This window comes from Bos indicus x Bos taurus, chromosome 8, assembly GCF_003369695.1.
Source record: "Bos indicus x Bos taurus breed Angus x Brahman F1 hybrid chromosome 8, Bos_hybrid_MaternalHap_v2.0, whole genome shotgun sequence".
Classification (NCBI taxonomy): domain Eukaryota; kingdom Metazoa; phylum Chordata; class Mammalia; order Artiodactyla; family Bovidae; genus Bos; species Bos indicus x Bos taurus.
The window spans coordinates 75,458,073-75,520,689 of NC_040083.1; the positions used below are offsets into that span (position 1 = coordinate 75,458,073).

Consider the following 62,617-nt stretch of genomic DNA (forward strand, 5'->3'; position numbering starts at 1 on the left):
CTCCGTCACCTTTTTCTGAGCATGTCTCATGCACGAGTCCCATGGTAACCCCAAACCTCAGGTTGTGAAGAAACATGTGTTTGCTTTCATGTGCATTTCCCCCGAGTAATCTGAACATGGGACATTTTGCAAACAACCATTACTGTTCCAAGGATTGGGGATTCTGAAAAATCTCATTCTGGGAAAGGCTAATGTCAGTCCCTTTCCAAATGCTTTAACTCTTCTCCTCTGGGAAGCCCTTTCAACTGCTTCAACTCCTTCACTTCCCCTTTCCTGCTTTGCAGCCTTTGATCATGTATCAATAGGTGGTTGCTTGTACCAATCATCTTCTGAAGCAGTCTCTAACAGCAGCTGTATCCAGCTTGTCTGACTCTGTGGCCCAGTCCTGATGGGTCCTCCAGAGATGACTGTGAGGAGAGTAGTAGGGTTCAGCAGTCCACCTTTCTCTCAGCGACAGCCCGCTGGGAAGAACATCACTCACTAAAGACACTGGTTTCTCCTCTTACAGTGAGCATCTATGGTTCCAGCTTCAACAAAATGAAAGCCTGTTTCCTGGGGCACTTTCAGTCATTCTCAGGGCCCCTCCACTGAAGCAGACGGGGCCCATCACCACCCCTGGTTTATGTAAGAGGAGCTGGTCACTTTGCTCATCCAGCCACTCAGAGCAAGGACTAGCATGCTCCCTCCCTGTCAGTCTGTGCTTTTCTCCAAGCACCACACCACTTCCTCTAGGCATACCTACTCTCAACTGGACTCCAGAGCAAATGCTCCTGGGCCGGGGTTGGGGACCAGGAGCAAGCAGGTATCAGTGTTTCTGTGTTTGCCCTTGACCCACCTTTACCCTTGAGGGAACTCCTGTGTTCTACTTCAGGCAATCTGAGAACCCCAAACTGACCTTCCAACCAGTCACTTGGGACCTTTTTCCTGCTGCCTCTTGGTTACACATACTCAAACCACTTTGCACTGGAATATTTATTTATTTTTACTTGGCAAAAAGTCAAGTGCTACATTTTGAAAAACAAAACCTCAAACAACCAAATGCATTACCCATCACAGAAGAGGGTCTGCCAACAGTACAAAACATTCTAAAATTATTTTTTTATACAAGTAGGTTTAAAATGAGTTCTGTGAGAACTAAGAAATCTACAGCTTGTAGTTTAATAATAGAAAAAAATTAAGACAATTAAAAGATCTGTAGCATCCAGCATTTTGCTTAATTCCCTGTTTATAGCACCTATGTCTCTAGGTTAGAAGATGAGAATTCTAGAACCTATGGTGTATGCCTTGCAACACTATCCAGGGTGGACTTGCTGTCTCCCCTCCCTATCAGCGCCCATCACCAAAAAGAAGACACTCTTTTTTTTTTTCAATCTCCTTAGTTACACCCAGAGCAGGGGGGACAACTGGGAAAGTGACTTGGACACTACAGTGCAGGAATATGACTTCTTTCCCCCAGAATGGGCTGCTACCAGAAACAGAGTATGTGCTTAGAGTGGTGGAGGAATACGGGGGTGGGAACAGCTCTTATCTGCAATATGATGCATAAAAAAACAAGGAGTAACTGGTCAGTCAGTTGCCTGCAAGTTCAAAAACCTCAGACTAAACAGTTCAAGGGCGGAACAAATCACTGATCACATTGCTGCTTTTACATGCACAACGCTGCTGGCTGTAGGCCACCCCATCGCCATCCCAGGGCTGAGCCAACAGAGCGGCTCCACTGTCTTCAGAAAACACACATTCCACACATGAGGCACTCACTACACACAGATAAATCCCCTGCTCATCCCCACCCTCCTGAACTGAACCCATTTTAGAAAACACAAGCAAAACCTACTGGGGAGATTAGAAGAAAGGCAAAGACATTTCTCCTCAAAGCCAAAGGGACCAAAGCATGTGAATTTTAGCAGACCTGAGGCCTCCCATTCCAGGTCCCTGAGAAACCATATCAGGTCTTGTCTGAGAGGAGGGGGAGGGAGGTTGGGATGGAAATTCTTTTTACCAAGTCCCACCAGACCTTCTGCAACTGCCAGAGCTGCATTTTGAACTGAGACTCTGATGTTTTGGGGGTAGTGGCCATGGATTTGACCAGATGGGAAACTGAAGTGGAAGTGACACATACACAGAAATGTCCTCCCCCAGGGGACACACAGAAGGGGAGAGGCAGGTGGGAGATGGATTACTTTGGAGTCCTGGCATCAGAGTCCCAGAAAGCTTTCAATCAAACTCAGAGGGTTTCCTACTGGTGATTTGTTTTCCTTTCTATTTTTACTTCCTATAATCAGTGTTGTTAGACTTTACAAAACAAGATAAAGACCAGTCCCAAAGCTGGACTCTGTGAATAAAGTTGTTTCTTTTATAAATATTTTAATTACAGTAATCCTCACTCCAGGTAATTTCAATGACACACGGTACGTGCAGGCACACAAGTTCTCTCTCACACACACACACCACACATACAACACACACACAGCCCCCAAACTTTCACAGAAAGTCTAGGACAGCAACTATATAATTATAAAGGAGCCCTACCTCTCAAGAGTGAAGTAAGGGTGAGAATGAATTATGTCAATCTAAGGAACCCAGAGTGGGGAGAGTGTGTGTCACTTAAAGAAAAAATACAAACAGGAATTAACAATGTCTGGTTGAGAAGCCAGAAAGAAAAAAGACAGTAAAGTTAAATTCTGTTTACCAAACAAAAAACGAAACAAAAAAACAAAAAGTCCTTTAGATTTCTGAACAGAGGTTCTTCCTATCAAGTGCTTAAAGCATAGGCAAACTCCGGTGTTCCCACTAAAATATGAGGGCCTCACACAACTGGAAAAAAATCAAAAGAAGAAATGGAAACTGAGGATGGAAGTTAGTGTAAATCTCTGCATTTTGGGAGAGAGTTGGTTGTCATTAACTCCAGAGCCCAGCATAGTTTCCATGGAGCCCTGAAGGGAGGGGACCTCCTGCCACGAAGAGTTTCGTTCCGGACGAGTCGTAGCAGTGGGTGTAAACAGCATTGGGGAAGAAATCAATGTCCGAAAAGTAATTCCTCCAGGTTTCATCATGATTCTATGGGGGAAAAAAAAGAGACTCTGTTAGCACTTGCCAGGGGCGCAGAAAAGGCGAAAGAAGGGACAAGGATGCTTTCTGGGCCCCTTGAAAGGAGAAGGTCCTGTTATCTATCACTGGATCCCAGGAGACTGGTGCTCATTGACTTGGGGCCCTATTTTTCCAAATGACATTAGGGAGGAGCCAAGTAGGATGAAGAAATGCTACACAAGCCTAAGGTCTTCTCAGGACTGCTGGAACCAATGCTTTAATAATTCACTGGCAGTCTCAGGGGGGAGGCTCCTTCTCCTTCTGGCTGTTATCACCTGTGGGTTATCCTGGGTCAACTGGTGTGTCTTCTGGGCCTCAGTTTTCCCATGGATGTGCAGACACAAAAACAAAAATCACGGGACAGTGTCTTTACCTGCCTCTTACTAGTGAAAAACTATGATGTGTTAGTAGGGGTGGGAATGTAAAGACAACTTTTCTGTCACTGGCCAGTAACCATGTGAGGCCGGGCTTACTCACCAGCCAGCCTTTGCCAGTTGTTAGTTTCAGGTTCTCTCCTGCGAGTTTGGGCTTGGACCCGTAACAAGCTGAGAGCTTCTCTTCCAGGAACCTTTGAGCTCGGATGTCATAGAACAGCAGGGAGCCCTGCCCTGTGCCCACAGTGATGATGTGCTCATAGAAGCTCACTGACCGGATCCCTGAGACAGAGAAAAGTAAAAGGGTGATCGGATCTGCGAGCCTGAATTTCTCTGGCACTGAGTTCACGTGCCACCCCGACATACCACATCACCTTTCCTGTGGCAGACCCAGCTCATGCACAAGCCAGGGCACCGTGATGCCACACTGGCCATCCGCACATTAACAGGAACCTTCCCATAAGCCTCAGAGAAGTGCCTGATGATGCCTGAGATGCTTGTGGCCTAGGACCGCAAATCTGCCCTGAACCTTCTTGCCTCTCCTTGGCTCACTCAAGGCATCCTTCATCACTCTGAGCTCTTTTCCATTATATGTTTCTAACCCGCACTGAAACTGAGGGTAATGTGGGTATTTATAAATCATTACATTAACAAGGACTTTCTTGTATTTGACCTAAAACCACTACCATGGCACGGCAAGAGGTCTTTATCTGGTATTAAGTGTGTTAGGAGAGTGGTAAATAGCCTAGAACTCAAGACCCAATGGTGCACAGTCTCTCACTTGTGAATTTAAGACAAGTCACCTAATCCCTTTGGGTCACAGGGAAAACACATCTGCTGCATCTGTGGATTAAATAAGAGCATGCGATGCGAAGAGGTTTCACTAGTATTTGTGAAATCAATATCTTATTAGGTTTGAGTGCCACCCCTGTAACAGTAACCAAAATCTCTTCACTGCAGACATCATTCCTGCTAAGGCAATTTACTCTTTCCCTTACTTACACACAGTTACTCTCTCAGTTCTGAAATCTAAGTATTTCAAAGATAACTGAAAACAAACAAGTCCAAAACAAAGGCGTATCTGCAACATTTGCATGAAAATAAATACTTGAAAGAAGCTAAAGTGTAATCCACACAGTGCCTTTTAACTGCAGTGAAGGGGAACAAAGGAGAGATAAGAAGAAAACACACTTTGTTAGATTGGATCCTCTGGATTCTGGTCCCTGGGCTGTTCCCCCACCAACCAGTGTGATGCTGGGCAAGTTATTTAACCAGTCTGGGTCCTAGTCTCCTCCTCTATAAAATGGGGTATAAACTGCCTCTCACAGGGTTCTTGGTAAGATGAAATGAGATGGCTGACAAAAGTATTCTGAAATCTTTAAGTACAGTACAAACATGCCTTTTTATTCCTCAATAAAGGATGAGGGTGCCCTCTGACAGAATATGCTATTAAAGATTGGTGGTGGTGGTGATGGTGCGGTTTTGAAGTCTAGTTCATCCAGTGGTCAGAACTAAATATCTTCTTTATCTTTACTGATTTACAATCTATATACAATGCACTGCAAATATTCAAAGTACACAATGTGAAGTTTTAACATATGTATATATCCACAACACCATCACCACAATGAAAATAATCATTATTACCCCCAAAAGTTTCCTCATAGCCCTCTGTAAAATCCCCCTCAGTCTACTGCATCATCCCTTAGCATAAAATGAATTTTCTAGTTCAGGCAGAGTTCCAACAAAAAAACTAACACAGGAAAGAGAGTAGGGTGATGTGAGGGAGTACGGAAACCACCAATATCCTGATGGTTGGTTTCCATCAAAGCCTTCTGTGACCACACATTTGTCTAAAGTGTTTGAAGCTTGGCTGCCACGCAGGCATTCCAGCTCCCCTCTGTGTCACCAAACACCTTCATAAAAATCTCTGTACTTGTCTGGAAACCAATATAGAAACAGAAGGTCAAAAACCAATGGCAATGCAGCTGTAAGCCTGAGGGGCACACAGGGCTCTTACCACTGCCTCGCTCCCTGGAGCAGACAGACTTGACGTTGTATGATGGCTGCCGCGGATCCAAGAAAGAGACGTGAGCTTGGGAGCCCACTGCATAGACTGACCATTCATTACCATAGGCCAGGCACACATTTTCACGGCAATATGGCAGTTTGGTGGAGAGGAGCTGAAAACAGAGAGAGGAGAAAGGTAACCACGATAATACTAGAGAGTATACAGAAGGGCGCTGTTCTTTGCTGCCCACCTCTGTGGGCTTTCCTCATACACAAGATACGCAAAGTCAGAGATCAAAAGACACGTATTGCTCCATCCCGAGGCATGTTAGAGAAACAAAGAGTGGTGATAATAAACGAGATCTAGGTACTGAAGAGGACTGGTTAGAGGAAAAGGTCAAGCTGGAATTAAATAATGAGAAGCAGAGAGAAAGGCCAAAAACCACAGGCTGTTTCCAGGGATAACTCCAGGGCACTAAAGCCACGGGCCCATCTGTTTTCTCTGCCAGGAAGAGCTCAACCTTCTCACTGATCTTCAGGTAGGAGACCTTGTTTTTGGCTACCTGCAGCCTAAATACCCCACTGTGTGGTAGCTTACACTACAGAAAGCACACTCGTGGCTCTGCTCAACCCAGGCAGCCCAATCAGCGCTGACCCTGGATCCTTATCATTTAGCCAATCTTCAGAGCCCACTGAAGTTGAGGCACCCAGCAAGGGTGGTGGAGCATAAAGCCTCCTGCGACATGAAGGAATCAGTAATTCCTAGAGCTCTGCTTCCTCTTGAAAGAGATTCCATCAAAGAAGGAATAAGTCTCAAAGGCCTCTGGGACAAGAATAGAGCAAAGGATTCACAGGTACGTTTAGCTTTAGGCAAAAGCTGCTTGCAAATATTGTAAATTCATACCTTGCATTAGAGAAAGAAATGGTAACCTACTCCAGTGTTCTTGTCTGGAGAATTCCATGGACAGAGAAGCCTGGCAGGCTACAGCCCATGGGGTTGCAAAGAGTTGGGAAACGACTAAGCAACCAATACACATACCTTACATGATTATTTTGGAGATGACTTCTCTTAATTGACTTTTGTCAACAACTCCTAACATTTAGGTTTGCCTGCCCTGACAATGCTGCAAATAGTCCATAATCCATAAGCAAATACTGAAAGGCATTGTGGAATGGAGGACTGCGAGCTAAAGGAGTCTCAGCAGGCCCTTGCAGTGTGAACAGTGTGAAAGCATCACCCCACTGACTCCTCTAAAAGATTTTCGAGAGAGGCAGGCTAGACTCAGAAGTTCATGTACCATGTGGTCACATGTCCAGACACTTCAAGAATTCATGTTTTAGATAAGAATGAAAAATTCAGAGATGACAGTATTTTAACTTGAAGGTGAAACTACTAAGTCCTGTTCAGCACACCTTAGATAGGGTATTTTCAGTCTTCCAGAGATGAAAGTAGCCATCCAGCGATACTGCTCCCAATTCCTGCAAAAGCAATGAAAACAGGTCATATACACAGCAACTAACATACAACAGTAAGCAGGAGAATACCTGCAGGATGCGGTCCTCCATTCCCTCACTTGGATCCCATGATGGTGCCAGGGATTATCAGCCCCTCATCTCACCCTATGAAATGCAGCTGGACAACATAGTAAAACAAGGCTGCTTCTTGAGAGAACCCAAGAAGCTAGTCCAGGCTTGCACGGAGACACTCAAGGTTCAAAAAGCCAGTAGCATACAATCATACACATGACATCCTGTTTGTTAGAACAGAGCACACACGTGAAAGCCAGTTTTGTAAGTCTCAGTGTGAGAGCTTCTGTAAGTACAGGGTCTAAGGTAGGAGATAAGTCTACCCCTAACTTCTAAATATGGATGAGAGATGGGAGGCTAAGGGAACTAGCCCTCAAATTGTGGTCTGACTCAAATTTTGGGAAAAGCCTTTCTTCTCTTATGGGTCTGGGTCTTCAAACCAGCAGTCTACTTAATAGTTCAGTTTCAGGAGATCTGACTCAGATGATTAGACTTGATGGAAGCATTGAGAAGAGGCTGTGAAGAATGAAAAGAAACTGAATACAAGAGAGAAGAAAGTGACTGCATGTAGGAAAATCATACCCAAAACAGAGCACCTGCAAGGTCATGTGCAGATGAGAGACAGATCAGAATGCCCCTGGCGAAACTCTGAGAGGTTAACAGACGTGAACCATGCAGAGAATATTCACTGCAAGGGGAAGGTTTCGTAATTTTAGTTATAATCTTTCTCAGACAGAGATTGTTACTGAGCATCCCTCAGTCTTCAAGAGATGCCGCTTGGGCTCAGAACCAAGTTATGCAGTTCTGACTTGGGAAGAGAGAAGGGAAGCGCATCTTCCAAGACATAAGCCAAGAAACTGAAGCAAGGGGAATAGGCTTCAGGGACCTCTGGCAAGTTCATACCTTGTTCTTGTTGTTGAAGGCCAGAGCCCGGACCTTGCAGTTGTCAGGGTTTGTGTCCTCCTTGGGGATGTCCTTTAAGGCCTTGTGAGTGATGTGAGAATACACAGGGACTCGCGACACATTGTGCCTTGCATCACTTTTGGTCAACACATCATCTGTCACCTCCCAGAGTCCCATAGAACCATCACGCGAGCCTGCCGGGCAAGGAAACCATGGGTATCAGACATACCAACTCACCACGAGACAGTCCCACAGAAGCCAAAAGGACTTTTTTTTTTTAAAAGGACTTTCTTAGCCTAGTTCTCTGTGCACCATGTTCACACGTGTGGAAGTGTGGCCAGCGGCCCAAACCAAAACGGACAGCAGTATGCATTTTAACAGCTACACTGAGAGGATGACTCAACTGAAGTGCAGGAGTTGATATATAATTATATATATGTATATTTTTTTGACCATGCCTGTCCCACAACCTGTGGGATCTTAGTTCCCCAACCAGGGATCGAATCTGCACCCCCTGCATTGGAAGCGCAGAGTCTTAACCACTGCGCTGCCAGGGAAGTGGTTATATCAAAATGTAACCTTTAAGTGTAATGTGGTTGGTGAGACTTTTCAAAAGAGAACATAATACATTAGACAAAGCTCAGTAATGTTCCAAGCCAAATGCTCAGGTTACTAGGGCATGAATGCACAGGTGATTTCTACTAGGCAACAAGATCTGGCAACTTCCACTCTAGATCAGTGGTGCTTAACATTTTCTGAGTCCCAGTACCCCTTGTTCAGACTTAGGAATGTTAAAGACTTCTTTCTCTGGAAAAATACACCAAAGATCTACATTGCACACTCAACTTCGGGGAGGTTCCTAGGCCCCTTAAAGGGACCACAACCCCTGAATTAAGAATGACTGTTCTACGTAAGATGAATGCTTAATAACATAAATTGTTTTCCTTAGGAAATAATAATGAAGCACTTAAAACAGGTCTATTGGATAGATATAAAACAGTATATCAAGAACCATTAAAAAAATTTTCAAATTCCTTTCAGTATCAGTATTTGCCAACATTCCTTTCAGACCAGAAGGTGCCCCTCCCACACTTTAAATCTCCTGAATACTTCACAGTAAAAACTATCTAACATGGGAGAAATATCACTCAATTTGTTTGCACCGTAAGGTCTGTGGACAGGTTCAAAACAGAGGGTTCAATGTGTGTGAAATCCAGAAAAGGACACCAAGAGAAGGGCATATCTAGAGAACTACGTAAGAGTTATAATGCAAGTTAAAAAAATAAAACACCACAAGCTTTATTATGAAAAATGTCAAGCACGCTGAAATGCTGAAAGAATTTTACAATGAATTATATACTTACATCTAGAGTCTACCATCAACGTTTTCTTATGCTTGGTATATCATACATCTGTCTATCCCTCTAAATGATCCTATTTTAACCTAGTAATGATCCCATTTTAACAACTGGAGTATGTACTGAAAAAAGACTAGCAAGATGTATTTAAAAATGTTAACAGTGGCTATCTCTAGGCAGAGATTGTGTGGGTAATGCTTTCCTTTTTTATTTGAATTTTTAAAATTCTTATAACAAACATATGTTACTTTTGCAGTAAGGAAAAATTTATTTAAAGAACTAATCTGGCAGCAACATGAAGATGAGATTAGAGGAGATAAGACTAGAATCAGAGAGAAAATACAGAAGGACATTGGGATAATTCAAAAGATAGATGACGAGCACCCAGGGAAGACAGAAAATAAATTGATGGGTGTAAAAGATATTTTAGAAAATCATATCAACAGGGCTTGGTAATCTATGGAGAATGAACAGAATTAGTTCCCTGGCTGTGTGCCTAGGTAGAAGGCAGGAACATTTACCAATATGTCAATGGTAGGGAGAAGTGTGGTCCTGGGAGGGAGATGATGAGTTTGAATACCCTGAATCTGAGGGGAATGTTCATCATCAAGGGGTTGATGTTCATCAAATGTGAACATTAACACTGGTTAACAAGTATGGAGCATTTTCACTATGGCAGCCACTAAACACTATAATATTTGATCTTCCCAATGACCCTTTAAAGTATGTACAATCATCATCCATGTTTAAACCCAAGTCTTAAAAAGGCTTAAGTAACTTGTCCTCTATGCTAATAAGCGGTAGGACCAGGATTCAAATTCACGTCTTTATTATCAGAGCCAATATTCTTTTTTTTAATGCAGCAAAACCTATTTTAATGCTAATGGTACATCAAACATTTTTTTTGGTAAATAATAGAACCTTGTTTATACCCAATTAAATAAGACATCTACACTATCCTAAAACTATCTGAACTTTCTTGCTGATGTGACCTCTCAGAGTATGAAATTCCTGATTTGGATGTAAAGGAAGCATAACTGAAAATTCAACAGCTTTTTTTTTTTTTTTACTGCACTGTGCAGATTATGGGATCTTAGGATGCCAACCAAGGATCAAACCCAAGCCCTCTGCAGCCGAAACATGGAGTCTCAACCACTGAACCGCCAGGGAAGTTCCTCCCCAAAAATCTAGCCCCTGCTCTCCTGCACAGCTGAATGTTGGAGCTATTAATATTTGCAACTGAGCTGCTTACTGCAAAAATTTGAGGCAGTTTCTCAATCTTTATATATATCACTCCTCCAAATTAGGCTTATTGTCTCTGCACGTATTATAGTTTTAAAATGTATACTGTGATTTTACTCTTTAGCTTCCACAACTGTATGTGGTGTTGTGTATCCTGCACACAGCTGTCACAGGGCATCTCCATCATTAGGGTAGGGAGGTGTACCAACTTAGTTGGATGATCAGGAAACTGAAACACAAGCTTCTTTCAATATGCAACAATTTGGAGAACACAGCATTTGAAGATTATTATTTGTACAAAGCTGTATTTCCTCAATTTAGATGGCAAAATTATGTATTAGGAACATTGATGGGTTTCTGTTGTGTATGTAGAGTTTTTATTTATTCTACAGTTTATAAGGAAGGTATGGTCTATATTATCATAATTAAAGTCTCAATAGAAGATGTGAATAGTGCATTTAGATTTTAATCTTTCTTTTTTTTCTGGCCGCTCCATGAAGCATATGGGCTCTTCCCCAGTTAAGGATTAAACCAGTGCCCCCTACATTGGAAGTCTTAACCACCAGACCACCAGGGAAGTCCCTAGATTTTAATTTTTTACTATTAGTATTAGTTGACTTACAATATTCTATGTTTCAGGTGTACAGCACAGTGATTCAATATTTTTATAGATTATACTCCATTTAAGGTCATTATAAAATAATAGCCATATTTCCTCGGCTGTAAATATATCCCTGTTGCTTATTTTATACATAGTAGTTCGTACTTAATTCCATACTTCTATCTTGCCCCCCTACCCCCACTGGTAGCCACTAGTTTATTCTCTTTTTCTGTGAAACTGTTTGTTTTGTTTTTATACATTCATTTTATTTTTGGAGTCCACATTCCAGTGATGAGTTTTTGTCCTTCACTGACTTATTTCACTAAGCATAATACCCTTCAGGTCCATCCATGTTGTTGAAAATGGTAGAATTTCATTCTTTTTTAATAGCTGACTAATAGTCCATTGTGTATATATACCACATCTTCTGCTTTTTTTATTTTTACTTTACATTGGAATATAGTTGATTAACAGTATTGTGTTACTTTCAAGTGTACAGCAAAGTGATTCAGTTATATATATACATATCTATTCTTTTTCAAATTCTTTTCCCATTTAGGTTATTACAATATATTGAGCAGAGTTCCCTGTGCTATATAATAGGTCCTTGTTGCTACCTGTTTTAGCTTTTTAGATGTAGCCTGTGGGATTTTAGTTCCCTGCCCAGGAACTGAACTTGCACTCTTGGCAGTGAAAGTGCAGAGTCTTAACCACTGGACTGCCAGGGAATTCCACAGCTACCTATTTTATTAATTTTATTTTGGCTGCTTTGGGTCTTGGTTGTGGCACATGGGATTTTCACTGCCTCGTGTGGCCCTGTTCATCGTGGTGCAGGCATTTCCAGTTGTGGGGCTCTGGAGCACGTGGGCTTAGTTGCTCCTCAGCCTGTGGGATCTTAGTTCCCCGACCGGGGATTGAACCTGTATTCCCTGCATTGGCAGGTGGATTCTTACCCACTGCACCACCAGGGACATCCCCTGACCAATTTTTAACTGGGGTGTTTATTTTTTCATAGAGTTGTACGAGCTGTTTATATGTTTTAGATATTAATCTTTATTGGTGATATCATTTGCAAACATTTTCTCCCATTCCATAGGCTGTCTTTTTTTGCTGTTTCCTTTGCCTCAGGAGATCAAATAAGACATTGCTATGATTTATATTAAAGATTGTTCTGCCTATGTTTTCTAGGAGTTTCATGGTTTCCAGTCTTACATTTAGGTCTTTAATCCATTTTGAGTTTAGTTTATTATATTGGTGTGAAAAATGTTCTATCAATAATTTCATTCTTTTACATATAGCTGTCCATTTTTCCCAGCACTTCTCATTAAAAAGACTGATTTGTCTCCATTGTATATGCTTTGCCACAGATTTACTGACCAGTTTACTTCTTCGTTCTGTCCCATTGATCTGAGTGTCTTTTTGTGCCAGTACCATACTGTTTCAGTGACCACAGCTTTGTAGTTTAGTCTGAAGTCAGGGGGCATGCTATCTCTAGCTTTGTTCTTTTTCATCTCAAGATTGCTCTGGCAGGACTGCCCTGGTGGTACAGTGGATGAGAATCCACCTGCATTGATCCCTGGTCCAGGAAGATTTCACATGTTGTGGAGCAACTACACCCATGTGCTACAACTACTGAGCCTGTCCCCTGGAGCCCAAGAGCCACAACTACTGAGCCCAAGTGCCTAGAGCCCATGCTCCACAAAAGAAAAGCCACCACAGCGGGAAGCCTGCACACTGCAACCAGAAAAGCCTGTGTATAGCAACGAAGACCCAAAGCAGCCAAAAGCAAGCGAGCAAACAAACAGAATTAAAAAAAAAATTGCTCTAGCAATTTGGGGTCTTTTGTGGTTCCAAAATTTTTTTAATTTTAGGACTGCTCTAGTTTGATGAAAAATGTCATGGGTATTTGGTAAGGATTGCATTAAATCTGCAGATTGCTTAGGGAAATACAGGTATTTTAACAGCATTAATTCCTCTAATCCAAGACCATAGGATATCTTTCTCTCAGAGTCAATATTCTTTCTTCTTTTTAAATTGAAATATAACTGATTTAGGTACATAACAAAATGACTCAGTATTTTTTGCAGATTATATTCCATTATAGGTTATTATAAGATACTGAGCATAATACCCTGTGCTATACAGTATATCCTTTATACTTTTTAATTTTATATACAGTAGTTTGTATCAGTTAATCTCATACCCTTAATCTGTCCCAACTCTCTCCCTCTCTGTTTTGGTAACCATAAGTTTGTATTCTACATTTGTGAGTTTGTTCCTGTTTCAGAGCCAATATTCCTAAAACTTGCTTACTGTTCACAAAATGTAGCCTTGGAAGCTATCAGCCTGAAAACATAGAATGCTCCCAGGATATATTAAAAAGAGAAGGAAAGCTCTCCAAAAAAGCCATGTCCTGGCTCCCAACAACCCCATTTAATTCAGGTTACTGTCATACATATAGTCCCTATCGAGGGGACAGGATTCAGTCTTTGCCCTCCAGAAGCTCTCATTTCTTGGGAAGACAAATGACAGGGAATCCAAAAGCTTCTGAACCACTAGTGAAAAATTCTCAACTGTGACTATGCTTGTCCATTAGACTTCTCTTCCTTCCTTGCTGTTTTCTATTGCCTTGCAAAAAATCCAAAGAAAGAAACATTTATGTTCCCTTAGCTTTGTTTGTAGCAGTTCTAAACATGGGCTTTGAACTGAGAGCTGGCTTCAGATCCTGACTCCATCTCTCACTGTCTCTGTAGCCTCTGGCAAATTATAACTTCTCAGAATCTAAATCTTCTCAATTGTGAAATGAGGCTAACAATGCAAACCTTCTAGGATTGTTATGATAATTCTATGAAATAACATATGAAGTACTTAATTTAGCAACTCTTGTGATTTTTAAAAATTTGGGAATTTGGAATGGGCGATTATATTTTTACATATATATGCAGGCATGCTCCATCGCTCAGTCATGTCTGACTCTCTGCAACCCCGTGGACCGTAGCTCCTGAGACTCCTCTGTCTATGGAATTATCCAGGCAAGGATACTGGAGTGGTTGCAATTTCCTCCTCCAGGGGATCTTCCTGACCCTCATCTCCTGTGTCTCCTGCATTGGTAGGTGGCTTCTTTATTGCTGTGCCACCTGGGAAGCCAGGTACCCAGAAAAGCTGGCTGGCACTCTGAGCCTGTGTTCTAGGCTGCTGTGGGTATTCAGAAAGCATTTTGAGTATCTCTTCACTCATTTCCATGTATTTTTCCTGACTGTTCTACCATTGGGAGGGGAATTCCCCCAATCCTGTACAGCTTTATTAACACTATAAAGTTGTACAGAAAATGATCATTGCTCCTAATATTTTCCAGAGTACAACTTTTCCAAAAGCACTTTCCCAACTATTGTCTCAGTGAATCCCAACAAAATGTTGAAGCTAAGGGGCCATCACACAGGATCTATTAAAAAAGGCAGAGTATGAGTAATAAGTGTACCAGTACTTCCAGTACTTTCCAGACTAGGAATATACAAGGGACATGACTTATCCAAGGTCACATGCTAAGTCAGATAAAGAGACAATACAAGGTTTTCTGGCCCCTGGCTGATGGTCGGTTATTGGGCTATTTCTAGTCCCGCTACTATCCCATTTGTAACTTTGAGCCTCCCTCCCTCCCTGCCACACCAGAATTCCTTGCAAAAGGGCACTTTACCAGACACGGCCATAGTGTCACTGATCCATGCGATGGAAAAGATCCAGTCCTTGTGTCCATCCTTCAAGAGGAGGGCGAGATGGGTGCGGGAGGAGGGGGGAAAGAAACGAGTGAAATGAGGATCGCAACGCACGCCCCTGAAAAGCTTAAAAGGCTGGATGAAAGTATCTTTGTAAAAATTACAATTCTGATCTCTGGTGATGGCAACCCAATTGGCATGAGCCTAAAATCTTTAACTTTCTGTCTTGAGAAGCTCAAAGCTGGAATGAAATTGGCTTGCCTACGGGCTATAAACACGGCCGGTGGACACACTGCTCCAGCACTTTATCTCTTGATGTCTTACCTGTGGCTCCTTCCACACCATTACCCACCTCTCATCCCTCCAACTTCATCCTGGCACTCTCCCCTTTGCTTTCTGGGACAACAGCTAGAACCGACCTCTATGTTCTTCCATCTTTTGAACTCTCTTCCTCAGACATCAGGATGGCGTGTATCCACATTTCCTTTAAGCCTCCCTGTTCAAGTGTTATTCTTATCAAAGAGGCCTTCCCTGACGACAGCATCCTCCACCACACTCTCTCTCTTTAGCCTGCCTTTACTCTTCTCCATGGCACTCACCGCTCTGACTTACTGCTGGTACATTTTTGTTGGTTTATATGCCTCCCTTGACTTGAGCACAGGCTTCAAGAGGATATGGGGGCTTTGTCTCTTTTATTCACTGCTACATCCCCAGAGTCTAAGACAATGGCTGGCACAGAAGGGTCAAAAAATAGTTGCTGAATGAATAATTTAACAAACTTTTCTGACCATGGGCAGTAGGAGATGTGTGAACACCAACCCACTGCTGCTGGCATCTGAGGTGTGCTGCACGCACCTCTATCAAACATACCTTCTGTCAACATCTGAAGCTCTCTGTGGGGAGCACAGTACCCACTCTGAAATCTCTACACCCACATCTCATGGTTACAACTCCTCACCCCAACCCAGCCCCCGAGTCAGCAGTAAGCAAACCATTCCTTCCTGAAGGGCTTAAGGGAGGAAGGTCCATGTTACCTGCTGGACTCTGTTTAAAAACTTACATCTCCCACACACACAGGATCTAGTGTAGGCAGCCTATAGATGGCAAGACTATTAGGGTTGTCTCCTCCAGTGGCTAACAGTGTTCTAGAGGGATTCAGCTCGATAGCATGGATACCGCAGCCCTGCTGAGTCACACATCCAGGCTCCCGGTCCTTCAGAATGGGAATCTTGGTGATCTGGCTTGTCTGGACATCCACTACAAATAGCTACAAGAGAAAAGAGAGAAAGAAGGTGAAGTTTCTCTTCAGTGTGGCTGACCTTGGGTATAAATATCCATTCATTCACTCAGTTATCCATCAAACATTTAATTAATGTCTACTAACTACAAAGTCAGGGCTATACTAGTCAAATGAAACATGTAAATAAGAAAACAAAACAGAGATAGGTATAATATGTTATATAAACACGGAAGAGGAAGAAGTAAATTCTGTCTGATAGTCAAAGATGGCTTCAAAGAAGACTTGTATTAGACTTTGGACCTAATGAACCTGATGAAAGGTTTTCTACCAGTGCAACCGTATTATGTATCACTAATTCTTACCAACACATGTGTAGAAAATTATAAACAAAACACATCACAACCACTATTAGACATAAGTATAAACCATACCAGGTTTGCTAGAGTGACCTGAGATAGGAGAGAAAGAGATATTCACATCTCAATTACTTATCTGTCCTGTGCCTCCATGTCTCTGCTTATGCTACTCCTCCCGCCTGAAATGCCCTTATCCACTTCTGTAACAAACCAACCCTCTTTCGTTCTCCAAAATTCAACTCAGAGAAATGCTTGATAGAAAAGATCAGTCTTAGAGAAAGGGCATTCCCAATAGAGTCTATTAAACTCTTTATGTGATTCAATGATTCATTCCTTTATTTGCTCACTGAGTCAGCACCAATTCAATGCCAAGAACTGTTCTAGGTGTGAGAAACCTAACTACTAGGAATGATTTCTGTCCTCATATACCTTATAGTCTAGGAAGTTCATTTAAAATTCTACCAGCAAATCTCAGAGTGAAGCCAAAACATGTCAAATCTTTAAACAATCTACTGCTTGCATAGAAAGATGAAAGGAGGAAGTAGGTAAGTCTTAAATTTAAAATAGAAAAAGAAAAGGAAGAGTAGCTGGAATAAGAGTGTCAAGCAGAGACTGGTGGGGGGAGGGTGCGGGTTTTAAAAAGAAAGGAAGAGTGAGGGGAACCACTCCCAAACCTGTAAACCCTGATAACTATTTAAGGCCGAGACCCCACCTAACTGGCACCATCACCGATGTGTCTTGACAGGCATTTTCAAATTTTCAAACTCAATGTATCTAAAACAAATTATCTTCTTCCCCAAACTGTTCATTTCATCTGATGCCACCAAAATCTCCCTGCTCACTCAAGCCTGGGATTCACCCTATACTCCTAACTTCCTCCTAAATATTCCTACAGTTGGCTCCTTCTTCTTCATCCTCTCTCCTCTACACGACTTGCCTTCAGGCAAGGCCATCAACAAAACTATACTCCACACTATAATCATTCATCTTCTTAAAGAATGGAAATCCTCCCATGTCCATTAAAAAATATCTAATAGTTCCCCTACCCCTAAATTCGACTTCCCTGGTGGCTTAGACGGTAAAGCATCTGCCTACAATGTGGGAGACCTGGGTTCGATCCCTGGGTCGGGAAGATCCCCTGGAGAAGGAAATGGTAACCCACTCTTGCTTGGAAAATCCCATGGATGGAAGAGCCTGGTAGGCTTCAGTCCATGGGGTTGCAAAGAGTTGGAGACAACTGAGTGACTTCACTTTCACTTTCCCCTAAATTCAAGCCCTTCAGCATGGCATCAAGATTCTCCTCAACGTGGCCCCTATCTATCTCTCCAGCTTCACATCCTTCCATGGACGTTATACTATAGAAAGAGCTGCTTATAAATTATTACTCACACAAAATCTTCAATGATATATAATGATTTTATCTCATGGTTAGGCTGTTCCAATGCCAGAAATGCTTTCGCCTACTCTTCTCTTTACCTGGCCATTATGTCCTTACGTTTCATGATTCAGTTCAGACATGTCCTCTCCTAATATTTCTTAATGTCCAGGCTGATTAAGTTCCTCTCTTGTAGGCTTCCAAGATAGCCCTCTACTCACAATACTTAGATCTTATCACAGTTTTAAAATATTCACTTGTCTCTCTTCTCCATTAAGCTAATAATGCCCTCTCAATTCCAAGAGCAGGGGCTTTATCTTATCTGGTTCTGTTCTCCTGCCCCAACAACACAGAGCTACACAGTAAGCACTTAAGAGTAACCACCTTACTGAGGCCTGCCCAAAGATGTTAGGGGGACCCCTATGTCCCTGCACTCAGAGTGGGGCCCTGGAGCTGAGTTCATCTGATATAAGCCCAGATGTCCAGATCACAGCACTGTCCTGGGGTGGCCTCCTGGCTCAGGGAGAACCAGTCCAGAGGCTAGATTAGACTAGGTCATTCAAATTCTCTCAGCAGTATGGAACTGGCTGGTGGCGCTAAACCAAACTGGGTGGCCATTTTCTACCAAAGCCATTCCCAGAGAAAAGGAAACAGTAAATTTAGGAAGCATGGACACCCCCGGTTCCTAGTGGCTTTCCAATTCCTAGCTGTTTCCTTCTGAGATCCAAGAATACTTTCTGCTCTTGGGGTTTGTGAGCTAGCCCTTCCAAGAAATATGACTGGGTTTCTTACTCTTTTATAGCCTGTCAGATTTCTCTGTCCATGAATTCTCCAAGCAAGGATACTCAAGTGGGTAGCTATTCCCTTCTCCAGGGGATCTTCCTGACCCAGGGGTTGAATCTGGGTCTCCTGTGTTGCAGGCAGATTCTTTACCATCTGAGCCATCAGGGAAGCCCTAACCTAACCAACACAGCCCCGCAAATGTTTAATACAGCAAAATTTATTGCCACTCACACCTTTGTGTTGTACGGGACAACGTACCAGTAATATGTCAGCTTCTAGACCAGTGATTCTTAAACTGTTTATCACAATAACCTAGGGAAGTTTCTTTTTTAAAAAAACTACAAAACAAAAACAATTCCCATAGCCTACCATAAAACTCCTTCAAACTAGAAAGTTCTGAGTTTTGGGCCAGTAAACCTGAATTTTTGTCAAGAATCTCCAGGTGAATCTTCTGACTGCTCAGGTTTAAAAACCACTGATCTAGAGCCGTGCTAGTCAAAGGAACATCTGGAAGCTTGCTGGAAACCAAGAATCTCAGGCCTCACCCTAGACCTACTAAACCAGAATCTGGAGTTTCTCAACATCTCCAAGCACACGGAAGTGTCTGAGACAATCTGCTCTGTACACTAAGGACAATGTATTTGATAAGAAACAACCCTTTGCCTTAAACAAGTCTCCATTTCTGCCTCCCAGAAAAGGAAAAGAGAAAAGGCTTTATTTATTTGCGTCCAAGAAAGTCTTAAGTCCAACCTCTCCAGTTTTGGACTTGGGAGAGGTCTAGGTTTAAGAATGTTGACTTAGCAGCTTTGTGAACTTCATCAGTCATTTAACCTTTCTGAATCTTGCTTATCTAGAAAACTTAAATAATATTATTTATCTAATAGGGCTGCTAAGAGATTTAATAAAATGTGAAGTTTCTAGTACAGGGCTCAGGACAGAACAGGTGCCTTACAAGTACTAGTTCAGAGATAGTCTATTCTAATGTTCTGTTTGATTTCACAGGTTATAAGACAGAATAGATGAACAAAATTTCATACAAGGGAGATGCAAACGGCTGGCTCTGTAGAGGAAACCAAGAGTTGACCCACAACCTCACCCTCACCAAGGAATGACAAAGCAGCATGTGAAGGAGGGAGCCCCCTTGCTTTTTCAAAGGAAGTTTAAGAGATGTGGATGGGGTGCCACATACTGTCTCCCCAAGCTGTGTGACAAGGAGCCAAGGCTTCATACAGCTCCTCTAACACTTCCCAGAATGGGACTGCTCCCCACTCACCAACTGGGATACCTGCCAGCAACCAGCAGCATGGCAGGGTAAGCTTGAGGCCTAATGGCTCCCTGCAGCTTATAAGTCAGGGCAGAGGGAAAAAAAGAAAGCAAAGGCCTTACAATCAGGAAGATTCTAAGACTAGCGAGGACACTTCTGCCTGCATGTATCTGCAAATAGACATGTGTAACTGTGCCTGTACAGAAAGCCAGGATGGCTTAATAAAATGGGGGGAGGGGAGATTCACAAAGTCTCTAAAACTCAGAGTGTGTTAAGAGTGTGTTAGGCAGAAGCTAGTGGAGAAAGGAAAGTAAATCCAAACAGGAGGCACAGATACCAGGATGAACTATACAGAGTCAGATAATTAAAGGCCAGAGGGCAGCTTAAGTCTGGGAAAGGCAAGAGGACTGAAACCTAGCAGAGGAATACATTCTCTATCCCCAACAGAGACGTGGAGGGGCACAGGAGAGAGCCAAGACCAAGAAACACTGCAAAAAATGGTTAGCCAATACGCATCAAAGATGAAAAATGTGTAAATCCTGAAATTACGCTAAGGAAATAATGACAATAGCTTTAATTACAAAGAATTCTATTTACTTATTTATTAAAAATATTTTTTTTTTTTTTACTGCACTGTGGCATGCAGGATCTTAATTCACCAATCAGGGCTCAAACTCATGCCTCCTGCAATGGAAGCATGGCGTCTTAACCACTGGACCATCAAGGAAGTCCCAAGTTACAGTGACTTTTAAACTAGTGAAACACCACAGGCGATTAGGAACAACCACTCAGTGGATTATGATACAGCCTTTAAGAATGATGGAGTAGAGGACACTTACTAACATGGAAAGTTTCTCATGCTGTTATTAAATGAATACCCTTTTAAAGACCTAAGTCCTAGAATGTTAATTTTTTCCCTTAATAAACACATATGATACGCATTATTTTAAAAGAAAAGGAGGACTTCTTTTCTGGTGGTTAACAATCCACCAGCCAATACAAGGGACACGGGTCTGATCCCTGGGTCCAGGAAGATCCCAGAGGCCCCGGAGCAGTTAAGCCCGGGCACCACAAAGGTAAAGCCTATGCTCTAGACCCTGGGAGCCAGCCCACGTGCTGCAACTACTGAAGCGACTGCACCACAACAAAGAGCAGCCCCGCCTCTCCACAACTAGAGAGGGCCTGCAGGCAGCAAGGAAGATCCAGCATAGCCGAAAAATACATAAATAATTTTAATTAATTTTTGGAAAAAAAAAAAAAACTTTAAAAAGAAGATAGGATAAGCAAAAGAACTGACCAACTAGCCTCATTTTACACAAATCTTCATTTCTTGCCATGAATAATGAAAAATAAATTCCATAGTATTAAAGGATACTAATACTTAGTGTATAGATTATTCAGAGGGAAACAAGATACTCTCAGCTTTTTGTTCCCTAGAGCATCTTAAGGCATAAGCTATTTTACTCAGAATTAACAGGAAGCCTTATCTCTAAACTGCAAACTACTAAAGAGCAGATTGTCATTATACACTAATTATCTGGTATATTGAGAGATCATAAGCTTTTGATAATAACAGTATTAAAACAATAATATAATCCTTTTCCCTCATTCTTATTTACTGAGCATTATAGCACAGATCAGATCAGATCAGATCAGTCGCTCAGTTGTGTCCGACTCTTTGTGACCCCATGAATCACAGCACGCCAGGCCTCCCTCTCCATCACCAACTCCCGGAGTTCACTCAGACTCACGTCCATCGAGTCAGTGATGCCATCCAGCCATCTCATCCTCTGTCGTCCCCTTCTCCTCCTGCCCCCAATCCCTCCCAGCATCAGAGTCTTTTCCAATGAGTCAACTCTTTGCATGAGGTGGCCAAAGTACTGGAGTTTCAGCTTTAGCATCATTCCTTACAAAGAAATCCCAGGGCTGATCTCCTTCAGAATGGACTGGTTGGATCTCCTTGCAGTCCAAGGGACTCTCAAGAGTCTTCTCCAACACTACAGTTCAAAAGCATCAATTCTTTGGTGCTTAGCCTTCTTCACAGTCCAACTCTCACATCCATATATGACCACAGGAAAAACCATAGCCTTGACTAGACGGACCTTTGTTGGCAAAGTAATGTCTCTGCTTTTGAATATGCTATCTAGGTTGGTCATAACTTTCCTTCCAAGGAGTAAGCGTTTTTTAATTTCATGGCTGCAGTCACCATCTGCAGTGATTTTGGAGCCCAGAAAAATAAAGTCTGACACTGTTTCCACTGTTTCCCCATCTATTTCCCATGAAGTGATGGGACTGGATGCCATGATCTTCATTTTCTGAATGTTGAGCTTTAAGCCAACTTTTTCACTCTCCACTTTCACTTTCATCAAGAGGCTTTTAGTTCCTCTTCACTTTCTGCCATAAGGGTGGTGTCATCTGCATATCTGAGGTTATTGATATTTCTCCCAGCAATCTTGATTCCAGCTTGTGTTTCTTCCAGTCCAGTGTTTCTCATGATGTACTCTGCATATAAGTTAAATAAACAGGGTGACAATATACAGCCTTGACGTACTCCTTTTCCTATTTGGAACCAGTCTGTTGTTCCATGTTCAGTTCTAACTGTTGCTTCCTGACCTGCATACAAATTTCTCAAGAGGCAGGTCAGGTGGTCTGGTTTTCCCATGTCTTTCAGAATTTTCCACAGTTTATTGTGATCCACACAGTCAAAGGCTTTGGCATAGTCAATAAAGCAGAAATAGATGCTTTTCTGGAACTCTCTTGCTTTTTACATGATCCAGCGGATGTTGGCAATTTGGTCTCTGGTTCTACTGCCTTTTCTAAAACCAACTTGAACATACGGAAGTTCACGGTTCACATATTGCTGAAGCCTATTATGGTTATGTACTGCCCATTGAAAGGCAAGACCCCTCTCCAGGTGTTATTTGGAGCTCAAAACACCTGTGTGACTGAGAGGGGAAACTCTTTTGCCATATATCCTACACCACCTTATTTCCAAGTTCCTTCTTTACACCCTTTTCCCAGAGAGGAGGTATATTACATAACTGCTCCATCTTCGTCAGCAAACAAGACAAGCAATGAATGAAACTGGGCAAGGCCACTTTCTCCACTGCTTTAGGATAAGAAAATACAAGATTCATCTAGCTGAAGGTAACAATTTTTTTTTTAAATTATAGAGTTTACTGACAATACTTTACCTACAATACTAGAAATTAAAAAATGCAGAATTAAAAAATTAAAATTAAAAAATGTTCAGACTCATATCTCTTGTCAAGTCTGTTTTGTTTTTCATTTGTCAAGTGCCTATTCAGGCCTTAACCACATGCATGTATAATGGTGCATAGCTATAATCAGCAGAGAGAGAATTCTGTACCTCATTACATTTAACGTACCAAAAGCTCTGTATGTTATTATAGTCTTCACAATTATGTCAATGTCTCCATAATATCACACAGATTTGATTTACCATAAATTACTTAAGTATTCTATCATTAGCATTTTGATAAAAATAGCTTCCAATAATTATTCTGTTAAAAATGATTAGGTCAAAGGGCATAATATTTTAGGCTCTTCATTCAACAAATAATATATCCCAGGTCTTTGAAACATAATGTTAAATTACTTTCAAAAAAGGGTTTTAGTGGCATTATACATGTATTATCTACTCCGTTGCATTCTTATCAGAACTAGGTAACACTTTAATTTGTATACAGAAAACATCTTTTATCTGAATCCTTTTCATGATGAAATTAAATATAATTTCCTAATTATATTTTATCTTATATAAATAATATCTACATGAGTAATTTTTAAATGCTTAAGCTATTTGGGATAAGACTGACATACAAAAAACAGGTCATTCACAGGGTAGAAAAATACCAACTTCTTATCTTTGGTGTACATGAATCTGGCCAGAAATACACCTAAAGACTAGAACCATCAAACTACTGCTACCACTTCCTCCTCCACCACCGCCATTAATCACAACAATTTACTAAGCACATATTCTAGGCACTTTGCTAGCCAACCTCTTATTTAATTTTCTTCATGACTCTGGTAGGCAGATACTATGCTATGCTATGCTAAGTCACTTCAGTCGTGTCCAACTCTGTGCGACCCCATAGAGGGCAGCCCACCAGGCTCCGCCCTCCCTGGGATTCTCCAGGCAAGAACACTGGAGTGGGTTGCCATTTCCTTCTCCAATGCATGAAAGTGAAGTCGCTCAGTTGTGTCCGACTCTTAGCAACCCCATGGATTGCAGCCTAACAGGCTCCTCCGTCCATGGGATTTTCCAAGCAAGAGTACTGGAGTGGGGTGTCATTTTACTTGCTCCATTTATTTTAAAGGTAAAAGAAAGGTTTAGGAGAAGATATTTGTTCAAGGGTACAAAGCTAATAAGAAGTGGAGCCCAGGACTTCCCTGGTGGTCCAGTGGCTAAGTATCCATGCTCTCAATTCAGGGCGCCCAAGTCTGATCCCTGGTCAGAGAACTAGATTCCACATGCTGCAACTAAAATCCCGGAAGGAAGATCCAAGATCCTGACTGCTGCAGCTAAGACCTGGTGCAGTCAAATAAATACAATAAGAAATGAAGCCTAGATTCAACCCATGAATCTCTGAATCCAAATACAGAATGACTGAACCTTATTCATGCTTCTGACTAAAGTTTACTCTAACTCTCCTAGTAAACAGACTAAGAAATTGGAAACTAATGACCTAAGTTAAGATTTGACCTAAAAAAACAACAGGTAGGGACTTCCCTTGGTGGTGCAGTAGTTAAGACTTTGCACTTTCAATGCAGTGGGATGCAGGTTCAATCCCCGGTCAAGCTTCATGGTGAGGTCAAAATATAAAAATACAAAAGAATTTCTTGCTTTGTCTGTTGAGACCAGTAACAGGCATATAAAGAAAATAATGATTTATCAAGGGCTTCCTCAAAGTGATTACATCTAACTGGCTGCTGAACAGATTTTTTTTGGCTGCGCTGGGTCTCTGTTGCTGCAAGCAGGGTTTCTCTAGTTGCAGCAAGTGGTGGCTGCTCTTCACTGCAGTGCATGGACTTCTCATTGCTGAGGCTTCTCTTTATTGTGGCTCTCAGGTTCAGTAGTTTTGGTGTATGGGCTTAGTTGCCCCGTGGCATGTGGGATCTTTCTAGACCAGGGATAGAACCCATGTCTTCTGCACTGGCAGACGGATTCTCAAACACTGGACCAGGCAAGTCCTACTAAACAGATATTAACCAAGATGCCTACAAGAAAATTCTTTCAGATCCATTAAACATGATGTCCCATCTGTGCCCTGAGTGTGGTTTAGAAAATACAAGAAGATTCAAACAAATGGTCTAGATTTACAAAGATGACAATATATATATATTACTGCTATATAGCATCAAGTCTAACCCAGCGATTCATATAAAAACTGCCTGTAAGTTTGTTTAAAATTCCAATTTCTAGGTTTCAATAAAGGAAAAATCCTGAATTAGTCTGGACCAGGAAACCTGCATTTTAAACACATACCTCAAGTGACTATGATACAGATAGCTCCTGGGTGATACTTAGGAAACAAATCAGAAAGAAATCAAATACACATCAATTTAGAAGAATATGGACTTGCAAAGGAAGACTGAAGGGCAAGTCCAAGGAAAACAGGAACCAGATGAAGTAACTAGACTGTCTTATTAGACTTAGTAACATAGACTTGCTGTCTATGGGGTCACACAGGGTCCGACACGACTGAAGCGAGCAGCAGCAGCAGTAGCAGCAGCAGACTGTCTTATTAACATTCCTCAGGAAGTTAGCAAACCTTCATTCCCGTCTTCCACACCTCCAGGACTGCCAGAACAGGCCATAAATTCACCAGGGCCATGCTGCGAAGCATGTGACTCAATTCTCCAGGTAAAAAAGGTGATTAACAGGATTATTCATTATTAAAGACTAGACATGAGTCTAGGAAAAAGTGTTATCCAAAGGAGATTCAGTTAGTCTCGTCAACCAAACCCCCAGTGACTTGAACTACTTTCTCTTGTTTCTGCCCAGCATCAGCCAAATGAGTCTAAACAGGGACAGGGGAGCCTGGTGGGCTGCCGTCTATGGGGTTGCACAGAGTCGGACATGACTGAAGCGATTTAGCAGCAGCAGCAGCAGCAGAGTCCCTCCACACTCCTTGTGTGTTCCGGACTCTGCTATAAAATGGACATCCCTGCTTCCTTTCCACTGCAGAAGCCTCTTCCCCCTCCAGGAAATCCCCTCTGAATATCCTAGCTAGGAATGACTTCCTTCTTGGAGCAGTCCTGGCTGACACTTCTAGTGAGGCATCTATGTTGTCATTCCCTTTGTCCACAGCTATGTATCACATCTCAACCAAACTGAGCAGAGGTCAGGCAGTCCTCTGCCACTGGGGGTACTGCAGTGAAAGGCTGACGAGTACCTGGTATAACAAACAATTCTGAGAAGGAATAAGGAAAACGGATCCACACCTAACTCAATATGGAATATCTCAGGCAGGTAACTTTTCTCCCTTTAGGTCTGTTTCTCCAACTCTAAAAGAAAAAGGGGAGGTCAGTGGTTAGAACTGTTATCTTTACAGTCCCTTCCAGCTCTGTCAGATTTGTTTCTATAAATATTGTTTATAGATACTGTTACAGATATTGTTTATAGATACACTCTAATCCCACACAAAGTAGCATTCTGCTATTTTTGGGAGAAAATCAATAAATGTTTATAAATTTAGTAAAAGTAGACACAAACCACAAAATTGTCCTACTATATTCTAGCCAATGAAATGGAGAAACATTATCCTATTTATTCTTACATTCAAAAACTGTCCTGATGAAAACATCCCTGCTTAACATATGAGAGGGACTGGTGGCCTCTGAGGATCTGAAGGCCTGTAAGGCTATTCAAGTGGAATCAGTTTAAGAAACCAGAAGCTGCAGTCCAACCATAATTCTGGGTTGAACCCAGTTGCCACTTTTGGTTAGTTTCTTCCATTTATCTCCTAGACCAGGAAACACATGAAGAATCTTGCTTAAGGTCAAGCTGGAGACCAACATTCCTAGATATTACCAGGAAAAACTCATTCCTCTGATTCTCATCTTGAACCAGATCCAGGCACCACTCACAATCCAACAGAAAAAAAATGCCCATATGTCAGCTTGACAAGAAGTAAAGACAGTTTTCTCTGATTATAATGCCTATCAAGGATCAAATCAGAAAACAAAGCCTGGAGGGCAAGAGTCAACATGTTCCCCCTATGTTCATTTTCCAACATCCCAAGCTTCCAACAGACTATTTATGAAATAAAGAGCATACCTCAAGCTCGGAGGTGGTTGTCAACTGAGGGCACAATGCCTAAAAATGCATGTCTGCCTGTGTACACATGTGCATGTGGCCTGACTGTCACAATAACTGAGGGTCCAAGGTCCAGGGCTGCTGTCATCTATGGAGCAGAAGCCAAGAATGTGAAACACCCAGCAATAGGAGGTAAAGTCCCAGAGAAGGAAGAAACCACCAAAACACTTATCAATATTCTGGTTACGAAAAGCTGCCCTAAAATTCTTGAATCCTTCCATAGGATTGCTGTTCAGGCCCTAATCTTTTTTCTAAAAATTTTTACTTAAGTATTTCATGGAGAAGGCAATGGCAACCCCCTCCAGTGTTCTTTCCTGGAGAATCCCAGGGACAGCGGAGCCTGGTATGCTGCTGTCTATGGGGTCGCACAGAGTCGGACACGACTGCTAAGTCGGAAGCGACTTAGCAGCAGCAGCAGCAGCATAGCTAATTTACTTATATTTGTTTCAGGTATACAACACTGTGATTCAAAATTTTTATGGCTTATACTCCCATTTAAAGTTATTATAAAATATTGGCTATAATACCCTGTGTTGTAGTTTGTTTTACACATAGTAGTTTGTACTTCTGTTTGTTTGTACTTTTTAATCCCCTACTTCTATCTTGCCCTTCCCCTCTCTTCCCTCTCCCCATTGGTAACTACTAGTTTATTCTTGATATCTGAGAATCTGTTTCTGTTCTGTACATAATTTTTAATTTTTTAGACTTCACATGAAAGTGATAACACATAGTGTATCTGTCTCTGACTTATTACACTCAGCATAATACCCTCCAGGTCCACCCATGTTGTTGCAAATGGCACGTTTTCATTTTTTATGACTGAGTAGTATTCCATCATTGTGTGTGTGTGTATGTATGTGTATATGGGCTTCCCAGGTGGCTCAGTGGTAAAGAATCCCCCTGCCAAAACAGGAGACGCAGGAGACATGGGTTTGATCCCTGGGTTGGGAAGATTCCCTGGAGGAAATGGCAACCCACTCCAGTACTCTTGCCTGGAAAATCCCCTGGACAGAGGAGTCTGGAAGGCTACAGTTCATGAGGTCTCAAAGAGTTGGACATGACTTAGTGACTGAGAATACACACACATGTATATATGTATGGGTGTGTGCTTGTATCTCACATCCTTTTTCTTTTTATTTGGCTGTGGTGGGTCTTAGTTGCAGCACTTAGGATCTTTGATCTTAGTTGCGGCATGTAGAATATAGTTCCCCAACCAGGGGTTGAACCCGGGCCCCCTGGACTGGGCATGTGGTGTCATTAGCCCCTGGACTACCAGGGAAGTCCCTCACATCTTCTTTATTTATCAGTTGTTAAGAAACTTAAGTTGCTTCCATATCTTGGCAACTGTAAATAATGCTGCTATGAACACTGGTGCTTGTTTCTTTTTGAATTAGGGTTTTCACTTTTACTTTTTTTTGGTCATAGACAGAACTGCTGATCTTACAGCAGATCTATCCTCAGTTTGCATGGAACCTCCATATTGTTTTCCATAGTAGCTGTACTAATTTACATTCCTATGCACAGCATACAGGGTTCCCTTTTTTCTACATCCTCACCAACACTTGTTATTTGTGGTCTTTTGATAATAGCCATTCTGACAGGTGTGAGTGATATCTCATGATTTTGATTTGCATATTTCTGGTAACTAAAAACGCTGGGCACGTTTTCACGTGTTTCCTGGCCATCTGGTATATCTTGTTTTTTAAAGATTTATTTTCAGTTTTCGCCTGTGGTGGGCCTTTGTTGCCCCTGGCTGGCTTTCTCTTGTGGAGAATGGGGGCTACTCTTTGTTGCCGTGCTCAGGACTTCTCATCATGGTGGCTTCTCTTGCTGCAGAGCACAGGCTCTAAGCACATGGGCTTCAGTAATTGTGACACACTGGCTTAGCTGCTCTGAGGCATGTAGGATCTTCCCAGATCAAGGGATCAAACCAGTGTCCCTTGCACCGTGAGGTGGATTCTTAACCATTGGACCACCAGGGAAGTCCCTGTATTTCTTCTTGGAAAAACGTCTATCTGCCCAATGTTTAATTGGTTGTTTGTTCTTTTGATATTGAGTTGTACGAGCTGTTTACACATTTTGGGTATTAACCCTTTATTGTTCATATCATTTGCAAACATTTTCTTGCATTTAGTAGGTTGTCTTCTCATTTTGTGGCTGGTTTCCTTTGCTGTACAAAAGCTTTAAAGTTTACTTAGATCCCATTTGCTTATTATGCTCTTTTTCTTTTCCCTTAGGTGATATATTCAAAAAATACTACTGTGATTTATGTCAGTCTTCTTTTTAGTATGTATTTTTTGGCTGTGCTGGGTCTTAGTTGTAGAACACAGGATCTTCGATCTTTGCTGTGGCATGCGGGATCTTTAGTTACAGCATGCAAACTCTTAGTTGTGGCATGCGGGATCTAGTTCCCTGACAAGGGATTGAACCCAGCCCCTGCATTAAGAGTGTAGTCTCAGCCACTGGACCACCAGGGAAGTCCTTATGTCAGTTTTCTGCCTATGTTTTCTTCTAGGTGTTTTATTATAGTTTCCAGTCTTAAACATAGGCCTTTAATCCATTTTGAGTTTATTTCTGTATATAAGAAAATATTCTAATTTCATTCTTTTACATGTAGCTGCCCAGTTTTCCCAGCATCAATTTTCATTGAGGACTGTCTTTTGTCCATTGTATATTCTTGCCTCTCCAGTACATGGGTCAGCCCCTACCACTCCTGACCATTAATTCTCTCACATACAGAGGATGACCAAAGCCTGCAATACACTAAATGGGGTTTCTGGAGCCCATACCTGTGTTAAGCCAAGCAAGGTCTTCTCAAGATGAAGCCTAGTCAGAAAGGAGCTGCCAACTCTAGCACCATCACATATAATAGGCATAAACTTATTTCTACTGCTCCTCTTCCTAAAGCCTTATAACATCAAATAACTTGACACAGAACTTCAGACTTTTGGAAGCATTTCCATGATGATTGATGATTTTCAATCTAGATACACTTCTGCACATGTGCGCCAGCAGAATGAACTTGCCAAGACAGCAATTCTACGGCTTTCACATCTAAACTCTTCCTTTCACAAGAGTCAAATATTCTAAAATAAGATGAAGACTAGTTCTGGGATAACTGTGAACATGTTTTACTAGACAAAGAATAACCATATGCCATTTAAAAAACTAAAACCTAGTTAGCAGGTTAATATCTTAACTACAAAATACAGGCAGATCATACAGATAAGAATGCTGTTAACCTGAGATGTACATCTGGCTGAACCCAAGGAATTCTGCAAGCATTTTAAAGCATTTTTTAAAGGTAATCCCTTTGGGAAAATAAAATAGTGAGACAAGGAGGAATGAATTTAAAAATCCAGTCAGAACAAAACTCCCACATTTTTTCTTTGTTTCCGTGTATCTCAAATTGAGTTTCATATTCTGCTTTTATGATTTTAGGAATCTGAATATGTCAACTCAAAGACATAAAAGTTTAGCTGTTTTCTTAACTCTGGTAACTAGCATTCCACTCCACCCCCAAATTAGGCTTCTGCAAGGTCCTTCTTTGTCTTATCTGGCAGCAAACTGCAGCCCAAGTTTGTCTTGTCTGCATCATAATGATTCACCAAGCCTAACAGTGAAGTCAGCAGTATATCTCTGACCATGACTTGGGAGATGGTGAGAAAGATAAAAGCAGCTCTGGCAACCAGGAGTTGGCCTGGTACTATCAGTTAGGCTTTGGGGTCTTGGTGAAAATAATTTCAAAAGAGATTTTCCTGTGAAAATCCAGTTTATTAATACTTAAGTCTTTCCCCAAGTCACCCTTGTAAATCCTTTCTAACATCCTCTACTGAGGCTCCATAGTTCCCTATGGTGGAGCTCGCCCTAGCTGCAAGGAGCAATTTTATCTACTATAGGTGAGTAGTCTTCAAAAGTCAAAAAATGGGAAATAAGAGTTCATGTCTAAAATTAAATACCCCAAACTCTGGATACCTTATCACTCTGCCTATCACCATCCTTCCCAAATTGACCCCTCTCAAAATATCCACTTTCTTGATTTGTTTTTGGTATACTCTGGGTTTTCCCCTGACCTCCCTGCTCCCCCTATAGCAGTTCTTCCTGGCCCATAAATGCAGGTGTTCTTCAAGGCTCTGTTTGAACTTCTCTGTCAATATCAATGGTTCTTACCCATTTCTGGCTCCTAACACCCCTTCAAAATGTAGTGAGGGACTTCCCTGGTAGTCCATTAGCTAAGACTCTGGGCTCCCAATGCAGGGGGCCTGGGTTTGATCCCTGTCAGAGAACTAGATCCCAAATGCCACAACGAAAGATCCCAAGTGCTGCAACAAAGACCCAGTGCAGCCAAATAAATAAAGAAAATGTAATAAAATCTACAGACTGCTCTCCTACACCACTCTCCCCACATTATGCCCAGAAAATATACGTAAAATGACATTTTTGCAATTTTAGGGAAGGTTTATAAAATGCAAGAGTGACCTCGCTACCCTCTCTCCATGGTAACAGAACAGAACAGTTTTAATAATCCTTTATACACAGGTGACTCCTAAACCACCAACTTCAATCTTTACCCCCTCTCAAACTTCAACTAATTAAAAGCACAAAACTAAATATTTTCTCTTCAAATGTTTTTTTGTGCCTGGCAAGCTACTCTTATTTAGCTTTTCTGTATGGTTCTGCACATAACCTGAGTCTGTAACACTATACCAGCAAAATATACCTATCCATCCTGGTTCCCCAACCCATATTCCCATTAAGGTTAGACTACCTCCTCTTCTTTAAATAATTTAGTAAAAATACGAATGTACTAATGTTTCAATCCTAAAGTAAATCAACCCTGAATATTCATTGGAAGGACTTTGGCCACCTGATGTGAAGAGCTGACTCATTGGAAAGGATCCTGATACTGGGAAAGATTGAGGGCAGGAGGAGAAGGTGCAACAGAGGATGAGATGGTTGGATGACATTACTAAATCAACAGGCATGACTTTGAGCAAACTCCAGGAGACGATGAAGGACAGGGAAGCCTGGCGTGTTGCAGTCCATGGGGTCGCAGAGTCAGAGAGAACTTAGTGAATGAACAATGTCATTAATGATTATGACATTGACTTGGGAATTCTCCGGTGGTCCAGTGGTTAGGACTCCAAACTGCCAATGTAGGGGGCACATGTTTGATCCCTGGTCAAGGAACTAAGATCCCACAAGCTGTGTAGTGTGGGAAAAAATAAACAACCACCACAACAACATAAGCTGGCCAACTAATTCCTGTAATTACTAGGCCCAGAGAATTCAGAGAGGTTGAAGGACTGCCTCCAGTTTGAGTGTAAGCCTATAGCACAGGGAAATTTCCACTGTAGGAATCAAGCTACAGAATAATTTACAATACTTCTGCTAATTTTTTCACAGAGGAAGACCCACTGCCTCAGCAAATGTTTCTATACTACAGCCCCAAGTCAGTTAGTCTGGAAATGATCTGTGTCAAATGACCTATGTACACATAGCTCATAAATACCAACAGCAGCCAAGAGAAAAAGAGCTTCTAACCCACAGATACATATTAAAAAATTATTTTAGAATATAAATAGTTGTGGTATATTTTTCCTATATTTAAATCATTTCATTGACAGTAAAATTTCAATACATCAAAACTTTACTACCAAGAATCAGACATGAACTCCTCCCTCCCCAAAATGTTCAACTGTTAGCCAAAGAGAGTTCTAACTATTTAAGTAATTTTCCTTTTAAACTGAGGGAAGTCCCAGGGAGTGCTAAGAGCATGGGAAAAGGCTTTGGATTCATTATCACTACTATTCCTTTTGAAGAATAAGATATTGCTAACTTGAAATATTTCTGAAGATGTATACAGCTACATTCTCAGCACTGGATGTTACCATTCCCATTTTACAGATTGGAAAACAAAGGCACAGATAAAGGAACCATTTACCAAATATTACAAAATGCAGAGAAGAGCACTGTTTCTGATTCCCAATTTTGGTTCTGAAAGCTAAGCAAAGAAAAACACTACAAAAAGAACACAAGCTTCCATTTTGAGTCATAAGGACCTAGGAAGGAAATACACTTTAAGTCATGAGGAAATAGGAAGACAGAAAGAGGAACGTATCAAGAGTAGGTTAAATTACTACTGAATGTTATTCTCACCTTCAAAAGGTCATCAATAAATTCAAGAAACAGAAGACTATAATGATTCAGTTTACAATTAGCAACATTTGCTGGGCAAAACACTACGATGGTTTGTGTAGGGTGTGCAATGAATTCCTCTAAATTCCTCTGCATCAAGTGACAATGACGACAGTTTGCTTAAAACAAGAGTGGTAGCCTGAGTGACTGAGAAAAGGAAGTTTTGCAGGAGCTTGCCACCACTATTTGGTTTTGAAAGACTTCTTTATAATAAGCAGCCTTCAACAGAAGAGGAAATGAAAGCTTGGCCTCAACCACCATGGTATTGTACTCTTCCTTAAAACTAATATGTAAATCTTTGTCTATGGAGACCTTGGTCCTACAGTGCATAAGAATCCACCTGCGAATGTGCTCGCCATGTCTATGGAAAGAGGCTGAGGTGGCTGAGCTCTAGCATAAGGCTCTGAGGATGTTGGCTTTAGTCCAGGCCACTGTCCGAGCTGTAAACAAGAGGAAGCTGCAGCCCACCCAGGCCCCCCTCACCCTGACACCTTCAAGGTAAACAAGATAAACCAACTTCTTAAAGCTAAGCCTGAACATTTTGGTGTGAAAATTGGTATCCGAACCAGGGTCTTTATTTACCTGACATCATACTATTTGTACTCTTCTATCCCAATCAATATCCACAATATCCAATCACGGATTGACTTATTTTATCCAGCTTTTAATTGTTCTGGCTAAATTTACTGACAAAATTTTCCCTTCATTCACTAATAATTATCTAAGTCATGCTATGTAAAAAATACTCTCCTACTCATGTCATATTCAATTTTCTTGCTTCTGAAACCTTTTCAGAAGGCTACTTTGCAAAAACCAAGCATTTATTTCCTGACATATACCACCAAACACACTTCTCTACCCTTTCTAATAAAAAATACATCTTTAGATTCTATCCCCTAAAATAAAGTATTTGCCTTATTCCTATGCAGGTCAGGAAGCAACAGTTAGAACTGGACATGGAACAACAGACTGGTTCCAAATAGGAAAAGGAGTACATCAAGGCTGTCTATTGTCACCCTGCTTATTGAACTTATATGCAGAGTACATCATGAGAAACGCTGGGCTGAGGAAGCACAAGCTGGAATCAAGATTGCTGGGACAAATATCAATAACCTCAGATATGCAGATGATACCACCCTTATGGCAGAAAGTGAAGAACTAAAGAGCCTCTTGATGAAAGTGAAAAAGGAGTGAAGAAGTTGGCTTAAAGCTCAACATTCAGAAAACTGGCATCAGTCCATGGCAGTTAAGTCCCATGCCATTAAGGTCATGGCATCCAGTCCCATCACTTCATGGCAAATAGATGGGGAAACAGTGGCTGACTTTATTTTCCTGGGCTCTAAAATCACTGCAGATGGTGACTGCAGCCATGAAATTAAAAGACGCTTACTCCTTGGAAGGAAAGTTATGACCAACCTAGACAGCATATTAAAGAGCAGAGACATTACTTTGTCCACAAAGGTCCGTCTAGTCAAGGCTATGGTTTTTCCAGTAGTCATCTATGGATGGGAGAGTTGGACTATAAAGAAAGCTGAGCGCCAAAGAATTGATGCTTTTCAACTGTGGTGTTGGAGAAAACTCTTGAGAGTCCCTTGGACTGCAAGGACATCCAACTGCTCTATCCTAAAGCAGATCAGTCCTGGGTGTTCATTGGAAGGACTGATGTTGAAGCTGAAACTCCAATACTTTGGCCACCTGCTGTGAAGAGCTGATTCATTTGAAAAGACCCTGAAGCTGGGAAAGATTGAGGGCAGGAGGAGAAGGGGACGACAGAGGATGAGATGGTTGGATGGCATCACCGACTCAATGGACACGGATTTGGGTAGACTCCAGCAGTTGGTGATGGACAGGGAGGCCTGGTGTGCTGCGGTTCATGGGGTTGCAGAGTCGGACACCACTAAGCGACTGAACCGAACTATCTTCAGCCAAGTGTGAGTTTAAATACTTCTATATACGCCCTTAGGCTAGCAGACAACACCAAGGTTTTCACTATCCTGTATCCTGAATGATGCCCTGACCATCATTCTTTCCTCTCCTCTGAGGTCTCTGACTTGAAAACAAGATAAAAAGAAGGAAAAAAAAAATCTAGAAGCAGTGGCATATCCATAATACAAGAGGCCTGCAGAACTAGACTCCTCTTAAGATTTATCAGAAAAGAAATGTGGAAGTGGAAAAAGGAATAGAGAAGTCATGGACAGATAAGAGGGGATGTAACAGAGAATAAGGCAGTCTCCTCCCCAATGAACTGATGGGGAAAACCAGCAGTGAGAGATACTATGGCATGTGGAGCCATATATCCAGAGCCAGGAAAAAGTTCATATCCACCCAGACACTTACCGTGTTGCATTTTGTGCCACACACCACTTGCCTATGGTTCAGCCACTGAGATGCAAACACTTTATTAAGGGTCCCAAGGTGAAACTCTCTCTCCTTCAGGAGACTGGGAAGTTGCTGTGCTGCATACCCATGCAACACTCGGGAGTAGCTGGTTTCATTCTGTAGCCTGACTTCTCGGTTCTTCAGGTAGTACACTAAGGATCTCTTCACTGGGGGGAGTCGCTTCCTTTTGTGAAGTGAGTGATCCCAGCCAAACTGTGGAGAGCAAAAGCAGAAATCAAAGCTTTGCCGACTTTTGTCAGAATTGGGGATCCTCGCATATTACAGAACTCATCTCGCAGGATTTACATAGAACAGAGTTACAATGCAACAGGAAAGTCAATCTTGAAGGCCACAGAAAAGATGCTGCTCAGAGTCATATCCATGGGAAAAAAGAACTTGGAAGACAAAGTAATGAAAGCATAAAAGAGGACAATAGGTTTTTTAAGGCCTTTTAAAGTGAAGGATTCAGGTACCTTAAAGTGAAAGTAAAACTCGACTCAGTACTGTTGGACTCTTTGCGATGCCATGGAATATACAGTCCATGGAATTCTCCAGGCCAGAATACTGGAGTGGGTAGCCTTTCCCTTCTCCAGGGGAGCTTCCCAACCCAGGGATCGAACCCAGGTCTCCCGCATTGAAGGCAGATTCTTTACCAGCTGAACCACAAGGGAAGCCCAAGAATACCGGAGTGGGTAGCCTATCTCTTCTCCAGGGGAATCTTTCCGACCCAGGAATCGAACCAGGGTCTCCCACATTCCAGATGGATTCCTTAACCTTAAAACTATCCTTAATAGGGAAGGGAATGAAGGGACCAGAGATTACCATACAGACCTGGGCTGCATCTCTAATGGCCCCCCTTCTCCCTCTCAGCCTGTACTCTACGCGGAGCATGGTAGGTGCGGCCCAAGAAGCCCAGCTAGGGTCCCAGGTCTTTCAGGGATGCCCTAGCAATGGCCGTCTGCCTGTCACCAGGTCCGCGCTCCAGGCAGTTGTAGAATTCGAAAAATCAAACACCAGCGGGGTGGGAGGAACGGGAAATATGAGCCTGAAGAGACTCAAGACTCAGAAAGCGGGACAGGGTGATATCTGGAAATTGTTTATCTAGGGGGCTTGGGTACCCATAGGGAGGCTCATTCCTGAGAGATGCAACCATCTCCGTTCCCCGGCCACCGAAAGACGGACTTCACTCTCCCTCCCAATATCTTAGGCGAGGTTTTGTCCCCGATTCTCCTCGACTTCGGTTTCCCTTTCTCCGAAGCCCAGATTGTTTTCTCCTCAAGCCCCATTCCCGCCTGTAGATATCCCCGGAATATGCCTCATTTTCAAGTTCCCTTTAGTTTCTGACCCCTGCGCGCCTAAAGAACTCCTAAGGACCCAGGCCTGATCCTATAGGCTAGAACACCGCTCTACGCACCTCCGTACATCACCCCTCCCCCCGCCCCCCGCCAAGACCTTGGACCTCGTTCCGGTTCCCAATGTGCGAACCCTATTCTCCGGGTGCCTCGGCCTTATCACCCGGGGCCAGGCGTCTCGGCCCTCACCTGTGGGTCCTGAGCGTCGCTCCCAGCTCCCGGCAAGGCGGGTGCTTTCCGCTTCCTGCTAACTGCTTTCCTGGCCATAGTGGGCAGCGCCGCCGCGGCCCCGCAGCCACATGGGGCGGGGGAATCGCGGGGGAGCGAGACTGCGGGTCATATACTGGGCCCCGGGGCCGCGCACCTTAGTGCGCCCGGCCCGGAAAATGGCCCGGACCCCGGGCGGCAATACAAAAAAAAAAAAAAGGCAGGCAGGCAGAAGGGAAGGAGGGAGGGAGGACCGGGGCAGGGAAAGGGAAGGGAAAGGGAAGGGGAGACAGGAACCCGAAGCTTGTAGACGACCAAGTCTAGAAAGGACGGCGAGCGGCTGGAACCAAAACACCCCCTCCCTTTCGCCCGCGCTCCGTCACCCTCGCGCAGCCGCAGTTCGTTTCGCGTCGCCACGGAGACGCAGCCCGGAGAGAAAGGCGGGGTTTAGGGCTGGCCGTAGAGTTCGCGGCTGTTGCTTACGGCCGCCCGCTCTTTTTCAACTGACGTCCGACGGCCGCTGGAGGTTCGCGACGTCGGGGCAAAGGAATCTGGGTTTTGGCCGCCGACACCCGAGCCGCACCCGCCCATCCGGACGTACCCGGAAGTGAGGACGTTTAACCTCGCTCGCGAAAGGACTCCCTCCCAACACGCCTTTACCCCGCAGTCGCCACTGGTTATATCTCTTGAGCCCTGTGCATTTTCCGGAACCTATGAAACCAAACCCTGGCACCAAGGGCTGGACTCTGTGAGAGGAGGCGTTTAACTTCCTCTCCCCACCCTCGGTAGCTCAGACAATAAAGAATCTAACTGCAATACAGGAGCCGCAGGTCAATCCCTTGGTCGGGAAGATCCCTTGGAGAAGGGAATGTCTACCCACTCCAGTATTCTTGCCTGGAGAATTCCATGAACAGAGGAGCTTGGTGGGCTACAGTCCATAGGGTCACAAAGAGTCAGACTAACACTGCACCCCACCCCACAAGGTAGAATCTGACTCGAAATCATTGTCAGCATATCCGGACTTTCACACTGTAGAGAACCTACCCTGCTTGCCACAATCAGCCCAGGTACCCCTCAACACTACCCCTGGGGAGCTCTCAGGCTTCATTTCCCACAGTCTTCTCCCTCCACTGGCCTCCTCCTCCGCCTGACTCTGCTGCCCAAGTCGCAACCGCCCCGTAACGTCTCCTTTAGCTGCTGCGTGGGACCTCGCCTCCCTTTAGAGTCCCGTGACCTGCCGGCCACCCTGTCTTTTGTGCTGTGTGAAATAGGCGTGCCCCCGTAATTTTTTTCTTAGGTCTCCCACGCAGTCCTGAGGACTGGAACGAACAGGGGACTGCCACTGGCTGCCTGTCCCCCAGGGCCCAGGTTGTGTCTCCATCAGGGCGGATAGGATGAAAATCTGAATCACAGAGAAGAGAGGAGCTTTTGACTTCTCAGTTCAATGAGGGCTGACATTGGTCACCAGGCAAGGGGGCTTCTTCAGGATCACCTTTGCCTCCATTTTCAGAAGATTCCGTAGGGGTGTGAGTGCCAGCCCCCACCTTTCTTCAGGCAAAGAAATCCTTTGAGGAAGCAGAAAGCTTCCTGATGGGCCTCAGGCTGTTAGTGCCCAGTTACCTGCTGATCCCTTCAGGCTTCAGGCCTCAGGCCTCATACCTCCAGGGAGCTCTGTTGGCCCATCTGAAGTTCTGCCTAGGAGGAGATCTGGGTTTGTTTTCCAAGCCGAACCAAAGACCAGATTGAGACAGTGTCCTCCGCCATCCCAAGTCAGCACTGCCACTAACCCCTAATTCCACCTTGGGAAAGGCAGCTCCATCTTACTTGGTCAGGTCTAGCTCTTCAGAGACATACACACAGTAAATGGATCAGAAGTGGGTCAGCTTCCTTTTCTTGAGCCTGTTGTTCCAGTTCTGTCTTGCCTCACAATGCCCTGGATGACTCAGGAGCTCATTGGGCAAGAGTCTGGAATTCTTTGAGAATCTCTAGGCTCATATTGGGCTGCACTTAGATCTTGGTCTCCTCTGTGGCTGTCATAGGCTATAGCCTCATCCTCCAGGTTGGTGCAGTTCATCTTGACATCTCAGGAACTATCCCTGAATGTACCTTCCAGCAGAGCTCACCATTTCTGTGGAAATAAAATAGAATGAAGAGTTATTTGAAAATGGGTTGTTGTTATTCAGTTGCTAAGTCGTGTCCGACTCTTTGCGATCCCATGGACTGCAGCATGCCAGACCTCCCTGTCTCTCACTATCTCCTGGAGTTTGCCCAAGTTCGTGTTCATTGAATAGGTATTGCTATCCAACCAACTCATTCTCTGCTGCCCTCTTCTTTTGCCTTGGTCTTCCCAAACTTCATTCAGAAGTCTTAAAGTTTACAGTTGTTTTTAAAAGACTGATAATACAAAGTAATGGTGAGAAACGACTGGAACTCTCATACATTGCTAGTGGGTGTGGTAAATTGGTACAATTTGGAAAAAAAATCTACCTACCTACCGTACCTACCAAAGCTAAACACATGTAGGAGCAGTTTACTTCTGGCTGTAAACCCAAATAGAAATGAGTGTTTTTGTCCACCAAAAGTCATTTACAAGAATATTTGTAATAACTCTATTCATAGTAGTCATAAATAATTCATAAAGTTGAATGTAGTTCAAATGTCAATCAATAGTAAAATAGATTAACAGGGTTCCCATGACTTCTTGAGGTTCGATAGTTTGCCATAATGGTTCACTGAACATAAATACTATTACTGGTTTAATATAAGGGATATTAGGGACCTCCAGGAGGCTCAGTGGTAAAAAAATCTTCCTGCCAATGCAGGAGCTGTGGGTTTGATCCCTGGGTCGGGAAGATCCCGTGGAGGAGGAAATGGCAACCTAGTCTCCAGTATCCTTGCCTGGAAAATTCTGTTGACAGAGGAGCCTGGTGAGCTACAATCCATGGGATCACAAAGGCTTGGACATGACTGAGCATGCACACACAAGGAATATTAAAAAGGATACAAATAAACAGATGAGGAGGTACATGAGATCTGGAAGGGTCCTGAGGCATGGGAACTTATGTCCCCATGGAGTTTGGGGTGTTCCACCTCATGGCATATGGATATGTTGACCAACTTGGAAGCTCTCCAGACCCTATGGTTTATGGTTTATATGGAGGTCCCATTATGTAGGCATGATTGATTAAATTGTTAGCCCTTGGTAATTAATTCAGTCCCCAGTCCCCATTCCCTCCCTCCTTCCTGACAATTAGGAGAGTGGGATTGAAAGTTTCAACATTCTAATTACAAAGTTGATTCCTCTGGCAAACAGCCCCCATCCTAAAGTTCTCCAGGGGCCCTTCTTTAATTTTTTTAAAAAATAATTTTATTTGTTTCTGGCTGTGCTGGGTCTTCGTTGCTGTGCAGACTTTTCTCTCATTGTGGAGAGCAGGGGCTACTCTTTAGCTGTGGTACACAGGCTTCTCATTGCTGTGGCTTCTTTTGTCACAGAGCACGGGCTCGAGGGCAAGCAAACTTCGTATTTGAGGCACATGGACTCAGTACTTGTGGCTCCTGGGCTCTGGAGCACAGGCTCGTGGGCTTAGTTGCTATCGTTGCTCTGAGGCCTGTGAGATCCTTCCAGAACAGGGAGCAAACCGTGTCTCCTGTTTGAATCTCCAGGTGGATTCTTTACCTCAGAGCTGCCAGGGAAGCCCTAGGGGCCCATCTTGAGTCACCTTACTAACATAAACTCAAGTGTGGTTGAAAGGGACTTATTATGAATAACAGAAGCTTCTCCTCTAAACATTGCTGTTGCTTTGCTAAGTCGCGTCAGTCGTGTCCGACTCTGTGCGACCCCATAGACGGCAGCCCATCAGGCTCCACCGTCCCTGGGATTCTCCAGGCAAGAACACTGGAGTGGGTTGCCATTGCCTTCTCCAATGCATGAAAGTGAAAAGCGAAAGTGGAGTCGCTCAGTCGTGTCCGACTCTTAGCGACCCCATGGACTGCAACCTACCAGGCTCCTCCGTCCATGGGAGTTTCCAGGCAAGAGTACTCTAACATTATCACTTGGTAAATTACAAGAGTTTTAGGAGCTCTTGCTGAACCAGAGATGAAACCAGATATATGTATTTCTTATTATATCACCATATTACAGTAATGGATGTGTGCTAAGTGGCTTTAGTAGTGCCTGATTCTTTGCAAGAATACTGGAGTGTGTTGCCATGCCCTCCTCCAGCGGAACTTTCTGACCCAGGGATTGAACCCGAGTCTCCTGTGTCTCCTGCACTGGCAGGCAGGTTCTTTATGACTACCGCCACCTTGGAAGCCTACATTACAGTAAGAGAAATCAAAATAGTCATTATTCTTGGTGGTTACTAGCTGGGAAGAGAACCCAAGGAGATTTCTGGTGTGCTGGAAATACCTATATCTTAATCTTGGTGATGATTGTACTAGTGTACACATATATAAAATTTCATCAAGCTGTAGATTTAATGATTGTGCAGTTTAAGTAAGTATACCTCAATATAAGGAAATAAACTTTCTATGGGAATTCCCTGGCGTTTCAGTGGTTAGGCCTCTGTGCTTCCATTGTAGGGGGCACAGGTTTGATCCCTGGTCAGGGAACTAAGATCCTGCAAGCTGTGTGGAACAGCCAGGAGAAAAGAAACATTCTAAATTCTTTCACCTGGATTCTTCTGTAATTTATAAGAGACAATCAGGCCAGGAAGGGGAAAATTTTTAAAACCATAGCCATAGGCTGAGATGAACCCGAGAGGACATTGAATTTACCACATTGCCTTCAGCTTTACAAACAAAACAAAAATTCTCTCCAGATATGTGAAAAACTGGGAATCACCTTTGCCTCTCCCAGTTCTCATACCCTCTCAATTACTCACACATCTATTCCATCACCTAGCCCTAATTATTTTATCAGTATCTTGAGTCAATTCACATCTCTCCATTACCCTAGTCCAACTCTGTCACTTATTGATCCCACCATTTGTGAAGGTCTCCTAGAAGAACTACCAATATCCACTCTTACCTCTTTTATTATTCTGTTCTGTGTTCTGCAGCTTTTTTGAATGCAAATTTGAATAAGTCATCCCCATTCTCACCTCCAGGTTAACTTTCTTCAATATCTTTCTCTTGTTCTTTGGATAAAGATAAAATCCTTAATCTGGCCTATAAGACCTTGCATGATCTGGTTCCTAACTTGACTCCAGCTACATCTCACACCATACTCTTCTTCCTTTCTCAGGTCCAGCCATACTAGCCCTCTTTCAATTCTTCCTAACCAAATGCTCCCTCCTGCTCCAGGATCTGGGCACAGCTTTACCTCTATTTAGTTCATGGAAAGATTGAAGGCAGGAGAAGAAGGGGATGACAGAGGATGAGATTATTGGATGGCATCACTGACTCGATGGACATGAGTTTGAGCAAGCTCCGGGAGTTGGTGATGGACAGGGAAGCCTGGCCTGCTGCAGTCCCTGGGGTCGGAAAGAGACGACTGAGTGACTGAACTGAACTGAGTTCATCTGTTTGACTATTTTCTATTGTAATACTTAGTCATTCTTTGGATCTCAGTTAAAGCATTACTTCCTCAGAAAACTGTTCCCTGGCCTCTTTGACTAGTTATAATCCTTCCCCTCTGAATTATTCAGTGTCATAGCACCATATGCTTCTCCTTTGTAGCACTTAACACAATTAGAATTTTACGTTTATTTATATGATTATTTGATTAATGGCTGTCTCCCCTACTAGAAGATAAGCTCCTCAAGAACAAGAACTATAGTTATTTTTGCTACCATTATATCTCTAGTGCCTAGCACATACTAGCTCTCTACAAATAATTGTTGACTAAATGGATACATTAATGAATGAGCATAATTTGAAACTTCCAAGATTAATGTGTCCCTTGTTTGTCTACTCATTCTAGTATCTAATAAGAATCATTCACTTTTTTCTTTTTAAATATTTATTTATTTGAGTGTGCTGGGTCTTAGTTGTGCCATGCAGGATCTTTAGTTGTGGCATGTGGGGTCTAGTTCCCCAGGGATCAAACCCAAGCCCCCTACATTGAGAGGGTGAAGTCTTAGCCACTGGACCACTAGGGAAATCCCAGAATCATTCATTCTTAGTAAATAATTTCTTGGACCTGAGCATCATCTTTTCTGTGACTAGTCTCCTCCTACCATTACTCATCTCTCAGTCTGGCTAAGATACTTTTCCTCTTTGAGCCCATAGAAACTTTTTATGGCTAATTTATCACATTGTATTGTAATGGTCTGTTTTCTCTCCCAATATGACTGTTTCTCCCGCTAGCTTGAGAGCTACTCAAACAAATGACACCCTTATTTATCCCTACATCCCTAGTGCCTGGGAAGGCATCTACCACATTTGATATATTCCCTAGACGTTGAATGATTGAATGAAGAGTAAGTGAAATGTATGTTTCACAAAGTCTGCTAGGTATGTTCATAGTGACATCAACAGTAGGTACAGGGAAGAGACTGTGATGAGAGTAATGCTGCAATAACTTGCTTTCAGAATCTTGAGTAAATCTATTTACTTATTTAAAATAGCTTTTTTTTCTAATCAAAAAAAAAATGTGTTCAAAGTGCAATCTTGGAAAGATGGACACAAAAGAGACTTTCCTGGTGGTCCAGTGGTTAAGAATCCACATGCTGTAGGACAGCTAAGCCCAAGCACTGCAACTCCCGAGCCCAGGAGCCTCAACTAGAGAGAAAACTGTGCGCCACAAGGGAAGATCCAAAATCATGCAGCCAAGGTCCCGAGTGCTGCAACTAAGACCCGATGCAGCTAAAAATGAAACAAACAAATAAATAAATGTTTTTAAAAGACACAAAAAATAAATTTCCCATAATTCCACCCTTCAGATAACCACTGTTTACATATGAATGTGTAACTTTCTAATTCTTTTTTTTAATGTATCTGTATTTCTATATCCATAAATGGTTCTTTTAAAAGATTATTTCAAACTATACTGTTTTAAAAAACTTTTATTATTTATTTTTGGCTGGGCTGGGTCTTCACTGCTGCACAGGCTTTTCTCTAGTTGCGGCAAGTGGGGGCCACTCTCCAGGTGCTGTGCATGGGCTTTTCATTGCAGTGGCCTCTCTTGTGGAGCTTCAGGCTCTAGGGCTTCAGTAGCTGTGGCTTGCAGGCTCTAGAGCACAGGCTCATTAGTTGTGGCACACGGGCATAGCTGCTCCGTAGCATGTGGAACCTTACCCTGTCAGGGGTCAAACCCGTGTCTCCTGTATTGACAGGTGGATTCTCTACCACTGAGCCACTGAGAAGCCCTAAACTATACTATTTTATACTTTTAAATAAAAACCTAAATAATTCCCATTATCTTCATTTCCAAACCTTCAAGTCAGCCCTGGTAACCATTCCGTCACAATGCACTGTGCTACAGGAAGCCCGTCAATGGTCGGGGGGACAAAGGACCTGCTTGTTTCTTACTTTCTCTTTGTTTTGGTCTTGCCAGGAAGAATACATAACAAGAAATGCTGTAAAATACTTTAATACTCTGGACAAATTGAATTGTGTTATACATGCTTAGTAACAAGAATTCCTCATGTTTACTTGCAGAGATTCTTTGGAACAAACAAAGCAGATGTTGTCACAACACATTTCCTTAATGTGTTGGAGCTAATTAATTATCTTTGCTAGCAAGGGGCTCAGGAGGAAATCATTTCTGTTAGCAAAAGTACTTGGAATTTTAATTCATACAAACCAAAATAAAACATAGAAAGAAAAGAGACCTAAAAGACCTAGGAGCATGAACTGGCACAGATGGTAGCTTAACAACTGCTCTCTGGTGATGTGAAAATGTTAGAAGTCCCCAAGGCATGTGAATGGTAATTATTTCACCCCTGTGGAAATATTTTTCTGATCCTGGGTCATAGATTATTAAAGGCAGAAAATACTATAAAGATACATGTGTGTGCTAAGTTGCTTCAGTCATGTCCAGTTCTGCGACTCTATGGACTCCTGCCAGGCTCCTCTGTCCATAGGATTCAACAGGCAAGAATACTGGAATGAGTTGCCACGCCCTCCTCCAGGGTATCTTCCCGACCCAGGGATTAAACCCACGTCTCTTATGTCCCCTGCATTGGCAGGTAGGTTCTTTACCATTTAGCGTCCCTGGGAAGCCCATTATAAAGATAGTTTATCTCATTGAACTCATACATTTGTAGGAAACTGAAGCCAAAAAAGTCAAGTCACATAGGCAGACAACCCATGGGTGAGAAATGGAACCCAGGACCTCTGCCATTTTTTCAACTACTTCTGGGCCTGGTTGAACTTGTGATGGTTTGGTTAAACTCCAGGAGTTGGTGATGGACAAGGAGGTCTGGCATGTTGCGGTTCATGGGGTTGCAAAGAGTCGGACACGACTGAGCGACTGAACTGAACTGAACCATACAGATCCCAACTGTATAGTGTTCAAGAAATTCCCAAGTTTGTGAACACATCCATGTACTACTGGGAGGGTGATGCACCCCCAGTTCCACAGGGGCAGAAGCTCTTGTGTTCAGGACTCTCTCAGACCACCTTGATGTAGCTCTTCATTTGGCTGTATGTCTGTCTTCTTTATCATATCCTTTGTTATATAATAAACCTGTAAATGTAAGAGTTTCCCTGAGTTCTGTGAGCTGTTTTAGCAAATAAATCCAAAGGGGAGGAGGTCATGGGAACCTCCTGCTTATATCCAAGTGAAACAGAAGTTGTCAGTAACCTGGGGACCTACTACTTGCCATTCAAACCTGAAGTTGAGGGCAGTTTGTAGGACTGAGCCCTTAACTTGCGGGATCTGACACTGTAGGGTCAGATTTGAGTTAACTGTTAGGGAAAAAAAGGAGGAAGACAGGTTTTTTAAAGATTACTACATTAAAGTTAAGGTTAACTAACACATCCATCACCTCATGTAGTTACTTTTCTTTACGTGTGGTGAGAACTTTTAAGATTTACTCTTTTAGGTTCAGTTCAGTCACTCAGTTGTGTCCGACTCTTAGCAACCCCATGAACTGCAGCACGCCAAGCCTCTCTGTCCATCACCAACTCCCAGAGTCCACTCAAACCCATGTCCATCGAGTTGATGATGCCATCCAACCATCTCATCCTCTGTTGTCCCCTTCTCCTCTGCCCTCAATCTTTCCCAGCATCAGGGCCTTTTCCAATGAGTCAGCTCTTTGCATCAGGTGGCCAAAATATTGAAGTTTCAGCTTCAACATCAGTCCTTCCAATGAACATCCAGGACTGATCTCCTTTAGGATGGACTGGTTGGATCTCCTTGCAGTCCAAGGGACTCTCAAGAGTCTTCTCCAACACCACAGTTCAAAAGCATCAGTTCTTCAGTGCTCAGCTTTCTTTATAGTCCAACTCTCACATCCATACATGACCACTGGAAAAACCACAGCCTTGACTAGATGGACCTTTGTTGGCAAAGTAATGTCTCTGCTTTTGAATATGCTGTCTAGGTTGGTCATAACTTTCCTTCCAAGGAGTAAGCGTTTTTTAATTTCATGGCTGCAGTCACCATCTGCAGTGACTTTCTTTGGAGCCCAGAAAAATAAAGTCTGACACTGTTTCCACTTTTTCTCCATCTATTTGCCATGAAGTGATGGGACCAGATGCCATGATCTTAGTTTTCTGAATGTTGAGCTTTAAGCCAACTTTTTCACTCTCCTCTTTCACTTTCATCAAGAGGCCCTTTAGTTCTTTTCACTTTCTGCCTTAAGGGTGGTGTCATCTGCATATTTGAGGTTACTGATATTTCTCCTGGCAATCTTGATTCCAGCTTGTGCTTCATCCAGCCCAGCATTTCTCATGATGTACTCTGCATATAAGTTAAATAAGCAGGGTGACAATATACAGCCTTGACATACTCCTTTTCCTATTTGGAACCAGTCTGTTGTTCCATGTCCAGTTCTAATTGTTGCTTCCTGACCTTCATACAGGTTTCTCAAGAGGCAGGTCAGGTTAGCAACTTTCAACTGTACAATACGGTATTGTTAACTATGTAGAATATTGGCCAGCAATATCTAATCTACAAAATACCTTCACAACAACACCTAGATTGGAGAAGGAAATGGCAACTCACTCCAGCATTCCTGCCTGGGAAATCCCGTGGACAGAGGAGCCTGGCAGGCTACAGTCTTCAGGGTCTCAAAAGACTCAGAAACGACCCAGTAACTAAACAACAAACAACAACAACAACAGCCTAGCAAAGTTTGACACATACAACTAATCCCAGTCTACCCCTTGTCAACTTAAAATCTATACTTAGCTCAAGTTAGACTTAATCTTCAGATAAGAATAATAACAAAATCATACTTTCACCTGCTGCTGCTGCTGCTGCTGCTGCGTCACTTCAGTCATGTCCGACTCTGTGCGACCCCATGGACTGCAGCCTACCAGGCTTCTCCATCCATGGGATTCTCCAGGCTAGAACACTGGAGTGGGCATGTTACACTATAGTGTTACACTATACAACTATCTTGCATACAACCAAAAATACACCAACTCTTTCCCCAGAAGAGGACACAAAATCTTTGGGTGACGTCCATGCTTCACTTTGATATCTTGTAAGTGAAACACTTCAACATAAAGTTAACTTCATTAATGTGTCTTATGTTATATAAAAGGATAAGAAACAAAGGTATTTGATACACATCACAAACGTATTCTAGTTAAAGGTAAGTTTTTTCCAGTAGTCGTGTACGGATGTGAGAGTGGGACTAGAAAACTGAGCGCCAAAGAACTGATGCTTTTGAACTGTAGTGTTGGAGAAGACTCTGAGAGTCTCTTGGACTGCAAGGAGATCCAACCAGTCAATCCTGGAGAAAATCAGTCCTGAATATTCGTTGGAAGGACTGATGCTGAAGCTGGAACTCCAATACGTTTGCCACCTGATGTGAAGAACTGACTCATTGGAAAAGACCCTGATGCTGGAAAAGACTGAAGGCGGGAGGAGAAGGGGACGAGAGAGGATGAGATGGTTGGATGGCATCACTGACTCGATGGACATGAGTCTGAGCAAGCTCCGGGAGTTGGTGATGGACAGGGAAGCCTGGCGTCCTGCAGTCCATGGGGTCACAAACAGTCGGACACTACTGAGCGACTGAAATGAACAAACATATTCAGAACAACAAAAAAAGAAGAAATATACATAAAATTACAATCCTTTCCTTGTTTCTGCAACTTGTCATGTGGGCATAGCTAATAGCTTCTTCCAATACCCATTCCATACTTCTTTTGCCCTCAACAAGCACCTCAGCTGGTTGTGTTTTTTGTGGTAGGAGGAGCTAAACCTTTATTTCTAAACAGTCTGGGTCCTAAGTTGTTCTGCTTAAATTGGGTTGTTATAGTTTTCCGTGGGCTTTAATTACAGGGCATGGTAATACTAAAATAATCTCTTAAGAGATCACCTGTATTCCAGATGTACCCTTCCACATTTCCATTGTATAGTAGCAATCCAATTTTCCCTTGGTAATCAGGATCAATTACCCCAGCCAGTATAGTAACCCTTCTTTGCCTATTGACTGAAAACAAGAGCTCAAATTAGCCAGGTGGCAGTTTCAACTTTGCTTAAATGGAATTGTTGTACTTCCCAGCAGAAGCATTCCTGCCTTTGAAACTAAAACAAACAGAGCATTAGGTTATGGGCTCAGAAAGCAAAAATTTTAGTAGTATATTACTAGGCATAATAGTAAGGGCACCACTTCCGTTTCTACCCCTTGATTTCTCAACCTATGAATATTGGATAATGACAAAATAGCACAAGGAATTATGCAGGCTCCTGGAGAAATCTTTGTGCATATCTCTGATTTCATGGGATAAATTCCCAGAAGGAAGATTACTAAGTCAATGGGTATAAGGATTTTTAAGGTTCTTGATAGATTAAATCACACTGCCTTTCAGGAAGTTCATGTCAGAGTTCATACCCTTTAGAAACATGAGTATTGTCTATTTCAACACATTGTTATCAATTCTGCTACTACATGTTGTCATTATCAACTACTTTGAGTAAACTGTTCTCAAAAGAGATTTCTGTTGAGGTAAATAAAAAATCTTACAGCCAACATAAACCAGACTTTTTTAGGTATAGTACATTGATAGAGAAAGACCAATGAGGTCTTTTCTATTTGGAAAATTGCTGCAATTATGATAAAGAAATTTCCAAAGCAACCTCACCTTCTACTTAACATCATCACCTCCAACCACAATAGAGCAGGTAGCACACATTCTGTTTGATGTTGGCCAATAAAAATCATCATACAAAAGCTAGCTTGTGATTAGAAAGACCCTCTTATAGGTAAAAACAACTATTTGCAATGAAGTAGGCCTCTCAGTTGTGTCTTGTAGAACTGAATGCAATGAAATTGTGGAACAGCCTAATGAATAAACAGGGCTTTGGAACTGGAACAAGGATCCCTGTGTCTATTTTCATTTCCTAACCAGGAATTAAACTTGTGCCCCTTATAATGGAAGTGAAGACCACCAGGGAAGTGCCCAATTATACTTTAAAAAGACACACACAGGGCATCTTCAGTGGTCCAGTGGTTAAGAATTCGCCTACCAATGCATGGGACACCAGTTCGATTCCTGGTCTGGGAAGATCACACACGCCGCAAGGCAACTAAGCCAGTGCACCTGTACTCTAGACTCGATCAGCTGTAATTACTGAGCCGAGCACCTAGAGACTGTGTTCTGCAACAAGAGAAGCCACTGCAATGAGAAGCCCCCTTCCACAACTATAGAGTAGCCCCTGTTGGCTACAACTAGAGAAAGTCCACATGCAGCAATGAAGACCCAGTGCAGCCAAAATAAGTAAATACATAAATAAAAATTAGAAAGAAAAGACACACACAAGACAATAATACACACATACACAGCACTTAAGACACACATGATGTACCTACAACATACACAAGAAACACAGACATACCACACACAATACACACAAGACATATAGCACATCATTCAACACACAGAACACACACCACCTACATATTCACAATACACAAGAGCCCTACATAAACAGAGCACATACACAATGAAGAAGCTATTGTTTTCTGGCTGTTCCATAACACCTCTCACCACTTAGAGGTATCCAAGAGCCCACAATCATGACAATAACTGGTTGAAATGGTAGCACCATTATCTTGAAATGTCCCAATAAGATTTGATCCAATGTGGAGGACATGTAATTTGGAACAAGTAAATTTATCTTTTTCTCTGGAAAAAGTAAAAAGAACAATCTTGAAAAGACTTTAACATAAGTATGCTCTGAATTGTCAAAGAAAGAATAAGAGATTGAATAAAGCATAAAGAGAATAAAATATTGTGAAATTAAAACACGCAAAAAATGTGAACAGGTATACATAAAAATCAATCAATTTAATTAATAAATACTATGGTAGTTTTAATAATGTCCACAAATTACTTGATACTTCTTCCTCCAGTAAATGGAGCTTAATTTCCCTCTTCCTGAGTATAGGCTAGACTTAAGTGACTCACTTCCAAGACAGAGTATGAAAAGGGAAAAATAATAACTTTTCAGTAGAGAGACTTGGCAGATAAATTGATAAAATATAATAATATTGACAGATTGATATTATATACTCCCTGATGTGATGAGATGAGAAGCCACTTCAGGCTTATGGTATTTTCCCCCAATTCTATAACTCTAGTTTAACAATGAGAAAACATGAAAAAAAAAAAAACTAAATTAAAGGATATTCTACAACATATTCTGCCCAGTACTCTTCTAAAGTGCTGAGGTTATGAGAGACAAGCAAAGACTCAGAAACTGGAGGAGACTAAGGGGACTCGACTATAGGAGGTAACGTAATATCTTGGAGTAGATTCTGAACATGTAAAGGACGTTAGTGAAACAACTGAGGAAATCTGAATAAAGTTAATAGCATCGAATCAAAGCTACTTTTTTACATTGTTATATGATAAATGTATCACAGTTAGATGTTATCATTGGGTGAAAAATATACAGGAAATCTCTGTATGATCTTATAATTCTCCTGTAAATATAAAGTTATCTCAAAATCGGAAGTTTAACAAATATAAAGAGGATGTCCTTGGTGGTCCAGTGGTTAAGAATCTGCCTGCCAATGCAGGGCACATGAGTTCGCTCCCTAGTGTGGGAAGCTTCCACATGCCACAGGGCAACTAAGCCTGTGCACCACGACTACTGAGCTCATGAGCCATAACTACTGAAGCCCTCATGGTCTCCAGCAAGAGACGTCACCACAGTGAGAAGTCCTCACATTGCAGCTAGAGAGTAGCCCTTGCTCACCACAACTAGAGAAAGCCCACACACAGCAATGAAGACCCAGTGCAGCCAAAACAATAATAAATAAATAAATAAAATTTAAGAAACATATGTAAATAAATAAATGAATCAATTAGAAATCCTTAAAAGGATTTCCTTGAAAGGAAAAGTGCAGTTATTGGTGGGGGAGGGGGCCGGGTGGCCCTCAGTAAAAAAGAGACATAATTTGAATAGACACAAAGAGAGACCTAGTGAATTGTAAGGTTGATCTGAGGAATTCACTGAGAGGATGTCACAAAAAGATACTATATAGTAAAAAGACATGGAGGATAGAAGTGGCATTCGTGAAAAAATGCCAAAGTATGGGTTCTGTCTCCAGAAACTCTGAAAAGATCTGGCAAAAACTGTCTCAGTCTTACAGAACTCCGGGAGATGGCCAAAAGTTTATAGCAACTAAATGCTAAGACAGAGAAAGGCCACTGAAAGCCAGCAGGAGATCTTTGTGATGCTTATGCTAACCCCACCCTCTCCACTGCTCTCTGGTGCAGTAGCATTCTTAAAGTTGGCAGCCCATATTCCTGGTGTGGGTACCTGTTTCTGGAAGAAGCAGACGGGACCTTGTTCCAAAAGAATAGTTTGTCTTTTTGACCTGCCTGAGGTTTCCCCAAAGGACTGATGTAAAGGGCTTTCTTTTGTTTCACTTAACCTGGAACTCTATGGGGCAGAGAAGCTATACAGAGGACTTTCCTTAAAAACACTGAAAGGCAAATGAACAAATTAGCACTTACCTGATCAAAAAAATAATAGTTGGAGCAAATGACAGGCACACCAAAATTCTAGGGAGGAAAATGCAGGGAGTGATATTCAAAGAGGGGAGGGAATAAGGACTTTGAAACTTTCCCGTATATACTGGAATCCAGAAAGCCATATACTTGCAAAGGGAAGGACACATGCTTAGAGAAGAACTGAGAAAACCATACTTTTTCACTTCTGGCCATTAGGCTCAAGGAAAGCAGGAAGTGGAGGTTAAGTCAGGGTTACCAACAACTTGTCTAAGCATGGGAGTGAAACAACACAGATCACTGCAAAGACATGGAGATTTTTTTTGCCCCTTTTCTGCTCCTTTTTCCTTCTTCTTTCTTTTCCTCCAAGAATGTAAGGAAATCTCTCTGTCAAACTACAATTAAGAAATACAGTTATGTTGGAGAAGTTACTTGCTTTTAGAAAGTAAACATTGAATTATTTATGAGTTTCTAACTTTTCAACATTCTAATAATATTTCCAACTTGCTCTCAAGAGGTTCAGAAAAGAGAAGCATGTTTGCTAATTTAGTAATCATTTCTGGGTTCTACTGTGTGATGGGTGTGGTGGATGGCAAAAATCTGACTTGGACCTCATCTCTGTCCTCTAGGAACTCATAGACTGGTAGGAGAACCCATCTACCTAAAATGCCAGACAGCCTAAGGGACATAAGATGTGTGAAAAGAACATGGGAGCTCAATCAAGGGAGAGGACCAGGAATGCCTTCTTAAAAGAGCTCGTATAAACTAATTCTTAAAGGATGTTGAGTGTTTCAAGGGAGACAGATGAGTAGAATCTGTCTTTGATTGGAGGAGTGAAGGAGAATGACCACTAATTGTTCTCCAATAACCCCATCTTTCAGTTAATAATGAATCCTCCTTAGCTGGGTGCTTGGCAGTCAGCTGTAACACTTTTTATTTTTTGGCTGCGCTGCCTCTTCACTGCAGCTGTCATGCTCTCTAATTGAGGCACGAGGGCTTAGTTGCCCCATGGCATGTGAAATCTTCGTTCCCTAACCAGGGATTGAATCCACATCCCCTGTACTGAAAGGCGGATTCTTAACCACTCGTGTGCTCTGTGTGCTAAGTTGCTTCAGTCGTGTTTGACTCCTTGCAACCCTATGGACCATAGCTGCCCTGTCCATGGGATTCTCCAAGCAAGAATACGGGAGTGGGTTGCCATGCCCTCCTCCAGGGGATCTTCCTGACCCAGGGATTGAACATGAGTCTCTTGCACTGACAGGTGGGTTCTTTACCTCTAGCACCACCTGGGAAGCCCTTAACCACTGGACCACCAAGGAAGTCCCTTTTTTAAAAAAAATAATAATGCATTTTTTAACCCTGATTATACATTTTTACAGTTGGGAATGACAATATGACTACATTCTGGTCAAAAGGGAAGTAAGGCAAAGTGATGCTGGCAACCCCCAGGTCACATGTTTAACAAGAAGCTGCATAACTTCTCATTCTATCTTTGGGAAATAATAATGGTGATTCAACACTGACACTGTGGACAAATATATTACTATGGGTGGAGTAATGAAGTGGCTAGAACTGGGTGACCCTGGGGTGACCTTGGGGAACAGTGCTTCTGATCAGCCCTGCACAGTCTACTAATTCAGAGCTTCCCCTGAGAGAGAAACAGAACTTCTACTTTGATTAAGCCACTGATATTTTTGTCTCCATCTAGTCAATATCCTAACTAATAAAAGCAGGAAGAAGAAAGGCAATGAGGATACGAAACCTACTAAGAAAGCCAAACTCTCACTTTTTCCTTTCTTTTTCTTTTTCCTTCCTTCCCCTCTTCTAATCTATCCTTCGTTTCCTATGGGCTGTGCTGTGCTCAGTCGCTTCAGTCATGTCCAGCTCTTTGCAACCCTATGGACTGTAGCCAGCCAGGCTCCTCTGTCCATGGGATTCTCCAGGCAAGAATACTGGAGTGTGTTGCCATGCCCTCCTCCAGGGGATCTTCCCCTGGAGGAATTGAACCCATATCTCTGGTATCTCCTGCATTGGAAGCAGGTTCGTTCCCACTGAGCTATCTGGGAAGCCACTTGCTTCCTATAGTTATACATAAATGTATACACACACATACACACACACACAAATACATGTATACACACACATTTGCTCTTCCATAGCCCACTGGTTCCAGATTTTTAGCTCTAGACATATCAACAGACTCATATCTTCTATGTTTTTCCTGCTTAACCTGGCTACAAGTGAAATAGCTGTAAGTATGGAAACCATTTCATTCCTCAGAGGTTCCCCACCACAGCACAGTGAGGCAGTAGGCATGTGGATGAGCCGTGGACAGGCTCATCTTCTTTGTCACTGTGGATGGAGGGTATTGTTCTCTTTGTACAAATCAATTTGTAGGGAACAGAGGAATCGTAATTTTCCTGGGAAGCTTTCTGTCTTTCCACAAAAGGGTCTTTTGAGGAAGTGTTCAATGTGAGAATCACAAATGCCTTTACTTTCCTTTTTCCAATCAAAACATCTAACTTCTTTATGTTACTATATAGGATATTTTAAGTATTGTTTTGGTCTTTTCAGTGTCCTTGCTTTTGGTAACAGAATCCGCTTTTACTTTTAATTTCGGTTCCTGTGCTTTTGGACTGGGGCTGACCCAACCATTTTAACCCTAGAAATGCATACGTAATCCAGTTCTGCTCAAAGCTGGAGGTGTGGGGGAAATGCTTTCATAACACTAAGATCATGACACTAGAAGTGTGTATATAATGTTGGAGCTGCTGGGATCCAGCAGGAGGGAGCCTATCTTAAAATAAAGTCAACACTGAGGAAAGCAGAACCTAGGGATAAAAGCCGGAGAAGGCAATGGCAGCCCACTCCAGTACTCTTGCCTGGGAAAGTCCTGTGGACAGAGGAGCCTGGTAGGCTGCAGTCCATGGGGTCGCTAAGAGTTGGACATGACTGAGTGACTTCACTTTCACTTTTCACTTTCATGCATTGGAGAAGGAAATGGCAACCCACTCCAGTGTTCTTGCCTGGAGAATCCCAGGGACGGGGGAGCCTGGTGGGCTGCTGTCTATGGGGTCACACAGAGTCAGACACGACTGAAGCGACTTATTAGCAGCAGCAGCAGCAGCAGCAGCAGGGATAAAAACCAAGCCTGATTACCTCTGGGAAACCTGCTGCAGTGTGAATACAGTTTCTATCACTGGAACGAAACAAAACTTGATAATCCATAGAGTATATTAAAAACACCTGTTTAGGGGTTTCCATGATGGCTCAGTGGTAAAGAATCTGCCTGCCAATACAAGAGACATGAGTTCAATCCTTAATTGGGGAAGATCCCACCTGGGTGGAGCAACAAAGCTCATGCACCACAACTGTTAATCCTGTGCTCTAGAGTCCGGGAGCTGCAAGAACCAAGCCCATGTGCTACAACTACTGAAGCCTGAGTGCCCTAGATCCTGTTCTTTGCCACAAGAGAAGCCACTGCAAAGGGAAGCCCATGCACCGAAACTAGAGAAAAGCCTGGGCAGCAACAAAGACCCAGCATAGCCACTAAATAAACAAAATATTTTTTAAATTAAAAAAATACCTAAGTGACACTTTGGCAGATGTTATGCCTACCCAGATATTTCTTTTTTTAAAAACTGACTTGTATTCCATCTTATTCCGGAAAGTACTGTTGGTCCCATCTAGTAAGAAGACTGTTCCTTTGTGTTCTGTCCATTTTGTTCTGTAGGAAGAAGGACACCAGCTGGATTTTCAGTTCAGTTCAGTTCAGTCGCTCAGTCCTGTCCAACTCTTTGCAACCCCATGAACTGCAGCACGCCAAGCCTCCCTGTCCATCACCAACTCCTGGAGTCCACTCAAACCCATGTCCATCGAGTTGATGATGCCATCCAACCATCTCATCCTCTGTTGTCCCCTTCTCCTCTGCCCTCAATCTTTCCCAGCATCAGGGCCTTTTCCAATGAGTCAGCTCTTTGCATCAGGTGGCCAAAATATTGAAGTTTCAGCTTCAACATCAGTCCTTCCAATGAACATCCAGGACTGATCTCCTTTAGGATGGCCTGGTTGGATCTCCTTGCAGTCCAAGGGACTCTCAAGAGTCTTCTCCAACACCACAGTTCAAAAGCATCAGTTCTTCAGTGCTCAGCTTTCTTTATAGTCCAACTCTCATATCCATACGTGACCACTGGAAAAACCATAGCCTTGACTAGATGGACCTTTGTTGGCAAAGTAATGTCTCTGCTTTTGAATATGCTGTCTAGGTTGGTCATAACTTTCCTTCCAAGGAGTAAGCGTTTTTTAATTTCATGGCTGCAGTCACCATCTGCAGTGACTTTCTTTGGAGCCCAGAAAAATAAAGTCTGACACTGTTTCCACTTTTTCTCCATCTATTTGCCACCAAGTGATGGGACCAGATGCCATGATCTTAGTTTTCTGAATGTTGAGCTTTAAGCCAACTTTTTCACTTTCCTCTTTCACTTTCATCAAGAGGCCCTCTAGTTCTTTTCACTTTCTGCCTTAAGGGTGGTACCATCTGCATATCTGAGGTTCTTGATATTTCTCCTGGCAATCTTGATTCCAGCTTGTGCTTCATCCAGCCCAGCGTTTCTCATGATGTACTCTGCATATAAGTTAAATAAGCAGGGCGACAATATACAGCCTTGACGTACTCCTTTTCCTATTTGGAACCAGTCTGTTGTTCCATGTCCAGTTCTAATTGTTGCTTCCTGACCTTTATACAGGTTTCTCGAGAGGCAGGTCAGGTGGTCTGGTATTCCCATCTCTTTCAGAATTTTCCACAGTTTATTGTGATCCACACAGTCAAAGGCTTTGGCACAGTCAATAAAGCAGAAATAGATGCTTTTCTGGAACTCTCTTGCTTTTTCCATGATCCAGCGGATGTTGGCAATTTGGTCTCTGGTTCCTCTGCCTTTTCTAAAACCAGCTTGAACAACTGGAAGTTTACGGTTCATGTATTGCTGAAGCCTGGCTTGGAGAATTTTGAGCATTACTTTATTTTTATTTTTTTTAAATATTTATTTATTATTTTGGTTACTCTGGATCTTAGTTGCAGCAAGTGAACCCTTAGTTGAGGCATGTGGGATCTAGTTCCCTGTCCAGGGACTGAACCTGGGCTTCCTGCATTGGAAGCACAGAGTCTTAGCCACTGGACCACCAGGCAAGTCCCTGAGCGTTACTTTACTAGTGTGTGAGATGAGTGCAATTGTGCGGTAGTTTGAGCATTCTTTGGCATTGCCTTTCTTTGGGATTGGAATAAAAACTGATCTTTTCCAGTCCTATGGCCACTGCTGAGTTTTCCAAATTTGCTGGCATATTGAGTGCAGCACTTTCACAGCATCATCTTTCAGGATTTGAAATAGCTCAACTGGAATTCCATCACATCCACTAGCTTTGTTTGTAGTGATGCTGGATTTTAGGGATCTTAATCCTGCCTCCACCACTTCCTAACAGTGAGACTCTAAACAAATCAAGGGAATACATCTGAACCTTGGTTTCCTTATTTTTCAAATGAATGTGTTATTGAATTATACTGAGGATCACATAAGATCACATATATGACTTATAAAATGCTCTAAAATGTTAAGAATTATTATAAAGTGAACTTTTAGGACCTAGGGAATCCCTCTTCCTTTCTATAGCCTGATTGTGTTGTAAAATTTGGAGTTGAGTAGAAAGGCCACATCATCCTCCAAAGATTCTACTATTTATACTTTCCTTATGAGAGTGTCTATTTTACCACATCTTAGCCAACACTGAGTATTATGAATTTTTAAAATATTTGCTAGTCTGAAAAAAACCAACTAAAAACATTTTAGCCTGATTAGTACATTTTAGCCTTGTGAATGGTGCTTTCAAAGCAGCTGAAGGTATTTTAAAAAATCTTCCAAACAAGAATCCTAAAGTCTACACAAATAGCTATGCCAAAGCCTTTGACTGTGTGGATCACAATAAACTGTGGAAAATTCTGAAAGAGATGGGAATACCAGACCACCTGACTTGCCTCTTGAGAAATCTGTATGCAGGTCAGGAAGCAACAGTTAGAACTGGACATGGAACAACAGACTAGTTCCAAATAGGAAAAGAAGTACGTCAAGGCTGTATATTGTCACCCTACTTATTTAACTTATATGCAGAGTACATCATGAGAAACGCTGGGCTGGAAGAAGCACAAGCTGGAATCAAGATTGCTGGGAGAAATATCAATAACCTAATATATGCAGATGACACCACACTTATGGCAGAAAGTGAAGAGGAACTCAAAAGCCTCTTGATGAAAGTGAAAGAGGAGAGTGAAAAAGTTGGCTTAAAGCTCAACATTCAGAAAACGAAGATCATGGCATCCGGTCCCATCACTTCATGGGAAATAGATGGGGAAACAGTGGAAACAGTGTTAGACTTTATTTTTGGGGGTCCAAAATCACTGCAGATGGTGACTGCAGCCATGAAATTAAAAGACGCTTACTCCTTGGAAGGAAAGTTATGACCAACCTAGATAGCATATTCAAAAGCAGAGACATTACTTTGCCAACAAAGGTCCGGCTAGTCAAGGCTATGGTTTTTCCTGTGGTCATGTGTGGATGTGAGAGTTGGACTGTGAAGAAGGCTGAGCACTGAAGAATTGATGCTTTTGAACTTGGTGTTGGAGAAGACTCTTGAGAGTCCCTTGGGCTGAGATCCAACCAGTCCATTCTGAAGGAGATGAGCCCTGGGATTTCTTTGGAAGGAATGATGCTAAAGCTGAAACTCCAGTACTTTGGCCACCTCATGTGAAGAGTTGACTCACTGGAAAAGACTCTGATGCTGGGAAGGATTGGGGGCAGGAGGAGAAGGGGACGACAGAGGATGAGATGGCTGGATGGCATCACTGACTCGATGGACGTGAGTCTGGGTGAACTCTGGGAGTTGGTGATGGACAGGGAGGCCTGGCGTGCTGTGATTCATGGGGTCGCAAAGAGTCAGACACGACTGAGCGACTGAACTGAACTGAACTGAACTTCTTTTCTCCTTCCCTCGTACCAGCTGACTTTTCAGCCTTGTAGTTAGATAAGATAGTTGGTCAGAAGCTATTTTAAAAACATCTTTCTTTATTTACTTATAGCTGTGCTGAGTCCTCATGGCTGCGAGGATTTTTATCTAGTTGCAGTGACTGGGGGCTACTCTCTAGTTTCAGTGCTTGGGCTTCTCACCGCGGTTGCTTCTTTTGTTGCTGAGCATGGGCTTTAGAGCACAGGCTCAACTGTTGTAGCACACAGGCTTAGTTGCTCTTTGGCATGTGGGAATCTGCCCAGATCAGAGATTGAACCCATGTCTCTTGCATTGGCATGCAGACTCTTCACCACTGAGCTACCAGAGAAGCCCTGGCCAGAGTCCCTTACAAGCTGTTGGGGACCTCTTCATTTCTGCCTCCTTTGTTGTGTGAATAAGCAAACACATACCCTCAGTGAACCTGCTAAATCATGACCCAGTGGTCTACATCTCTTCAAATCCGTTTCAGTCCATGCTTGGTAACTTCTGAAATCACTGCATCATTCAAGTCAAATTTGTTCTCCCAGGAGTTGATATCTGGAATGAAGGATCTATTCATACATTTAAAATATAAAAGAATGATTAGAGGTAAAGATGAAGAAAATAATATTCTATTCTATTTTATAACTCTTCATGTTTTTTAAAACACTATCACAGCACTCTTTTGAAACTTTCAAAAGCCCTGAGAAATAAGACAATGTCATCTCCATTCTACAAAGGAGGAAATTGAGTTTCAGAGAGGTAAGGCAACTTGCAGAAGCAACACAGTGAATTATGACAGCGTATGTCTGTGTGTGTATGCTTAGTTGCTCAGTCGTATCTGACTCTTTGCGACCCCATGGACTGTAGCCCACGAGGCTCCTCTGTCCATGGAATTCTCCAGGCAAGAATACTGGAGTGGGTTGCCATTTCCTTCTCCAGAATTATGGCAGAGGCAGGACTAAAACCATGTCAACAGTCTTTCCCCTTTATCACACTGCTACAGATGCTGTTCACCTTCTGTAGCTGTGAAACACTCACAAAGGCCCATCACAGTCTAGGAAGTTCCTTCTGGGCACAGGTAGCTCTGTAAGGCCATCTGCCCCTCTGGTTCTTTGTAAAACCCCTTCTCATTGGCCAGAACCACAAGGTATCTCTTGCATTAGATCCTGTACACCTGTCATCATCAGTGTGTAGACTGATGTGCTAGTGACAAAGGGTCCCTCATCCTTCACAATTAGTTGAGGATGGAGTATCAAGCAGTACCCTAAGCTTCCAGGTCAAGTTGTAACGTTACTGAGTGTGTTGATAATGAAGTTTTTCTACTATTAATGGGAATTCAGCTGAAACAATCAGCAAGAACCCATAAGAGAGAGATTTCTGGCCACAGCCAAGAGACTGTATTTCAGCCAATTCTCCTAAGTGTATGAGCCAGATGGGAGAGGGTGGGGGTCAGAAGAAGAGATAAAGGATAAAACATGATTCAGGAAATTGTAAAAGAGGGAAATGAGAAAACTCTAGTGCTTCTGGGAAGGAATGTCAAGACTAGTACTTTGCCCAAGCAAAGACTCAAAGAACTTTTCACCCTCCTCCCTCCATCCCTTTCTTTCTCTCTCTTTTTCTTTCTTTCTTTCTCTTTTTCTCCTCTGCTTTTCTTCCTTCCTTCCTCTCTTCCCCTCCTTCCCCCCTTTCCTTCCTTTCTTCTTCTTCTTTTTTTTAATAGTCTGGATGTACATGGATTAAAAAATGCTGGGGATTTAATTTCTCTAATTACTCGGAAGACCATCTGTGCCCTTCTTTGACACTTAAACCCTTGCTCTGGCGAAGGAACTGCCTGCTAATCTGGCTAGTCCTCCTCTTCTCCAGTCTTCCCTACTTCCCATTCCTTACCATCTGGCTGTGGAACCACGTTTGTTAGAGAGTAGGACTGGGGGATGAAACTCTAGGCAGAGATCCTTTCCACCCAGCTGTGTCCCTGGTAGCTTGGGGACTGGCAAACATCAGGGGACCACTTGACATCAGCCCACTCTTGGCCACCCACCAATATCCAAGAGCTGCCTTTGGGTAGAAACCGATTCTGGCTGAAGGAGTGTTTTTCTCCTCCCTCTGTGGAGACTTCTACTCTTTATCTCCCTTTTGCAGACCTGACTTAAGTTCAAGGCTGAGTCATCAGGGTGAGAAAGGAAATAACTTTTCTATGCTTAAATGCAGGTTAATGACATGATAGCAGAATTCTAGTAATTACCATATACTGATCTAGTTAAAATCAGCCTCTATAATGAAAAATCCTGAGCAAAAATGGATTTTTTTCATATTTCTATTTACCATTTACAATGACATTAATTGTGGGCTGATAAAGAAGAGGACCGGAGAAGGCAATGGCAGCCCACTCCAGTACTCTTGCCTGGAAAATCCCATGGACAGAGGAGCCTGGTAGGGCTGCAGTCCATGGGGTCTCTAGGAGTTGGACACGACTGAGTGACTTCACTTTCACTTTTCACTTTCATGCACTGGAGATGGAAATGGCAACCCACTCTAGTGTTCTTGCCTGGAGAATCCCAGGGAGGGCAGAGCCTGGTGGGCTGCTGTCTCTGGGGTCGCACAGAGTCAGATACTACTGAAGCAACTTAGCAGCAGCAGCAGCAAAGAAGAGGACAAAGTTGGTTTAAACTATTGCATCTTTTTTTTTCTTTTTTTTGCCATTGAGCAGTAAACCCCCATCAATTTCATTGACTCCTTCCTACTCTCCCAAGAATATGGGGAAGAAAGAAAATAGAGCTAAAGATGAGGGCAAGAGTAGCAGAAAAATGAAGAAAGTTGCTTCAGAGGGTGGCTCACGTTTCTTATCAACTTCTCTTTATTTATTTATTTTTTTGGCCATGCCACATGGCTCATGGGATCTTAGTTTCCGACCAGGGATTGAATGCCAGACCCTTGGGAATCCTAAACACTGGACTGCCAGGGAATTTCCAACTTCTCTTTCTTATATCTCACTGTTCACCCTATCTAGCCATTTCTCTGACTGATCTGCAGACCATCTCCACACTTCCAATCTTCCAGAAACGTCCTTCTTTACTGGAATAAGCCACACCCACCTCTTGGTTCAGAGTTTGGTTCAGGGCTGGTTCTGGCACAAAGTCCATTAAATGAGACTTTGCTCTTCTCTCTCTCTGGGTTCTACAGAAACTTC

General features: G+C 42.6%; 1 protein-coding gene across 1 annotated transcript; it reads right to left on the bottom strand.

Moving 5' to 3' along the window:
* Positions 1–957: 957 nt before the first annotated feature.
* On the bottom strand, positions 958–37,933 carry DCAF12 (DDB1 and CUL4 associated factor 12). Its single transcript, XM_027550026.1, has 9 exons — positions 37,297–37,933; positions 35,714–35,968; positions 15,876–16,082; positions 14,797–14,857; positions 7,902–8,095; positions 6,885–6,950; positions 5,482–5,644; positions 3,565–3,743; positions 958–3,057 (listed from the first exon to the last, which is right to left on the bottom strand). Exons 1-9 carry the CDS (start codon positions 37,372–37,374, stop codon positions 2,899–2,901), a joined length of 1,362 nt encoding a protein of 453 aa, XP_027405827.1. The 5' UTR covers positions 37,375–37,933; the 3' UTR covers positions 958–2,898.
* Positions 37,934–62,617: the final 24,684 nt, after the last annotated feature.

Coding starts and splice junctions, on each gene's coding strand:
- DCAF12 (XM_027550026.1), bottom strand. CDS start 37,374: ATGGCCAGGAAAGCAGTTAGCAGGAAGCGGAAAGCACCCGCCTTGCCG. Junction 14,858..15,875: donor ATCCTGTGTGTGTGGGAGAT/GTAAGTTTTTAA, acceptor CTCCTCTTGAAG/GATGGACACAAGGACTGGAT. Junction 6,951..7,901: donor CCTTCAACAACAAGAACAAG/GTATGAACTTGC, acceptor TTGCTTTTGCAG/GAATTGGGAGCAGTATCGCT.